This window comes from Humulus lupulus, chromosome 2 (assembly GCF_963169125.1).
Source record: "Humulus lupulus chromosome 2, drHumLupu1.1, whole genome shotgun sequence".
In the NCBI taxonomy this organism is placed as follows: domain Eukaryota; kingdom Viridiplantae; phylum Streptophyta; class Magnoliopsida; order Rosales; family Cannabaceae; genus Humulus; species Humulus lupulus.
In genome coordinates, this window is record NC_084794.1 from 123,609,250 (window position 1) to 123,681,338 (window position 72,089).

The window sequence follows — 72,089 nt, forward strand, 5'->3', positions numbered from 1 at the left end:
AGATGAAGACCCGTAGATCAACCAGTATAGGCCTTCAAATGACGGCATTGTACGCTGAAGGACAATCGACTACTACAAAAGTAGCGAGTAATGTCCTGGTAGCAGGCGCTGTACCTGTCGTCACCGGTAGTCTGATCAATTCGGCGGGGGCGAGTCCTTCTCCAGAGAAGTCGTATATCGTTTGGTTGCAGGGCTCCAGGTCCTTAACGGACAGCTTCATGCGTTCCAGCGAAGACTTATACAAGATATTCACCGAGCTTCCTGTATCGACCAACACTCTTTTTACCATCATGTTAGCCATCTGGATATCCACGACCAGCGGATCGGAATGTGGGAACCGGACGTGTTGGGCATCGCTATCGGAGAAGGTTATTTCGCCTTCCTCTGATCGAGCCTTTTTTGGCGCGCGGTCCTCCACAGTCATCATCTCGATGTCTTGGTCGTGGCGCATGGTCCAAGCATATCATTCCCTGGCCTTTCCGCTATTTCCCGCGAGGTGTGGGCCTCCACAGATGGTTAAGAGTGTGCCAGTCACGGGGGCAGGCTGCAAGGGTGGCGAGCATTGGCGCATGGGCGCCTGCTCGTTGCTACCTGGAGCTTCTCATTGGGAATTTCCCAAGGCCCGTACGTATCTTCTCAAGTGTCCTTGTCTAATAAGGAACTCGATTTCGTCATTCAGCTGGTTGCATTCGTTGGTGTCATGTCTGTAGTCGTTATGGTAACGACAGAACTTGGTAGTATCTCTCTTCGAAATATCCTTTCGAATGGGGCCAAGTTTTTTATAAGGCACACTAGAATTTGTGGCCTGATAAGCCTCTCCCCGAGACTCAACAAGGGCAGTGTAGTTAGTGAACTGAGGTTCATAACGGTTACCCTTGGCTCGTTTATTGTCAGAGGTGGAAGGCTCATTGTGCGGCCGTTTTCCACCATTCTTTCCATTGCCGTTGCCGTTCCCGTTGCCTTTGCCGTTGTCGTTAGGTTTAGACCCATTGGCGCCTTTGGCGGGCTAGGCAGCCTTCTTACCCTTGTTCGGATGTTTTCCATAGTCGGCAATGGCATCTTTGAACTTGATGTAACGATCAGCTCGGTCCAAGAATTCCTGGGTAGTTCTAACTCCTTCTTTACGGAGGCTCTTCCACAGGGGGGAGCAACGCCTAACCCATGCGGTTATGGCCATCATTTTTCCTTCGTCCCCCACCGTTTTTGCTCCAGCGGCTGCTCGCATAAAGCGCTGGATGTAGTCCTTCAGTGATTCTCCATCCTGCTGGCGAATTTCAACCAGCTGGTTTGCCTCGGTCGGATGCACACGAGCTGCGTAGAATTGTCCGTAAAACTCCCTTACGAACATTTCCCAGGAAACTATGCTTGCGGGAGGGAACTTAAAAAACCACTCCTGTGCGGCCTCAGAAAGTGTTGCAGGGAAGATCCTGCACCGAGCATCTTCGGACACTTTCTAAATATCCATCTGTATCTCAAACTTATTAACGTGAGATATCGGGTCACCATACCCATCAAAGTTAGGTAGCGTAGGCATTTTGAACTTGCTAGGAGTCTCTGCCATAGCTATCCTCTGGACGAAAGGAGTGCCTTTCCTCCGATCGTGGTTGATGTAAGATGTCCTTCCCCCGACCAGCTGTTGCACCACCTGGTTGAGGGCATCTATCTGGGCCTGTACAGCGACATGAATCGCTGTGGCCTCTGTTGCTGGGGGGACGTTCTCGCCATGTCGCTCGCGGCAATCATTGAGTACGTCTCTCAAATCCTCGTCTCTTCTCCGCTGCTCGCTACCCCCGAGCCGGTTGAAGACATTATTTTGCCTGGGCTGCCCCCCAGCATCCCGTCTATTGGGTTGGTCATCTTGAGGTATCTGGCTCCCGCCTCTACCTCTTTCTTCATTTCTCCGACCAGCATTTCCCTTGCCTGAGTCGGCCTCATTATACCCATGGCCATCTCTGAACCTCAATTGGCTATGGTGGGATCGACTGTTCCCTCGATTTCCATCCCTGGCCGAAACGTCCCGAGCGTTAGAGGGTGGCCTGCGCTGGTCGTTGTGTCCCTGTGCATTATCATGCCGTGGGGGACCTCAGACCGCAGAGCCTAACTCTGAGTTCCTCCTATTACCAGGAGGATTCTGACCTCTATTCGGTAGGTTTGGCTCATCACCCCTATGGCGTCTAGGACTACGAGGCTAATGCTCAGTCCTATTCTGCCTCTGTTGAGGGGGATTACCAGCTTGGGATGGTGGCTGTGCCTCGGGGTCCAGCGGGACATCGTCATGGGGCACCTGAGGCTGCTCGGGCCTTTGTGGACTTGATGGCTGGATTGGTGGACTAGGATTAGGACCCCTTTGAGGTGGCCCATTTGCAGGCTGGTCAGGCTGCGAGACAGGTGCGGCCTGATTCCTAGCCAGTTGCAAGGCTGCCTCTAGGGCTGCCATGGCCTCGCTCTGGCGACGGTCCATCTCTGCCTGCCTTTCACTTAATTCCGCGCACTGTCGTTCAATCTCCTGCTGCTGGCGCATCATAACTTCGGCAGCAGTCTCTTGGTTGGCCCTCAGATTAGCCAGTTCTTCCTGCAACGCCCCCAGGGTACTCTTCAGCGCTGTGTGATCCATTTCTTCCTCCTCAAAGTCCAAATGTGGCTCATCCTCAGCCACGCTTGCAGGAGGAGGAGGAGGTGGGTTTGATGGTGCAGCGGCGGCCGCCTGTCCAGCTTTCCTTGCAGTTTTCGCCATTGGTTTTCTCAACAATGATAAATCAAGCTCTCAATGAAAGCACCTGAATGTTGACCCAGATTTTGGTCAACTGACACGGAGTCAGAATATTCTTGATGTGAATGAATGCGTTGAAAAGAATCGAATGACAAAAATAATAAGAACACGATATTTTATAGTGGTTCGGCCCCAGGATCTGGTAATGACCTACATCCACTTAGATTGTTATTGATGTGAGAAACAAAGGAGTGATCACAGAACTAGGGTTCAATGAGTTTCACTAACCTCTGAAGAACAATACAATATTTCAAGTAAAATTACTCTAGTATCAAATAATTCGAAAGCCAAAAGTCCCTTCCTTGAGCTATCCTTCTCTATTTATAGGCTCAAGGGGGTTTACACGAGATTGTTACAGATATTCTCTCCTGAATAATCGGATATTCAGGAGATTGTGCGAGTTAATTTCGGGATTTACAAAGATCTTTATTGGAACATGATGCTGTATGCAGAACCATCGACCAGACTGGTCGCAGGAAAGACTGGGCCGCCTACTGCCTCTAGTGTATCTTCTGGTCGATACACTAGCAGAGTTCCTCCAGATGTCAGCCACGTGTCCAGGGATCACTTGCCACGTCATCAATGCCAGTTTTTTGGATCACAAGTTTAATTAAAAGAAAGATCTAGAAGCTCTAGAACCTTCCAACAGTTGTTAGGATCGTATTATGATTCAGTCAAAGTTGTTTACTCAATTCAAAATATGCTGAAAAAGTGCAAATACGTGTTTGATATATCAACGTATGCCGATATATCGCAGCTATAGGGGCCGATATATCGCCTACGGGAGATACGGAAAACATGTCGACTTTGCACGAACGTTCGAACGGGACTCAGGAAAATGGTCCAGTTGATATATCTCCCAGGATAGGCGATATATCGCCCCTAGTGTTTCATTTTTGAATCTTGAGGATTTTAAAATTTAAAAACAGCCTTAACCACTTGGACCTGCCTTTGAACGATTTTGACCGAGTTCTTGGCGTCTGTTGAACGAAAATTCAAATCTTTTTCATTTTAAATTCATTTATTTATTCAAAGTAAAAGGAGTTAGTTTCACTCCTTGAACTCTATAAATAGGACCTAGTACTCAACCATTTTCTTCATTCTTCAAGCAGTTTTCAGAGCCTCCAAGTTGCTAGTGTCACTATAGAGAGAAACACTTGAGTTTTTGGGTTAAGAGCTTTATCATTCTAAGTTTTTCTAAACACTTGGGAAGTGAGATATAGTAAGGTTTTGGTATCGAGATGTGGATCAATTCATAAGTTCATTCAAGGTATTCTTATCCTTAAGTTCATTTCTTCATAGTTCTTTAGTTTTTTATTTTTATTTTCTTTTCAGACCCTAACTCTGTTTATGATTCTTGGTTAGGTGTTTAAGTTTCTTGAAAACTTAAGGTTCTTCTCGGTAAGTTTCTTCTTTGATGTTTTAGTTTTCTTTTCATCTCTTTTAGGAGTGTTCCAATCCCGTTCTTGTCTTCATATCCCGGTTTTTTGTAAGGAAAATATGATAGATTATATGTGTTTATATGCTTATGTTATTATATGTTTTATGCTATGATATGTATATGTATAAATATGTTGTAGTCTTTGGACATTGGACTTGCTTAGATAGCAAGCCCCAAGAATATATTTTGTAGTAGCTTAGGCATATGACTTGCTTAGATAGCAAGCCCCAAGAATTTTTATCATTTTCATGGTTTAGAGTTATGATTTATCCTACCTCGATTAGTAGACAGAGGACCTAGATGGGTTATCATATACTACCATGTGATCTAACTTACCTCGATTAGTAGACAAATGACCTAGATGGTTTTATCACATGCCATGTTAATGAGTTAGTGGCCATTAATATTGCAGTCCTATATATGTTATATGTTTTTATAGTCATATGTTTTATAGTATATGTTTATGTTATAATCTTATGTTTTATGATATATGTTGTTAGTAGATTTTCCTTGCTAGGCATTAGGCTCATTCGTTTATTTTTAGCTTGATGTAGGAAAATGATTATGGATGGCAGAAAGATTCATGGCAGCTTGGCTTGTGTGTTGAGGATGAATGGACTGCATGTCGATCAAGGATGACGTTATATTTAGTCTTTTAAATTATGTTTTGATGTAATTTCGCAATTAGTATTTCAAACAATTAAAGTTTATTTTTTATAACAATGGGTACCCATACCGTATTTTATATTTCATATGTTACTTTGTATTTTGCATAATATTTATTTTGGGGTTTTAAATAAAGTTATGTCATTTCTTATATATGTTTCCCAAAATAGTAGCTATGTCTAGTAGTTTTAATGCTCCAAGGTCTTAGAAATAGTTGGGTCATTACAGTTGATATCAGAGCAACGGTTCATATGCATGAAGTTCTCCTTGATACACACGCACAAGCTCCGAATCTAACCGCTAATGTAAGTGTTTATGTTATAGTTATTTTATTTATGTTATAGCTAACGTTTTAGCACTTATGTTTTCAGTTAAGAATGGATGGAGCCTTGACCTATGAGGATATCCAAGCCATTAAGGCATTAAAAAGGATTAGAGAGCCAATGAATATCGTAAGATTGTTAGGAAGAATCACTCAGAGATTGATTTTATTCCACAAGGAGATAGTTCACCTCCAAACTACTAAGCAAATTATGATGAGAGCTATGGAGCAATATGTCTTAGTAATTAGACTTTTTAAAGATTTTCCTTCTGTAATTTCAACATTAGAAGAAATATGGGAGACTATAGATGATGAAGATGATTTACCAGTAACCATGAGATATTATTTTCTCATACTTAGGTTCACCTCTAAGTTGGAATTTCAATTTACTAATGAGCAAAAGCATAAAATCTTTATGAATCTTCCCCGAGGAAATTTTGAGGCTCAAGATAATGATGATTATGAGGAGATAGATGATGATATGTTAGATGAAGGGTCAGATATAGAAGATCCTGATTTTTAGATTCGCCCTAGTTATGTTAGTTTATTTATTTATTATTTTTGCATTTATGATTGTACTTAGTGAAAACATTTTTCCAAATGAATATTATTGTTATTTTTGAATGACATGTATGAGTTTGATTTTTTTTACAATCATGATAAACAATAAATTTAATGAATAATGACCAAGTTCGGTGAGGGTGGATACAAATCAATGGATCGGGTTCTATATTGAGAGTTAGGGGGCCATAGTAGTGGGAATGATTTTACGGATCCTAGTCCTCCCTCAATATGGTTAACTTTGGAACAACGATGAGTTTGGAGCCTGAGAATTAAGTCATATAGGATGATTAGAAACAGGCTTAGAAAATAACAAAGATGACTTATTTTTCTAAGTATAGAAACACACCCTAATTATAAAGAAGGCTTATATAATTTTTCATAAGAAATCATAACTAATAGGTTCGAGTAATGTTTGCTTAGATTAAGTTTTTGCCTTAGAGCCTATTAGGATAAGTTCTAACATGTTTTTCTCGAATGTTAGAACTCTGTTGAAGATGTCGCTTAGAAAGTTTGCATGCACAAACGCCAATGCCTCCAGCGCCATCCATGAGACTAGTGAAGCCCCTCCAGTTCGAAGAAGGGGAGCGCGTGCTACCAATGCTGCAGCTAACAGAAGTGCACTGCCGCCTCCTGTTGACAACATCACAAAAATTGTCCGACTACAACAACAAGTGGAAGAACTGCTGTAGCAACAACGCCAACAGGCTCAGTCTCAGCCTCAACCTTAGCCACAACCGCAACCTCAGCAAATGGCTTAAGCACCCCAACAATTAGGTCCTATGGGGGTTGTCCAATGGTGAACTATGCGCCCTACCCAACTCAGTACATGGAGCCAATCTACGAGCGGTTTCATAAGCAACACGCTCCAAATTTTGAAGAGACAACCGACCTCTTCAAAGCGGAAGAATGGCTCCGGAGTGTAGAGCCAATCCTAGCACACGTGAATCTTGGCAACGCAGACCGCATATCCTGTGTTTCGTCTCTTCTAAAAAAGGATGCTAGAATCCGATGGGATATAGTACAGCAGACTCACGACGTCGCCACCATGATATGGACTAGATTTGTGGAGCTCTTTCACAAGAAGTATTATAACTCAGCAGTCATCGCCACAAGTGTAACGCCCTAGATAACCAAGACCATTACACATTGTGTTTGAAATAGTGTGAAACTTGCTAATCAAGCCGTTTAGACAAAAAACGTGAATCTAATTACACAAATTGGTTAGGTTTAAAAGATTTTTTGTTGTGAACGAATAATTTTCATTAAAATAAGTGTTTGGTACGTGGGATCCCAAATCAGGGTTTAAATAACGTAATTATAGAATTTCCAAACTTTATAAACAATCAAGCCACTCTAATGGCAAAATACACGTTTTAGGTTCTCGTTCCTGTACAATCCCTCGACCATGGTGGCCGAGCAGCTGACAATGTACACCTCGCCCCCAGAGCTCTCCAACCCATGGTCAGCTCGTCTTACCCTTGCCTTTACCTGCACCACGTAGCACCCGTGAGCTAAGGCCCAGCAAGAAAACATAACATTTAAAACACAATCAATATTAATAACCAGGTATCTCACAAGGCATAACCAGGTACTCAACAGTACACGTCATTCACCTATTCAATTATAACGAACAACAAACTAACAATCTGTCATTCAAATAACTGGCATATCATATTCATCAGAATAATAATCACATGATAATTAGGGCCGATAACTTAGGTCACACCCTCTATTTATCCCACAGACTTCGGCTCGCTTAAACCGAGCTCAGTGCATAATAAGCTATCCTCAGCTACTAGTGGCCGAGCCGCACCCTGTGCGCAAGTGTAAACTTCGGCACTCTTAGGCCGTTCGTTTACTATTTATATGGCGTGATACCATCCATTTACAATTCACATGGCATAATACCATCCTCTTAAAGAGCATACAAAATAGGGAACCCTTAGTCCCAATACAAATCCACAACCGGGTGTAGTTTTCTTACCTTTAATTTCCAAACGCTCTGATCACAAAAGATGCCCCTAGAACACAATCCGTTTCCCGAGCCCTAGCTTTTACCTTCACTGCAGAACCAATTCTCCAAGCTATTTCTAGGCTAACTCCCAAGTTCCTAGCTTCAATTCAGTCTTCAATTTCAAAACCCAAAAATCTATTAGAATTCAACCAAAGTCACAGAATTCTAACCACCACACATAAAACTTACAGCTTACCTTAGATTCTAGTTAGTTTCCCTAGCTTCCACTAAGTTAATCCTCCAAATCCTCAGCTCAAATCACTGAATTCCAGCCAAATCCCCTTTGTTTTCAGAAGTTTTCCTTAAGAGAGAAGGAGAGAGAGAGAGAGAGAAGGGTCGGTTTAGCTTTTGTTCCACTGCTTTCTAAAATTTACTTAGTCTATCCTTAGGTACTTAGGTCAATCCCAAGGCTCGGGGTACCGAAAATGTCCCCGAGGGAAAAATGGTAAAATTCCCCAGTATTTCCACCTAGACTTCCTAACCTCAAATATATCTCCAATAATTTATTTCCAAACCCAATAACTCAAATAACCATCCAATACTTGAAATACCCCTTGACTTGCCTTAAGTCAAGTACCTGGTCCCGTTGTGACTTTCCCGCCACTTGCTCCCTAGGATCGTCTCGTAAGAAAACTGCAAGCACATATATCCACATAATAATGTGGTCCTAACAGTTTATCACAAATAATCATGTTTATGCCTTAACGGGCCAAAATTACAATTATGCCCTTGCAACCAAACAGGGTCACATGCTTATCCAATACTCATAAACATGCATTTCACACCATTAATTCACATAACTTCCAATTATGCCCTCCCGACACACTAATCAAGGCCTTTAAGCCTTGTTAGTAATTTTGGGTCATTACAACAAGGGTGGAAGAGTTCACCAGTTTGAAGTAGGGCAACTAATCGGTAGGAGAGTATGCTTGTCAGTTCGACCGACTAGCCAAGTTTGCACTAAAGTTGGTTCCAACAGACTTTTTGAGGGTCACCAAGTTCATTAGAAGACTCAGACCAAATATTGAGCTAGGAGTCAAGCTAGCAACTCCTGGAACCACTTCTTATGCTGATGCTCTAGAAACGACTATAGAAGTAGAATGGCTTCAGGCAAATGTCAGTAAAGAGGAGGCCAACAAGCCTGAACCTAAACAGTAGAATCAACCTCAGAATGGTTGGAACTACAATAACATCCATCAGCATAGCAACAATAATGGCCAGAAGAGAAGGCATCCTGATAACAAGCAATCCGACAATGACAAAAGAGCATGGACTAGCAATGGAAGTAGTAGGTCGGGTTATGTAGAATACTTGCAGTGCTCTAAGTGCCAAAAGAAACATCCTGGGGGTGTCGTACAAACACCAAGGGATGTTAAAATTGGGGTCAGGAAGGTCATCGGAGAGGGAATGTCCCCATCTCAAGCAAGAAGAGAAAATGGACAACAAGATGCTTCCTGCCAGAGTCTTTGCCTTGACTCGGGGAGAAGCTGAAGCTAGTAATAAAGTGGTCGCAGGTCAAATTCCTATCCTCGATAATATATGTTCAATATTATTTGATTCGGGAGAAACACACTCGTATATCTCGTTAGGAATGATAGAGAAATTAGACAAACCTTGTGAAAGATTTAGAACTAGGTTTGTGGCAGAATTGCCTTCGGGCGAAGTGGTCCTATCATCACAGATAGTACGAGGCATACTGATCGAAATTGAGGACGTATAACTAGAAGGAGACCTGATAGAGTTAGAGATCAAAGACTTCGACGTGATACTGTGCATGGATTGGCTAGCAAGGTATGACGCAACAATGGACTGCAGACATAAGCAAGTGATGTTCGAAACTCCTGACGGTCAGAGGCTATGTTTTATGGGAGAAGTTTTGGGACTACGAACATCGCTTATTTCATCTCTCAAAGCTCAGAAGATGATAGAAAAAGGATGTCATGCATTCTTAGCCAGCGTCACGGATGTGGTAAAGGAAGCACCACTAAAGGTTGGAGACGTCCGCATCATAAAAGAATTTCCAGAAGTATTTCTTGATGACTTACAAGGGTTGCTGCCAACTCAGGAAATTGACTTCACAATCGAACTAGTACCGGGCACCGAGCCTATCTCAAAGGCACCATACTAGATGGCACCTACCAAACTCAAGGAGTTAAAGATGCAGCTACAAGAACTCTTAGACTTGGGTTTCATCAGACCAAGTCATTCGCCATGGGGAGCTCCGGTTCTATTTGTGAAGAAGAAGGATGGAAGTATGCAGATGTGTATAGATTATCGAGAGTTGAAAAAAGTGACAATTAAGAATAAGTACCCGTTACCCTGGATTGATGACTTGTTTGATCAACTCCGAGGAGCGACCGTGTTTTCTAATATTGATCTATGGTCCGGTTATCACCAACTCAAGGTACAGGAAGAGGATATTCCTAAGACAGCTTTTAGAACTCGATATGGACATTATGAGTTTCTGGTTATGTCTTTTGGTCTTACCAATGCTCCAGCCGCATTTATGGATTTAATGAATAGGGTCTTCAAGGATTACTTGGAAAAATTCGTCGTAGTATTCATCGACGATATTTTGGTGTACTCTCAGGATGAAGTCGAGCACGAGGAACATTTAAGAATGACCATGTTGCGACTGAAGGAGCATCAACTTTACGCCAAGTTCAAGAAGTTCGAATTTTGGCTTTCGCAAGTAGCGTTCCTCGGCCACATAGTATCCAAGGACGGAGTTGTTATAGACCCAACAAAGGTAGAGGCTGTGAAGGATTAGCCAAGACCTAGGAATGCGTCAGAGGTTAGAAGGTTTCTGGGGCTAGCAGGATATTATCAGAGGTTTATAGAAGGCTTTTCTAAGATAGCCACCCCGCTTACCAACTTGACCCAGAAACAACAAAAGTTCAACTGGACAAATAGATGTGAAGAGAGCTTCTAATTGCTTAAGGATAAGCTATGCTCAGCACCAATACTTTGTGTACCGACACCCAACAACACGTTTGTAGTCTATTGTGATGCGTTGAAGCAAGGTTTGGGTTGTGTGCTGATGCAGAATGACAAAGTGATAGCCTATGCCTCAAGGCAGCTGAAGGAATACGAGAAACGCTATCCAACGCACGACATGGATGTAACGTCCCTAAGGTAGGGTACGTTCGCCACATACTAATTCTAGAGTTTACGAGTATGTTAGGCACTTGACTAAAAGGATTAAATAAAATGATATGAAGAAATACAGAAAAATTTAAAACTTTTATATAAACTTATTAGTAGAAATTATTACACGTATGAATACTTTAAATTTAAGGCAGCCATATGAAAACTCTAAACCATTATTGCATTGCTACTGAGTCCGTGCTCCACAAGTTGCTCAACAGCTAAAGCCACACCTGGAAAAATGTTGGAAAATAACATAATGAGCTAACGCTCAGTAAGCAAATCTCATGCATACACATACACATGAATGTCGTGAGTTTGTAGTGCACATATACTAATATGCTGACTTATATACTTATGCATTTCATTTACTGCTCAAGCACTTTCAAACTTTACTTTTATGCTCTTTCTTTTAGTTTCACATTTTTATGGGCCCAATATCACTTGTGCACACTGTTTGATTCAGCCAATACCTGCAGGGCTTGTTACACATATCATATAGAATCCCATGGGTTCTCCTCCGGCTAGCCATCATCTCAGCTAGGCTCATCATAACACTCATTTCATCATTGCCATAGCTGCCATACTTATTACACATATGGAGGAGAAAGACGGAAACATGGCAAACATATCTGAATGGTCAACTCTGACCTAGCCCACACTAGTGGGCAGCCACTATAAGTCTTATAGACTTCCGTCTTCTTTACTGAACTTACTTGATTGCTTCATCAAAACAGTGGCACCCTTTTTAAACATCTTATTATCACTTTGCTTAAGTCTTGTGTCATTAAAATGTTTAACTTTACATAAGACTTTTCAAGGCATTTCATAACTTTTCTCATATTCATATGCATGGTCTTATATCACATAATAATGTATCACATAACTGTACATGCCATGCATACATGCTGATGCTGAAATGCCAATGTTCATGTTCATGATTCGTGTTGATGGTATTCAATCAAGGCATTGTATCACATCTCATATAACTCAAAACATCTTTAGTCATAATACATGAAGCTTTGGGTTGGTGGCGTTGTTATACCTTAACGTAGAGCTATGGCTCAGGTCTAAGGTTTCCAGCCTAAAAACTTAAACGCTTCATATATCATAACATATAACAAATCATGAACATAGAGTAATCCACATATCCATCAACATAAGAACACATACTTGCACATAATTCATATCATTCTTAACCAAGTAAGACATCTTTCACATATCACATAATTCATCAATTACATATCACACAACACCCTTATGGTGTTCATATAACCATTTTTCACATACTTATCATATGCATCATCATCATACCATACTTAACTCATCAGATGTACACAATTAATGTAGTCATGCATCTTACACTTAAGCACAAAAGGTGAGATTTACTTACCTTAGGTCCTTAGCTTATTTTAAAATTCCTCACCAAGAGTCAATCAATCAAATCCATACAAATCCTATTCAAGGCACATCATTTATTAAATTCTATCAAAATCATAAATATACACTATTGATAGTGTATATTAATAATACCAGAAACTATATAAATGATAATAATAATTATTATCAACGTAATGCAAATAACTCTTCATACAAAACCATGCTTTAAACATTGCTCATAAGATAATGTACTCTTATGATAATAATAATAATAATCCCAACAAAAATAATAATTATCGTCTATAATTAAACTTATTCGATATTAATAACAAAATACTTCAATAGCAATACGTATATGGATGTATATATTCAAATAGTCATTTTATAAAAGAAATCATATTTTTAACATAAAGTTGTAATAATCAATATAATGATAATAATATAAATATAAATATTTATATTATTATTAATTAGTCATAATATCAATTCCAGTGATATAATAAATATACTTTCTCCAAAATTCACTGGTCTTACAAATATCAATAACTGTAAGAAACTAATATTTGATATTATTTTAATATTCAAATATTAATAAAATATTAATATACAATAATAATTGTTAGATAATAGGTTTACTATAAATCATACTTTTCATATATATATATATGAATCTGTATTCTTGATTTACTTAACAAAATAATAACAATAATAATTAAAATTACTTAATCATAATAATTTCCATATTAATATAAAATCAATTAAATATGTATTTTTATACTTTATTTAATATCTAATATTTTCTAGAAAATTGGACAGCACAACGACTATAAAGTGGACAATTCCAAAATCAAAACCTGTATCAAAAATATATATAATCCCAGACAGCCAGTAAATTACAGAAAATATTCCATATATCAATAATATATAATTATATACTATAAATACACATAATAACAATTACTCTAATCAATCACAATTAAATCACAATATATAGGTTAAAGAAATTATACCAAAATGATTGGGTTCCACAACAAGTCAAACGATGATTTTCTGAGACTCAAAACGTACTTCGGAACCTCGAACACTAAGTTTCGACTGTCGGTCTACGGTGGATCGCGGTGGCTCGTGGTGGGCCCACCACCCAACTATGATAGATGTAGGAACAAGTTATTGGGTTTTGAAGCCCACAACACGAGGAGCACGATGGTGGTGACGGATCGGCAAACGGATGCCCGAGGTGGCCGAATCGCAACTTTGAAGTCGCGGGGTGGCCGAACTTAAATCGAGTGGTTGAGGCGTTTAATCGGCGAGTGAGCTCTAGATTCCAGTGTGGGTCGATAGTTCGGAGGCCTCTGAATCCAACGGTCCGGCGCGTGGCTAAAAATGGTGGCCGGAAAGTACTCCTGCGTCGTCGGCAACAGTAACACGCAGAGAGAGAGAAAGAGAGAGAGAGAGAGAGGGGCTCGGGTAAAAAGAAAGGCTGAAGCCTTTTATTTTATTTTATTTATTTATTTATTTTTTTAAATTACACTTGGACCCAAAATACTAAAATTCTTTTCAAATAAGTCCTTTAGCAAAACTTTCTTAATTTTATAAAAATCCCCAATTAAAATTATATGACATTCGGATCCAATACTTGACTACTCAAGTTTCTCTTTCTTTAATCTCATTAAAAACATAAAATGATATTTTAAACACTATTTTTCCATTACTATTTCTTAAATTTGTAAACTTGTACATTTTATGTATTAAAATTCTGATTTATAATAAAAAAAAATGTATAATGAAAATGTTGGATATTACAATGGAGTTGGCAGTGGTGGTCTTTACATTGAAAATCTTGCGCCATTATCTTTATGGAGAACGATGTGAGATTTATACGAAGCACAAGAGCTTAAAGTATTTCTTCACGCAGAAGGAGCTCAATATGAGGCAGCGCAGGTGGTTAGAACTAGTAAAGGATTATGACTGCGAAATCCTATACCACCCGGGAAAAGCAAACGTAGTTGCTGATGTGCTAAGCAGAAAGAGTTACGGGAATCTAGCAGCAATATCCTGAATAGAAAAGCTGCTTCAGCGAGAGCTGATCAATGCCGGAATAGAAGTAGTTATTGGTAAACTAGCCAACTTGTCCATCCAGTCAAGTCTGTTAGAAGATATACGGATTGGACAAGGGCATGATGACACAATAGTATCTTACATAGCTACAGTTAAAGAAGGTAGGGCCATAGATTTCTCTATATTAGGACAGGGGTTCTTGAGATATAAGGACCTGGTATGCATGCCAAATGATCACGGAATTAAGATGAAGATTTTAGAAGAAGTGCACAATACCCCATACTCAGTCCACCCAGGGTCGACCAAGATGACTCACGACCTTAAGGCATTGTATTGGTGGCCAGGAATGAAGAAGTATGTAGCAGAATATGTTTCTAAATGCTTAGTATGCCAGCAAGTGAAAGCAGAACATCAACGACCTGTAGGCTTATTGCAACCGCTTAGTATTCCAGAATGGAAGTGGGTGGACAGAGCCATGGACTTCGTGACAGGTCTACCACGAACAATAAGCAGCATGACTCGGCTTGGGTAGTAGTAGATAGACTAACCAAGTCAGCTCACTTCCTGCCTGTCAAGACTACGTACACAGTGGATCAGTACGCAGACATTTATGTCTGAGAAATAGTACGACTGCATGGAATCCCTAAGACCATAGTATCCGATAGAGAATCGGTGTTTACATTGAGATTTTGGGGAAGCTTGCAGCAAGCCATGGGTACTAAGTTAAGTCTTAGTACGAAATTTCATCCTCAGATCGATGGTCAGTCCAAGCGTACCATATAGATTTTAGAGGATATGTTGCGCGCTTATGTACTCAATTTCAGAGGATCATGGAGTAAGTATTTGCCACTGATAGAATTCTCCTATAACAATAGCTACCAGTCAACGATCGGGATGGCACCCTGTGAGTTACTTTATGAAAGGAGGTGTCGATCGCCGTTACATTGGGATGAGGTAGGAGAAAGGCAACTTCTTGGACCCGAAGCTGTTAGAGAAGCTCAGGAAGCAGTAGCATTAATTAGAAAGTGTATGCTCGCTGCTCAAAGCTGATAGAAAAGTTATGCGGATGCCAAGCGGCGTGATGTATAATTCAAAGTCAGAGATCAAGTCTTCTTAAAGATATCTCCTATGAAAGGTGTGAAGCAGTTTGGGAAGAAAGGCAAACTTAGTCCCCGGTTTATAGGTCCTTTTGAGATATTGGACAAAGTGGGAACAATTACATATAGATTAGCCCTACCGCCAACTCTAGCAGAGAGCCATAATGTGTTCTACATCTCAATGCTACGTAGATATGTGTCAGACCCATCTCACGTCCTCAAGTACGATACGATAACACTCCAGAAAGACTTGAGTTACAAGGAACGACCGGTTAGCATCCTAGATAGAGGGATGAAGGAATTACGGTCTAAGAGTATTCTGATAGTCAAGGTCCTATGGAGTAATATTTCTGAACAGGAGGCAACATGGGAGTTGGAGGAATACATGTTAGCACGGTATCCAGAATTTTTTGGTAAGTAAATTTCGGGGATGAAATTTTTTTAAGTAGGGGAGAATTGTAGTGTCCCAGAATATTTACTTAGCTAGCTAGATAGTAGTAGTAGTAGTTATTATTAGCTTGTAGTATGTTAGATTCCGTGGATATTGGTTCAAGCCGGGAATTAGTTGGACACTCATAGCAACAGTTATGGATTTTATAAGTTTAATCTATAGTTTAAGAATATTAATTATAACATAAGGTTTGATTAATATAGCTGATTATAGAGATGTCATTTATTATAACCTAAAGTTTAGATAGAACTAATAAGATGGTGACACTTCTCATATGCATGTTTATTAAGGATTTAAGTATATTAATAAATAGTTTAATTAAAAGAAATATCTAGAAGCTCTAGAACCTTCCAGCAGCTGTTAGGATCGTATTATGACTCAGCCAAAGCTGTTTACTCAATTCAAAATATGCTGAAAAAGTGCAAATACGTGTTTGATATATCAACGTATGCCGATATATCGCAGCTATAGGGGCCGATATATCGCCTACGGGAGATACGGAAAACATGTCGACTTTGCACGAACGTTCGAACGGGACTCAGGAAAATGGTCCAGTTGATATATCTCCCAGGATAGGCGATATATCGCCCCTAGTGTTGCATTTTTGAATCTTGAGGATTTTAAAATTTAAAAACAGCCTTAACCACTTGGACCTGCCTTTGAACGATTTTGACCGAGTTCTTGGCGTCTGTTGAACGAAAATTCAAATCTTTTTCATTTTAAATTCATTTATTTATTCAAAGTAAAAGGAGTTAGTTTCACTCCTTGAACTCTATAAATAGGACCTAGTACTCAACCATTTTCTTCATTCTTCAAGCAGTTTTCAGAGCCTCCAAGTTGCTAGTGTCACTATAGAGAGAAACACTTGAGTTTTTGGGTTAAGAGCTTTATCATTCTAAGTTTTTCTAAACACTTGGGAAGTGAGATATAGTAAGGTTTTGGTATCGAGATGTGGATCAATTCATAAGTTCATTCAAGGTATTCTTATCCTTAAGTTCATTTCTTCATAGTTCTTTAGTTTTTTATTTTTATTTTCTTTTCAGACCCTAACTCTGTTTATGATTCTTGGTTAGGTGTTTAAGTTTCTTGAAAACTTAAGGTTCTTCTCGGTAAGTTTCTTCTTTGATGTTTTAGTTTTCTTTTCATCTCTTTTAGGAGTGTTCCAATCCCGTTCTTGTCTTCATATCCCGGTTTTTTGTAAGGAAAATATGATAGATTATATGTGTTTATATGCTTATGTTATTATATGTTTTATGCTATGATATGTATATGTATAAATATGTTGTAGTCTTTGGACATTGGACTTGCTTAGATAGCAAGCCCCAAGAATATATTTTGTAGTAGCTTAGGCATATGACTTGCTTAGATAGCAAGCCCCAAGAATTTTTATCATTTTCATGGTTTAGAGTTATGATTTATCCTACCTCGATTAGTTGACAGAGGACCTAGATGGGTTATCATATACTACCATGTGATCTAACCTACCTCGATTAGTAGACAGATGACCTAGATGGTTTTATCACATGCCATGTTAATGAGTTAATGGCCATTAATATTGTAGTCCTATATATGTTATATGTTTTATAGTATATGTTTATGTTATAATCTTATGTTTTATGATATATGTTGTTAGTAGATTTTCCTTGCTGGGCATTAGGCTCATTCCTTTATTTTTAGCTTGATGCAGGAAAATGATTATGGACGGCAGAATGATTCATGGAAACTTGGCTTGTGTGTTGAGGATGAATGGATTGAATGGACTGCGTGTCAATTGAGGATGACATTATATTTAGTCTTTTAAATAATGTTTTGATGTAATTCCGCAATTAATATTTCAAACAATTAAAGTTTATGTTTTATAACAATGGGTACCCATACCGTATTTTATATTTCATATGTTACTTTGTATTTTGCACAATATTTGTAACGACCCAAATTTGCTAATAAGGCTTAGGGCCTTGATTAGCGTGCCTGGAGGACAATTGGTGAATTATGGATATAATATGTAAATTTATGTGAATATGTGATAGAGATGCATGTTTAGTTGAATTAAATATGCATGTGGACCCCGTTTGGATATTAGGGGTAGGTCTGTGATTTTAGCCTGTTGAGGGTATATATGTGATAAATGTGATATGTTTGTGATATATATATCTGTGTAGCACAATCCGAGGCAGTCCTAGGGAGCAGATAGCCAGAAAGTGACAACGGGGTTGAGAATCCGACTCAAGGCGTGTCGAGGGGTATTTTGGGTAATAGATATATTATGGGGTTATCGGGTTATGGAAATAAATATTTGGAGATATATTTGAGGTTAGAATGTCTAGGAGGGGATATTGGGGAAATTTACCATTTGGCCCTCGGGGATGTTTTTGGCACCCTGAGCCTTAAGGTAACCTTAAAGCTTAAGTTAAATAATACAAAGCCTAGGAAGTTTTTAGAAACTTAGAAACCGACTCTTTCTCCCTCTCTTGAAGCTGTCCTCTCTTCATCTTTCTCTAAGGCATATCAAGGGAAAACTTGGTGAAGCTAACTTGAAGCTAAGGAATTCTGCTGGGATTTAGGGGAGCTTGAAGCTTGGAGCTTAGGAAGCTGGTTTAGAGATTCAATCCAGCAAGGGTAAGCTTTAAATTATAAAGATTAAGTTTGGAATTTCTGCTGGTTTTCATAGAGTATGCATGGTTTGGATTCTAGGACAGGTTTTGATTGTTTGATGGGTGCGGGAATTGGTTCTTGAGGTTGTTGGTATGTTTAGGTTGCATAAATATGAATTCTGGGTTTAATTCTGAGGTTGGAGGTGATTTTGGAGGTATTGGCTCGAAGGATATGCAGGGAAAAATGGTTTTTTTTCTAGGTTTGGAGGCGAGGGCCGCGGCCCTAGGAGGGGCATGCCGCGGCCTATGTGCATGCGAGGCCTTGGGAGGCCATGGTGCTTGAGGCACACCGCGGCGCTTGGTCAAGTGCGCTGCGGCCCGTGCGTGTTTCAGGGAGGTGTTAGCCTCTGTTTTGAGGCTAGCCGCAGCTCTTGTGGGGTTGGGTCGCGACCCTAGTTCAAGGTGCAGGGTGACTTGAGGGTTTTGACTTGGGAACCTATTTGCTAAGGCTCGGGAAGGATTTTATCACCCAGATTAATAGGATTCAAGGTCCCAGAGATTAGAATTGTAATACAAAGCTATTTATTGGATTAGAACTTGATGGATGAATATTGTTAATGTGTTGTGACTAGGGTTTCGGCGAGGCTCAATTTAGGGGACTGTGCTCGGGATATTGGTGCTTGGAAAGCTCGGGACTCAGGTAAGAAAACCACTGTTCCCATAGAGCTTGTATGCAGGGCAGAGCCCTATATGATTGTATTGCAGGGCATAGCCCTTTGATTGAATTTGTTCATGTTCAGTATATGCCTTATTATGCTATGAATGCAAATGTGTGAATGTTCAACAAGAACCAGGAACGGCGCAGGCCGAGGTCGGGAAGGTCGGGATCGGCAAGGGGCCGGGAACGACGTTAGGTGCGTGGAGTGCAAGGCCGAGTGCGGCAAGGGGCCAGGAGCAACGTTGAACACATGGAGTGCGAGTTGTCAGGGCAAGACCCTAAAGGATACCTGGGATATCCTCACGGTGTGGACCGCAAACCCAGGGCCTAGTAAAGCGCCTGGGACAGCACGGCCGCATGTGTTTAGCCTATTGATGGCTTGTTTTTATGCTTAGTGTTTGTTATGCATATGTTTTCTGCTTGTAAGGGTTTTCTTGCTAGGCTTCGGCTCACGGGTGCTCTGTGGTGCAGGTAAGGGCAAGGGGAAAGTCGACCAACCATGAGTACGGAGAGCGTGAAGTGGCGCGTACATGTTTGGCCTGCCTAGTTACCACAGCCAGTGGTTTTGGGTTTTGAGAGATGATTGTATTAAAACCTAGATTTTGTCGTCTAGTCGACTTGGTTTGTACTTATATGTTGTAAATATTTCTAGACAGTATTTTGGGATCCCAAGTGTCAAACACATTATGTTTTTCAGTAATTGAAATTATTTTTGAAGTTTATTACTCTGTTTATGATTTAATTACACTTTTGACCTAAACCTCGATTAGCGAGTTGAAAGCACATTTTAAACTCACATAGTAACGGCTCTAAGGAAGTAGGGCGTTACAACTTGGTATCAGAGCGAACCAAGGTTTATGGTTCTAGAGATTGTCTGAACATGTACGCTCACTATCAGTGACAAGCTTGACTCAGGGTTGGTTGGTATGATTGACTAATATGCTTGAATATGTGCTTGAATGCCTTATTTTCCTGCTTATTTTATATAGAGCATGATGAATGAGTTAACATATGCATGATGCCAGGGCATGGCTTGTTGTGTGTTATATGTTGTCTACACGTTATGTGAATTATTGTCTGTGGTTGGTTGATGTGTTTGGGAGGTGGTTTTAGATGTTGTAATCATGCCTGATGAGCAACGTCGTTGGTTGCAGACATATTTGTTGAGATGCCTCGACAATCATCTAGACTCCGTGGCAGTAGGGCCGAGGATGACAACCAGGGTCAGGACCCTCCACCTGCCCCACAGAATTGGCAAGAGATGTTTGCCGAGATGGAAGCAAGACTGCAACGAGTAGAGGAAGAGCTTTGACAGTTGAGGCAGCAGGCCTCACCTCAGGTCGTTGGGCTGCCAGTTCAGCAGGTTGTGGCACCAGTACCGGTTCAATCTGTTATGGAGAACAAGTGGGAACCTTTGTATGAGAGGTTCAGGAAGGAGCATCCTCCCACCTTTGAAGGTGGATCAGACCCACTGCGGGCAGAGCAGTGGATAAATATGATTTCCTCAATTTTGGATTTTATGAGGGTTCAGGGAAATAAGAGGGTAGCTTGTGCTAACTACATGTTCAGAGAGGATGCCCGCATCTGGTGGGACGTGGTAGTTTAGAGAAGGAACGTAACAGTTATGACTTGGGAAGAGTTCAGAAACTTATTCAATGAGAAGTATTACAATGTGGCAGTTCGAGCTGCAAAGGTTGACGAGTTCATCAACCTAACTCAGAATCGGTTGACTGTGACTAAGTATGCTTTGAGATTTGACAGATTGGCAAAGTTTGCGCCAGATTTAGTGCCAACTGTTGCAGCAAGAAGGGACAGGTTCATACGAGGTTTGAATGTTATGATTGCTTGTGATGTGAAGATTACCTTGGATCCAGAGACTACTACTTATGCTCAGGTTGTGGACAAGGCCCTTACAACTGAGGGGCCCGAGGATCATATCTAGAAGTAAAGCGCTGTTAGGCGTGATGCTAGGAGGACAGTGCCTCCTTTTATTGGATCCAGTCGAGGTGGTGGCTCTAGTGAGCAGAAGAGGAAGGCCCCAGATTCCTTTGTTCCTCCCAGTTCAGATAGGAGGGCATGGGGTGCTTCTACTGGCCGTCAGGGTGGAAGTGACAACTGGAGGAGTTTTTTAGTGTGTCCGCGGTGTAGGCGACGACACTAGGGTGAGTGCAGGATTAGGGCCTGCTTTGTCTGTGGGAGTGCCAGTCATTTGAAGAGGGATTGCCCTCAAGTCAAGAAAGAGGAGCTGAAGTAGAGTGATGGTCTTGCTCCTGTCAGGGTATTTACTTTGACTCAAACTGAGGCGGAGGCTAGCCCCTCGGTAGTGACAGGTCAGATTTCTAGTGCTGGATCTTCTTATACTGCATTATTTGATTCAGGAGCTACTCACTCGTTTGTGTCTGCTAGAGTGATAGATCAACTGTGTAGACCTAGTGTGTTGTATACTAGGGGTTTTCAGACTTTATTGCCAACTGGAGAACTGGTAGTCTCTAGGAGATGGATTAAAGCTTTACCAGTAGAGGTAGGTGGTGGGGAGTTGTTTGCTGATCTGATTGAGCTTGCGATGGATGACTTCAACATGATCCTAGGGATGGATTGGCTATCAAAGTATGGGGCAACAATTGACTGCAAGCGCAGGATGGGGACTTTTGAACCAGAAGGGGAGGTACCCTTTGTATTTGTGGGGACAGCTAATGGACCGCGGTTACCTATGATTTCAGCATTGAAGGCTAGAGACTTGATGCAGGAAGGTTGCATAGGATTCCTAGTAAGCGTTGTGGATACCTCTAAGGTGGTGTTGGTTGGACCGGGAGAGACTAGATTGGTGTGTGAGTTCCTAGATTTGTTTCCGGCAGATTTGCCAGGGTTGTCGCTGCAGCGGGAGATTGATTTTGTTATAGAGTTGGTGCCAGGGGCGGAGCCAGTATCTAGGACACCTTATAGAATGGCTCCAGCAGAGCTAAAGGAGTTGAAGATTCAGTTGCAAGAGTTACTTGATTTGGGGTTCTCCAGACCGAGTTTCTCGCCATGGGGTGCTCCAGTGTTGTATGTCAAGAAGAAAGATGGATCTCTTAGGATGTGTATTGATTATAGGGAGCTGAATAAGTTAACCATTAATAAGAACAAGTATCCACTGCCTAGAATCGATGATTTATTTGATCAGTTACAGGGAAGAACAGTGTTTTCCAAGATAGACCTCCGATTAGGTTACCATCAGTTAAGGATTAAAGAGGAGGACATACCAAAGACTGCTTTCCGAACGAGGTATCGACATTATGAATTTCTGGTTATGTCCTTTGGATTAACCAATGCCCCAACAGCTTTTATGGATATGATGAATAGGGTTTTCAAGGATTATTTGGATAAGTTTGTGATTGTGTTCATCGACGACATCTTGGTGTACTCTCAGTCAGACACAGAGCACGAGCAGCATTTGCGGTTGGTTTTACAACAGTTAAGGGAGCATAAGTTATATGCTAAGTTTAGTAAGTGTGAGTTCTGGTTACCACAAGTTACATTTCTGGGCCATATCTTCAGTAAGGAGTGGATTCTGGTTGATCCAAGTAAGATTGAGGCAGTTAGAGATTGGCCGAGACCGAGCAATGTTCCTGAAGTGAGGAGTTTTTTGGGTTTAGCGGGATATTATCGGCGGTTCATTGAGGGGTTCTCCAGAATAGCTACATCTTTGACAAACTGACAAAGAAGAAGACAAGGTATGTCTGGACGGATAGATGTGAGACCAGCTTCAAGGAGTTGAAGTGGCGACTGATCACCGCGCCAGTATTAAGTTTGCTGACAGATAATGAAAAGTTTGTGGTTTATTGTGATGCATCCAAACAGGGTTTGGGGTGTGTGTTGATGCAAGCTGGTAAGGTGATAGCCTATGCATCGAGACAGTTAAAGGAGTATGAGCAGAGATATCCCACGCATGATTTGGAGTTGGCAGCGGTGGTGCTCGCACTTAAGATTTGGAGACATTATCTTTATGGTGAGAAGTGCGAGATATACACCGACCATAAGAGCTTGAAGTATTTCTTTACTCAGAAGGACCTGAATATGTGCCAGAGGCAGTGGCTGGAGTTGGTTAAGGATTATGATTGTGATATCCTATACCATCCTGGGAAGGCTAATGTAGTGGCTGATGCATTGAGTCAGAAAGGCCCAGGACAGTTGTTTAGTTCGAGACAGATATCTAATAAGCTAGCCAAGGAGATGACTAGAGCAGGTATAAATTTGGTGGTTGGTCGGTTGGCCAACATCACTCTTCAGTCTACACTCCTTGAGAGGATCAAGGAGGCGCAGGGGAAAGATTCCCAGTTGAGAGGTCACAGAGAGAATGTCTTAGTCGGAGCGACTAAGGACTTTTCTATTTTAGAGATGGGGTTACTGAAGTACAAGGGTCGGTTCTGCGTTCCAATGGATTCTGATATCCGGTGGGAGATCTTAGATGAATCGCATACCACTCCCTATTCCTTGCACCCGGGTACGACGAAGATGTACCAGGATTTTAGAGTTTTTTATTGGTGGTCGGGCATGAAGAGGGATGTGGTGGACTATGTGGCCAAGTGCTTAACTTGTCAGCAAGTCAAGACTGAGCATCAGAGGCCAGCGGGGTTGTTGCAGCCTCTGGGGATCCCAGAATTGAAGTGGGAGGATATTACCATGGACTTCGTGGTTGGTTTGTCGAGGACCGTGGGACAGCATGACTCGGTGTGGGTGATTGTGGATAGATATACTATGTCCGCCAACTTTTTTTCTGTTAGGACGACTTATACAGTGGAGCAGTATGCTGAGTTATATGTGAAGGAGATTGTTCGACTTCATGGGGCTCCGAGGTCGATAGTATCCGACAGGGACCCCACCTTCACTTCCAAGTTTTGGGAGAGTCTGCAGAAGGCTATGGGCACGCAGTTACGGTTTAGTACCGCTTATCATCCTCAGACAGATGGACAGTCTAAGAGGACGATTCAAATATTGGAGGACATGTTGCGAGCCTGTGTGCTAGATTTTGGGGGATCTTAGAGTAAGTATCTCCCTTTGATTGAGTTTTTCGTACAACAACAGTTATCAGGCGATCATCGGAGTGGCTCCGTATAAGATGCTTTATGGAAGGAAGTCCAGATCACCCATCCATTGGGATGAAACAGGTGAGAGGAGTTATTTGGGTCCAGAGATGGTTCAGAGAACCAATGAGGCGATTGAAAAGATTAGAGCGCGAATGCTCGCCTCCCAGAGTCGTTAGAAGAGTTATTCAGACCTGAAACGCAGGAGCGTGGAATTTCAGGTTGGTGATCATGTGTTTCTTAGGGTGTCGCCTTTGAGGGGAGTGAAACGGTTTGGTGTTCGGGGCAAGCTGAGCCCTAGGTTTGTTGGCCCCTTCGAGATTCTGGAACGGGTTGGAGAGGTAGCTTACAGACTAGCGATGCCTCTAGCTTTATCAGGGGTTCATGATGTTTTTCATGTGTCCATGCTCCAGAAGTACGTGTCAGATTCGACGCACGTTCTGAGTTATGAGAATTTGGAGCTAGATCAGGATTTTTCCTATGAGGAGAAGCCAGTACAGGTTCTTGACAGGAAGGATAAAGTCTTGCGGAGCAAGACCATTGCCTTAGTGAAAGTGCTGTGGAGGAACAGCAAGGTTGAGGAGGCGATGTGGGAACTTGAATCAGAGATGAGGGAGCGGTATCCCGAGTTGTTCAGGTAATTTCGAGGATGAAATTTCTATAAGGAGGGGATAGTTGTAACGACCCAAATTTGCTAATAAGGTTTAGGGCCTTGATTAGCGTGCCTGGAGGGCAATAGGTGAATTATGGATATAATATGTGAATTTATGTGAATATGTGATAGAGATGCATGTTTAGTTGAATTAAATATGCATGTGGGCCCCGTTTGGATATTAGGGGTATGTCTGTGATTTTAGCCCGTTGAGGGTATAAATGTGATAAATGTGATATGTTTGTGATATATATCTGTGTAGCACGATCCAAGGCAGTCCTAGGGAGCAGATAGCCAGAAAGTCACAACGGGGTTGAGAATCCGACTTAGGGCGAGTCGAGGGGTATTTTGGGTATTAGATCTATTATGGGGTTATCGGGTTATGGAAATAAATATTTGGAGATATATTTGATGTTAGAATGTCTAGGAGGGGATATTGGGGAAATTTACCATTTTGCCCTCGGGGACGTTTTTGGCACCCCGAGCCTTGAGGTAACCATAAAGATTAAGTTAAATAAAACAAAGCCTAGGAAGTTTTTAGAAACTTAGAAACCGACTCTTTCTCCCTCTCTTGAAGTTGTCCTCTCTTTATCTTTCTCTAAGGCATATCAAGGGAAAACTTGGTGAAGCTAACTTGAAGCTAAGGAATTCAGCTGGGATTTAGGGGAGCTTGAAGCTTGGAGCTTAGGAAGCTGGTTCAGAGAATCAATCCAGCAAGGGTAAGCTTTAAATTATAAGGATTAAGTTTGGAATTTCTGCTGGTTTTCATAGAGTATGCATGATTTGGATTCTAGGACAGGTTTTGATTGTTTGATGGGTGTGGGAATTGGTTCTTGAGGTTGTTGGTATGTTTAGGTTGCATAAATATGAATTCTGGGTTTAATTCTGAGGTTGGAGGTGATTTTGGAGGTGTTGGCTCGAAGGATATGCAGGGAAAAATGGTGTTTTTTCTGGATTTGTAGGCGAGGGCTACGGCCCTAGGAGGGGCATGTCGCGGCCCGTGTGCATGCGAGGCCTTGGGAGGCCATGGTGCTCGAGGCATGCCGCGGCGCTTGGCCAAGTGCGCTGCGACGTGTTTTAGGGAGGTGTTAGCCTCTGTTTTGAGGCTAGCCGCAACGCTTGTGGGGTCGGGCCGCAACCCTAGTTCAAGGTGCAGGGTGACTTGAGGGTTTTGACTTGGGAACCTATTTGCTAAGGCTCGGGATGGATTTTATCACCCGGATTGAAAGGATTCAAGGTCCTGATGATTAGAATTGTAACACAAAGCTATTTATTGGATTAGAACTTGATGGATGAATATTGTTAATGTGTTGTGACTAGGGTTTCGGCGAGGCTCAGTTTAGGGGACTGTGCTCGGGATATCAGTGCTTGGAAAGCTCGGGACTCAGGTAAGAAAATCATTGTTCCCATAGAGCTTGTATGCAGGGCAGAGCCCTATATGATTGTATTGCAGGGTGTAGCCCTTTGATTGAATTTGTTCATGTTCAGTTTATGCCTTATTATGCTATCAATGCAAAGTGTGAATGTTCGGCAAGAGCCGGGAACGGCGGAGGTCGAGGTCGGCAAGGCCAGGAATGACGTTAGGCGTGGAGCAATGTTGAGCACATGGAGTGCGATTTTCCAAGGCGAGACCCTAAAGGATACCTGGGATATCCTCACGGTGTGGACCACGAACCCAGGGCCTGGTAAAGCGCCTGGGACGGCACGGCCGTATGTGTTTAGCCTATTGATGGCCTGTTTTTATGCTGAGTGTTTGTTATGCATATGTTTTCTGCTTGTAAGGGTTTTCTTGCTAGGCTTCGGCTCACGGGTGCTCTGTGGTGCAGGTAAGGGCAAGGGGAAAGTCGACCAACCATGAGTACGGAGAGCGTGAAGCGGCGTGTACATGTTTGGCCTGCCTAGTTACCACAGCCAGTGGTTTTGGGTTTTGAGAGATGATTGTATTAAAACCTAGATTTTGTCGTCTAGTCGACTTGGTTTGTACTTATATGTTGTAAATATTTCTAGACAGTATTTTGGGATCCCAAGTGTCAAACACATTATGTTTTTCAGTAATTGAAATTATTTTCGAAGTTTATTACTCTGTTTATGATTTAATTACACTTTTGACCTAAACCTCGATTAGCGAGTTGAAAGCATATTTTAAACTCACATAGTAACGGCTCTAAGGAAGTAGGGCGTTACAATATTTATTTTGGGGTTTTAAATAAAGTTATGTTATTTCTTATATATGTTTCCCAAAATAGTAGCTATGTCTAGTAGTTTTAATGATCCAAGGTCTTAGAAATAGTTGGGTCATTACATTCTTTGGCATGCTTAGGCCGACCACCCCTAGGGGCTAGGGCCAGGGCGACCACCCCTACGGGGTCTTGGCCTGGCCGACTTCCCTATAAGTTCTGGACCTATCTTTTTTGCTCGTCGGTCTTTTTTCAATACTTCGTCATTTTTCCCTGATTTGTGATGCCATGTGTCGCTTTCTCATTCGCCACATCATCCCCGTATTTTTGAGTGGTACTTGAGCATGTCAGGTCGACCACCTCTAGGAGTAGGGGTCAGGCCGACCACCCCTAGGGTCTCTTGGGCATACTTGGGCCGACCACCCTTAAGGGTTGGGGTTAGGCCGATCACCCCCATGGGGTTCTTGGGCATGCTTAGGCTGACCACCCCTAGGGGTAGGGGTCAAACCGACTACCCCTACGAGGTCTTGGTTTGGCTAACTTCCCTATTGGTCCTAGACCTATCTTTTTTTCTCGTTGGTCTTTTTTCAATACTTTGTCGTTTTTCCCTGATTTGTGATGCCACGTGCTGCTTTCTCATTCGTCACGTCATCCTCGTATTTTTAAGGGATAACAACTAGTAAAAAAGTTATGATCGTTACTGTCTTTGTGTGTTCCATCATAATGACATGCATAAATTCAATTAGATGAAATTATTAATACCTGGTATCAATGAGATGATAATAACAATCTATAAAACAAAACACAAATTTTTAATGTAATCAGAGTTCCTAGAAAATGTGATATGTAAAATTGATATAAATGAGAACATACAGAGAACTAGTTTTAAACAGACGACTATCTTGATTTAAAAATTTATAGTGATAAAAAATAGAGGAAATTTTAAATAGTTTAATTCATGGAAAGGAAAGAAAAAATTCTCATAGTATAATGTGCCTATATATGATTTCAAGAGGCTTCCAAAATTTTCAGGATATAATTACATTGCCAATTACAGAGAAATGTACTTGCTGATAGATGATACTCATAATACCATAATGCAGTTTTAAAGTATTTTTACTCCAATTCATGGTTCTTGATCACCTGAATAGGAAGAACAAAGGAAAGAGAAAGTTAGATAGTGTTGACCCAGATTTTGGCCAACTGACACGGAGTCAAAATACGTTTGACGTGGAAGATTACGTTGAAAAGAATGCGATGACGAAAATAATAAGGACATAAGATTTTATAGTGACTCGGCCCCAGGATCTGGTAATAACCTACGTCCACTTAGATTGTTATTGATATAAGATCCAAAGAAGTGATCAAAGAACTAGGGTTCAATGAGTTTCACCAACCTCTGAAGAACAAGACAATATCTCCAATAGAATTACTCTAGTCTCAAATAATTCGAAAGCCAAAAGTCCCCTCCTTGAGCTATCTTTCTCTATTTATAGGCTCAAGGGGGATTACATGAATTTGTTACAAATATTCTTTCCTAAATAATCGGATGCTCAGGAAATTGTGGGAGTTAATTTCGAGATTTACAAAGATCTTTATAAAAATATCATGAAGCATGCGGTACCTGCAACCATACTGGTCGTAGGTAAGTTTCGGCTGCCTACTGCTTGTAATTTGTCTTCTGGTCGATAGCCTAGCAGAGTTCCGCTAAGTGTCAGCCACGTGTTCGAGAATCATTTGCCACATCATTCGTACCAGTTTTTTGGATAACAGATAGGCATAAATGATAAACAAAACTCTAACAAGTTATTACCCAATGAAAACTAAAATAAGTATATATATATATAAATGTATATGTAAATTGATAAGTAGCAAGCAAAAAAGCTTATATCACATATATACTAAACAAAGATATAGAGCAATGACTGAAGTACTTACGTACAATAAGAAAATTAATCCTGGTTAGGAGAACTAGTCCCCAATGCAAGTTAACAAACATCATGATTATAATAGATAGCGTTTCACAGACATAATTAATAATCAGCATCAAAGTCATTTGTACCAGAATATTGTAATTATTCTCCCACCTTCAAGCACCTTGTCATTAAAGTATAATATCTTATGTAAGCATCAATGATATATCATATTGAGAAGAAAGTGTTACTTATATTCATATCATAGAAAATACTACAACTCAGTAGCTGAATATCTGAATCATTAAGCAAAACAAACAGGTACATTATTATCATATTTGGAGCTTCATCAACCAAATATAATTTGTTGTTCATAAAGAAACATATCCAAATATATATGAGATAGAGTGCAGAACTACTACTTGTTAAAGCCTTAAATTAAAAAATACAATGAGAACAAGATTAGAGCGCATTCCAAATGACTACATTACATAGGGGCATTTTATCGAATACCTGGCAGAAATTTCTTCCATGTAATAAATCCAATATGTAAACTTGTACTCATCACCAATCTATATCCTACTCTATTTCATGATCCTACAAGAATTGACTACTGTTGATCATACCTGAAACAAATCTTGTCATTTTCCAAAGAACGAATTTGACAAAAAGCTCCATGTCGATGACCAGAGAATGAACTCTCCAAAATGTCTCACTGATCGTCAGAGAACAAAATTGTTGAAAAGCCCCATTAATCACCGAAGAACAAAATCGTTGAGAAGCATTGTCATCTGCCAAGGGCTGCCATTAATTTTAGGAAATCAATTGGAAGTTTGAGAAATCAATTGGAAGATGAGAGAAATTAAGAGAATAAAAAAGATATAGAAGTTTGAGAAATCAATTAGGAGATCAATCAGATCGTGAGAGAGATGAGAAAACGTAGTGAGAGTTTTTCTTTTCCTAGTTTTGTGAGAGGGACTCTTAGGGTCTGATTGGTTCGCGATTAGAAAACTGTATTTTTGAAAAGTGGGATTCTGAAATGAAAATCTGAATTTAGTGACTGAAAACATGTTTCTGAAAATGTGATTGGTTCAATGTCAGTAAACTGTTTTTGAGTTTTAAAAAACTGAATCTGTGATTGGGATTAAATTTGAAAATATAACAGATACTGAATACGTGATTGGATTAGCTGAAAGTAAAATTTAATTATATTGATAAATTAAAATTTAATAATAGTGCATTAATTAAATTCATAACAATATTGCATTGTAATTAACTTTGATTTTTTTTATAAATTAAAGTTATATTTTTTTAGGGCATGATTGATTAGTGATTTAAAAATTGTATTTTGAAAAAGTATGATTCTGAAAAAAGAATCTAGACTTAGTGTTTGAAAATATGTTTATGAAAATGTGATTGAATGTATTGTCCGTTAACTATTTTTTAGTTTTATAAAAATGAATAATTTTTTGGTAGAAAATCTAAAAATTGAATATGTAATATATATTTTTTATTTTTGGTATAATAATAATTGAAGTGAAAATATTTTTTTTATTTATTTGTTGTAATTTTTATTTGATCAATGAATTTTTTTAGAAAATATATTGTAAATTAGAATTAAATTATATTCTGTTATATGATTTTATAATTAATTATTTTACTAAATTTATATGGATAAAAATTTTAAAAAGTAGATTGACTTGTAAAATTGACAAAAGAAAAAAAAATCAAGACTGTAAGAAAAATAAAAGAAAATTAGCAAGAAATTTTTTTTTTTTTTAAACTCAATTTACAATTTGTGGACTTAGAAAAATATTTTACTTTGTTAGCTATTTTTATTTTATAATATTTAACTTTTAGTATAGAATTGAAATGATAAATTTATATTTATTTATTAATAGTATTTTTTTTTTTTGTAATCTTTATTATATAAAATATTTTATCATTAGCTGAATTTTATTTTAAAAAATATATTATAAATTAGAATCAATTGCATCCCTTTGTATAATTTTACAATGAAATATTTTAACAAATATATATAGTTATGGAGGTGAATAAGAATTTTAAATTGAAGAAAATACCCTTTTTATTAAAAAAAATAGAGTAAATATTTTTACACTAGAATTGTAGAAAGAAGAAAAAAAATTGTCAGTAAAGAAAAATTATTGTACAACATAGCACCTTAAAAAAAATGTAAAAAGTCTATTAATATATAAATTAATATTATTTATTAGAAAATAATATAAAGAGAGAGATAGAGAAGCAAGATCCGTGAGATGAGCCTTAGATGAGATGTTATGAGAGAAAGAGGAACATTATGAGTCCTTGAAACAAGTGGTCAGGAAAAAAAAAAAAAAAACAGAAAACAAAAACAAAAACGTGAAAACATCATTTCCTAAATCCTTTTATAAATTAGAATTTGTTTTTAAAAATAGTTTTCAAAAATGATAAACCAAACAAGAATTTTGTGTAGGTCCCACAATTTTTAAATTTTAAAAACATAAAATTGGATTGGAATTCTATACCAATCACACCATTATTTATCTCTTTTATGCTAAATATTACTAAATATAGTATTTTGAATTTTTTAACACTGTTACGTTTTTTAAACATGTAATTAATCAATGTAATTAAATTTCAAAATTATTGTAGTGCTTGGTAGTTTTGTTCCTTGACAACCTGTGATCTACTGTGATAATGTTGGTGCCACAAACTTGCACTCCAATCTTGTTTTCCATCCTCGCACGAAACATGTCACTTTGGATTATCATTTTATTCCTGAACAAGTTCAAGATGATATGCTTTGAGTGACCCATATTTCATATGCTGATCAATTGGATGATGCTCTCACCAAACTGCTTCCGTGTCAACAATTTCAATATCTCAAACTCAAGATTGGACTTTCCTCGCGACCATCCAACTTGCGGGGTTTCTCATTTTTTTTTTATCCAGTATATGAATCAATATTCAATGAAAATGCTAAGTCATAATTATTCAAATTCTCTCCATCTCATAAATCTATTAGTCATCATAATCATTCCATTTTCTTCTTATAAATCTATTATTAGCTTATGCGACAACTTTCTCTTCTTGGGAGCATGATGGTGACATTTCAGATCTGCTTGAAAAAATTCTGGTAATCCATTTAATTCTTATATTTGTGTGGATTTGTTCAAAGTTTGTGAAAAAATTTGTTATATGCATTTTACGTTTCTGTTATGTGGTGCATTATTGGGGCATCTATTTGGGTTCAAATTGTGTTGCTTTAATTGAATACATTTGGTTTGAGTTTGCTAATTATTATATATCTCTTCAAAATAAAAAATTATGGGTGTTGAAAGCAAGTGATGATTTCTTGGTGGTGTCTATAGAAAGTGAGGAAGAAGAACCGAGAAAGAAATTCGATCGAAGAGAGGAAGGAAAAAAGAAAAGAAAATCAATTTTGCTTTTGTTTTTGTTTCTAATTTATTATTTTTTTATTAATTAAAATAATTTTTAATTATTTTTTAGAGAAATCCGACTAATAATTTTTTTTTTCTAATTTTACTTTTTTAGGAAAAAAATTATACTTTTACGTTTTTTTTTCTTCTTTTGTATTGTTTTTTAGTTGTTTAGATTTATGTATAACTGTTTTTGTGTTATTTAAGTTTATGTATAGTTATTCTATTGTTGTGTAAATATCTAATTTGTGTTTAGTTGTTTATATATATATTTTGAATTTCTTTTTTTAAACATGTTAGTAATTAGTGGGTTAATGTCTAGTTATTATATAATAGTTATTTTTTTTTAATTTTTATATTTAAAAATCTTTGGAAACTGTATTTTTAAAAATCTTAGATAATATTTTTGAAGAAAAAAACATTAGAGACCGTATGCAAGTAAAAATATGTATTTATGAAAATGTTCCAACACTATATAAAATACTTATTATATTAATCTATGGGTGAAATCTAATATTAAATGGGAAATTTTATGTTATATGTATGATAACTTAGTGAAATTTTTTAATATATCAACATAAGTTATTATCCTAAATATAGGACAATTTCAATTTTTTAGACAAAAATACTCGTAACATTCAAATATTAATTTTCTTTTTCAATCCAAACACTCTCTCTCTAACATCTCTCATTCTCTTAATCTCTCTCTCATTTTAATTTTGTAAATCTCGAAAAAATATCAAAATTAAAAAAAAAAATCATCTAAAACAAACATTTGAGTGAAAAAATATGAACTTCCAAAGTTTTCATCAAATTTCAGTACAGAGCATCGATTTTGCATCAAAAAAGCATCGCTTTGATCAATGAAAACTTGTTGTTTTTTTGGCCAAAACAATGACTTTTCGATGGTGTTATCGATAGTCTTTCGATGCAAAATCGATGGTGCATTGATGATGTTTCGATGCAATCATGAAAACTTGATTTTTATCTAAAACAATGCTTTGTCGATGCAATTTTGTTGCAATTTCAATGCTCTGCATTGAAATTTGATGAAAACTTTGGAGGCTCATATTTTTTCACTCAAATATCTGTTTCAGATGATTTTTTTTAATTTTGGTATTTTTTCAAGATCTACAATATTAGAATGTTAGAGAGAGTGAGAGAATGAGACATGTTAGAGAGAGAAAGTTTAGATTAAGAGAAAAAAATGAGTGTTTGAATATTAAGTGTATTTTTGTCTAAAAAAATTGAAATTGTCATATATTTAGAATAATAACTTATGTTGCTATATTAAAAAATTTTACTAAGTTATTGTGCATGTAACATTAAATTTCCCATTTAAATTGTAGTAATAGTTATATGCTACCTAATTTACCTAATTTTGTAAATAGTAGCACCTTAAGCTAAAGCTGCCCAACTTCACATGCCAAACACCATATTAACCGTATTAAGTGTCACTGATTGATTAGCTTATTAAATAAATTTAAATGTGTAAGAAGTCATAGTAGATTGCATCATTAGCCGTATCTCTTCGGCTGTTGGGCAGCAGTGTGTCCCTTTAGCATTTCTCTTTTGTAAACATGTAGTTCAACTTGGCTCTTTTTCCGTCTCTCCTAACGCCCAAGACCTCTCAAATCTCAAATCTCACTCTAAGTCACTACACCACCACGCCTTTGGTCCGTGCGTCCCACGGCTGCACCATTAAGGCTAAAAGGTCGGTTACTGAAGGATGAGCATGCCTATCCTTGATTCAGATCTGTTAAAGTCTTGAATTCTGGGTTATGGAGCAAACATACTAATTGGGGTTTTACCAGTCTCCTTCAGACCAATGGCATTCGTGAGCTTTACTACTCTCATAATTATCTCAGCAATATTCAGGATTATTCTGATCTTATATGGAGAATGGCAAGATACCCACATGGAGGTTAGGTACACAGATGTTGATTACTTCGTCTTCTCAGATGCTGCTTCTCTAATGGCTTCTGGGAACTCTCCCTTTCAGAGATCCACTTATAGATACTCCCCTTTGCTTGCTTTTTTCCTCACACCCAATTCTTTTATCCATCGCTCATGGGGAAAATTCATCTTCTCAGCTTCAGGTACCGCATACTAACTGAGAAATATGTAGTTTTTTTTCCACAGAATATCTTCACTAAGAAATATGCATTTTTTCGCTCATGATTTGAACTTTTTTTGGTAGATTTGCTTGTGGGTTTCTTCATACGTACAATTTTGAAGATGCGTGGGGTGCCTGAGAATCTATGTCTTGTTTCTGTGGTCTCTTGGCTCTTCAACCCTTTCACCTTTACTATTGGAACCCGTGGAAACTGTGAGCCAATTGTCTGTGCCATGATTCTTTGGATCATTATATGTCTCATGAACGGTGTAAGTTTCACTCTCGTTACTCTGTCTTTGTTTATTGAAATGTATATGCCATAAAGTTTAGTAGGATAGGTTGAATGGGAAAAGATTATCGTGTGAGTAAGAAAAAAGACTAAAAAGAATATTGAAATATGGGAAAAGAGATATATGAAGAGTTGGAGTTGGTCCTTTACAATTTTATGTTATATATAGTCGGAGAATTGTGATTGTTGAGGACAAAATTTTATGAGTTTATCCTAGCCACAAAATTGTTATGTATCGTATTGAATTGATTTAAGAAAAATAAGAGACGAAACAAAAATAAATGAGTAAGTTGATAAAAAATTACTAATTTTTGTAGTAGAAAAATTACTAATATATGGGATTATTGCTAAGTGGATTAATTAGGTGGTTGGATTAAGTTTCTAATATATTTTCTGATCACATAACCAAAATAATAGATAAAAATTATCCAATCCAATCTATTCCCCTGTTTCTTTTCAAACATGGCCTAAACTTACAGTTATTATATAATATATTAATTAGAATCAATACTCGTTCCAACTTCTAGTTGGTAGTCGTTTCTTGTATTTGAGAAGAAAGAGTTGTATGTAGTTTGTTATGCTTTATGACCATGCATTATTTTTCCCTGCGATACAAATTATAATGCATGAATGACTATTCCATAATAGTCTTAGCATTTGGTTAGTACATTATTTACTGATTGATTAAGAAATGCGCTTGTCCTTAGCATCCTGTCAGCATTAGCATAGCAAGTTCTGTAAATAGCACTGTTTCTAGTGGTGAATGATGCATTTTTTGCCAACATTTATCTTACTCCATATGATTTGTCTCTCTTTTCTCAACAGGATGCATTTTTCAAGCTGCGGTTTGGTATGGCCTCATTGTTCACTTCAGAATCTACCCCATTATATACGCACTGCCCATTCTTCTGATTCTTCATCCACAAGTCTTTCAATCTGGTCATCGGCCTGCTCTTCAAAGCTGGAGTCATATTGAACAAAAGTCATCTCAACAATCATGTATTACGAGAATGGCTCATTTGATGCATCCTTGGTTCCTTATGAGAAGCGTACTAACGAAAGAGAGAATACTTTTTGGCTTAATTTCGGGGTCTGTGTTCTTTTTCTGTACTGCTTTTTTCTTTTGTTTATATGGGTGGGATTTTCTGCATGAGGCCCTGCTATATCATCTTACCCGTACAGATCCAAGGCACAACTTTTCTGTTTATTTTTATCACATCTACCTTCAGTATGATCGTGAGCTCATGATAGCAGAGAAGCTCATCTCATTTTTGCCTCAGTTTTTAGTTCAGCTTGTTCTTATTTCAAGTTTTGCTGAAGACCTCCCATTTTGCTTCTTTGTACAGACAGTGGCATTTGTGGCGTTTAACAAGGTTAGTCTAATCATCATCAACCACCTTTTTTGTTTTGTTTTTAACAAAACTTAAATTCTACTGAAGTTCAGCTGTTTTTCTGTGCATTTTATTCTAAATTCCAAGTAAAAATCCCATTTTAAAACTATAGCAGAACTTATGGTTGTTCAAGTGAACAAGGTTATCATCAACCACAAGGTCTAATACTCCATCTGACTGTTGACAGGTGATTACAGCACAGTACTTTGTATGGTTCTTTTGTCTGTTGCCACTGTTGCTGCCTTGGAGCAGCATAAAACTCAAATGGAAAGGCCTTTCATGTGTAATCATGTGGGTTGGAGCGCAGCTTCATTGGCTGATGTGGGGGTATTTGCTTGAGTTTAAGGGGAAGAGTGTTTTTCCTCAACTATGGATGGCCAGTATCTTCTTTCTAGCTGCAAATACTTACCTTCTTGTTTCAGTTATCCATAATCACAGGTACTCTCCCGTTTTTACTCAGCTGGGATGATACAAGGAAAAAAATCAAATGATGGAATAAAGCTAAATCATCGAAGAGTTACAGCAACTTTCATATTCTCATTCTGTACTAATGAAAGATTCACACAAAAATGTTTTTGCTTTTGCATCTGTTGGTTTTGGTAGTTCAGAACAAGTTTTTGGTTTGCACCGTCTTGTGTTTGGTATTAACAAAAATATTATTACTTAATAGAGGTTAGAGATGAACTCTTTTTTTCATTTATTCTCCCTCCAATAATAGGCATGTTTTGCTAAACCATGTTCACAGTTTTCTTATATTAGTGTCTACTTTAAGTTGTACCGTTCTTTAGTATTTATATATGTACTCCAAAACCATTGGAAGATAGGGTATGCCGGCTGGACTCATTTTGAGTAGCAGCTCAAAGTTTTGGTACCTTTGTGCTCATCCCATGCCCCAATGACACAAAGTCACTATTGTATTCTAGGCCTATTAAAATAGTAGTGGTCGACAGGATTAATTATTCCAATTTCATTTGTGTCCAAAAGGAGATTAAAATGCCACCAGTTAATAGAAGAAAGTTTATATAGCTGAGTTGCAAAACTTCTGGTGTTGACCCAAAAACAAAGCATATGCTTTGAAAAGTTGCATAACTGAAGTTTTTCGTACATATTACATAGGACGCACTAGAAGCTCCAGAATGAAGGAGAAAAGGCACATTTATTCTACATTGTAATTAAGAACCTCTCGCATTGCTTTAGGGATACATTGTATCATACTATATGAGTTATCCTATTAAAATCAATACAAGTTTCACGTTTGAGTTTCTGATAAACTCATAGATTGGTGTGAAGAAGAAGAACTAAGTCTTTTTGAGGAGAAGGGGATCCAAGATGGTGTGCATGGCATGCATAAGAAGCAGAAAGTATATTATTACTCCAATAAAACCAGCAACTAGAGCTCCTTTTACGTGGTCACAATAGTTTTGAACTTGACCACATATCGGCAGCCAACCTGCGTAAGTGTTTCCTTTCTTTCCCACATAAGCTATCGCCAAAGCTGCTGAAATGCTTGAGCTGAGCAACATGGCAAAAACCTGACCAAGTAAATAAAATTCAATTAGTAAGCTGTAAAACTTCTTTATTTTGATCACAAACTTGAAAGTTCATCAAGGGGTTAACAATCTAAACATGAATAAAAATCAGTAATTGGAGTTCTCTCTAGCTATCAAACCATCTTATAATGCAGCAGGGTGACATTTTAACCTGCTTACAGATCCAAGTTGAGGAATGAATCATTTGATTATGCATAAAGTTTGTGAGAACATATATAAGTTCTTCAATTTAGGATATTGATTAATCACAAATATTAATCACAAATAGGTTATAGCATGTTTAAGCAGTATAACATAATTTGAACTGGAAAGACAGGTGATTGCAACTTTACCAAATCCATGGCAATTACTAGACGCCAAAGCAAACTCTTTGCAGGAAGGAAAATGACCAGAAACCCGTAAACACTGACAATGGCATTTGCAATCATGAAGTACCTATAAACCAGCAACTTTAGCAATTACCAAAAAAAAAAAAATACCCAAATAATACTGCAACTAGCTAGCCATTAATAAAGTTTTAAGGCATGCTTAGAGTTCTTACTTAAAGGCGGGTGTTTGTGAGTACTTGGCCTCAAAAGAGATGGTTAAGAAGCTGGCCTTCTCATGGCTGGTAGCCATGACAATGGTTGCGGAAAGGGTAGCAGCAAACGCAGCAAGCCTCACTAGAATCAGGCCAAGCCTCTTGATCTTGGTCATGGCTAATCCACAATGGAAATCCGAAATGGTGGGATAAGATATGAGGTTGAAGTAATAAAGGAGAAGAATGAAGACAATGGTAGCGATTGGTAAGCACTAAAAACACTTTAGTGAGCAGGTATTGTTAGGAGGGAAATCTTGGAGGGTGGGATGGTGCACTTGTATTTTTGTACTACTTTGATCTTTTGTTTCTTTTTGTTAGTTGAAATTCCCCAACTGCCACCACCACCGGTTCTGTCCAGAAGTGTTTAATTTCCACTTTTTCAAGCTGTTAGATGTTGAGTAATTGAGCTATCTTATGTGTAATATTTCCTGATTTAGGTAGGGTAACCTTAAAAGTGATGTTTCCGATAATTGAACTAAACCTTCTTCAAAAGTGACACGTTATTAAGATAATTGAAATGTTAGCTCTATTGCCCACCAGAACAATTTACGTGTTAGCTAATTATGTAAATTAAGCAATCTCGTACAAGGTTATTGGTAAATTTCCATTTGTGGGAAACGACGCCGTCTACGGAGGAACAGTACAAGACTACAGGTAATTTGAAAGTCGATCAGAATCGAACGCAAACGGGTCAACGTGTGAAAAACAACAAAAAAACATTGGTGAGGGAAGGACGACACAACAATGGCGCTTCCCATTCGTCTTTCCGTACTCTCTAAAACCCCCAAAATCCCTCTTCCCAAAAACCCAGTCCTGAGTAGTCTAAACACCATTTCACCCAAAACCCACCTCAAATTCAATCCTTTCTCTGGGTATTCAACGCTCACTCTCTTCGTCTCCAGCTCCACCAGTCTTCGAAACCATTCGAGATCTCATCGTTCAAACCGTAACAGCGCAATCAGATGCCTTTTTACGGGAATCGTCGAAGAAATGGGCCAAGTCAAGCAACTTGGTATCGCCGAACACGGCGGATTCGACATGAGAATTGGCGCCCAGACGGTACTCGAGGGAGTCAACCTTGGTGACAGCATTGCCGTGAACGGGACTTGCCTCACGGTCACCCAATTCGACACCCAATTGTCTGAATTCACCGTCGGTTTAGCGCCCGAGACGCTTCGGAAGACGTCGCTGGCCGAGCTCTCGACCGGTTCGCTGGTCAATCTGGAGAGAGCGGTTCAGCCCACGAGCCGAATGGGAGGGCATTTCGTTCAGGGGCACGTGGACGGCACAGGGGAGATCATGGCTATGGACCCTGAGGGGGATTCCTTGTGGATCAAGGTAAAGGCGTCCAAGGAGATTTTGAAGTATGTGGTGCCAAAAGGGTTTATAACTGTGGATGGGACTAGTTTGACTGTGGTGGACGTGTTTGATGATGAGAGTTGTTTCAATTTCATGATGGTTTCATACACTCAACAAAAGGTGGTGATTTCTCTCAAGAAAGTAGGGCAGAAGGTGAATCTGGAGGTGGACATACTTGGCAAGTACGTGGAGAGGCTTCTCAGTAGTGGATTTCTAGACTCCATTAAATCTTCATAAGGCAAGTGGTATTCTAGAATTATGATTTTTTTTTTGTATGAGTCCATTTTTGGATGTGTTGTTGTAGTTTCCTACTTGTCTAAAATTTCAAATAAGAAGCAAAAAAAGAATGAATATTCATTTGGTTATTATTTTTGTTAATTTTTTCTAACATGGAAGAACAGAGTTGATAGAGCAGCACTTCTTGTTGAAATGATTTAGCTGATTGTTGAGAATTGTTTTAAATAGTTTTCCAAAAATTGAACAGTTTACAACAGTGATGATTTAGCAACAGGGTTTTTAAGTTGTTCTTAATTTGCTTCACACTTCAATGTGAGGGAAGTAAATTGGGACTATAAATGAAAGAAATTGTTATGTGTTAAGCTGGTTGACCCTGTCACATCCATTTTTTTTTTAGAGAAATTTCTAGGGCTGAAAATCAATGACTCTGTATCAAAGAAGTGGCTTATTTTGTGGTTATCTTGAATGAGTGCCCAGTACATTTTTTTTACGTAGGTGTAGTTCTCACTTTTTGATGTCAGCATGATGACCACTTGATGCTGAGGTCTTGGGTCAGTTTGGTAGAAGCTTCAGCTGTGTCGTGAGAATTTTTTTCTAAAGTATGAAACTGTTGTTGAATGGTAATTATAATTTTAAATATAATATTATAACATGTGTAAATTATATAATCAAATTTTATAAAATATGATAAGTTACAAAAATATATAATTTTTTAAAACAAAATAAAAAGATTCAAAATTAAATTATGAATCATGTTTTATAGGGGAATTTTTCCATTCCTCGGTTTGTTTTGAAGGACTTAGTCCAGTGTTGATTTTGAGCATTTAGATTTATTGTTTTAGAAAATGGATGGTCAAATTTAGTTGCTGAGTTTATTGAGTGTCAAAGTACCGTTATGCCCTTAGTCACCCCTTAGTAACCGGTCACCTTTTTATTTTATTCGTGTTTTCGCCCGTTTAGGCCATTCTTCTCATTTCAAAAGGAAAAGTCTCTCCAAATCCAAACAATAACTGTTTGGAAGGAAAATTCCCACCAATCTAGTCCATTCTTCTCCCTGATGAATTCGGGGTTGATTTTTTTGTTTAGAGTAGTAGGGATTTCGATTGAGCTTGGTAATTTTTTCCGGCGTGGTTTGGAGGTGTTTGATTCTACATGCGATGTTGTTTGCCGTGAGTTTGAAGGGCCGAGTGCCCACTTTTCTGATGTAAAGCATAAATCCTTGCATCTTTATGTCGAGTTCTTCGGGTAAGTTCTTATAGCACATTTACTCAATATGTTTTGGGTATTAGCTATTTAGGCAACAAATTTTGTTTGGCTTCATTTTTTTTGTAATGATGCACTCGAGTATTCAATGTCCGATCATATATAATGGTGACCACCTCATGTTTGAGAGAAATTATAATAGTAATTCCGTCAAAATACATGAAAAAAAACGTCAAAATGGAAGTCAATTCCGTCTCCATTCTTATTTTTCTCAGGTATCGTGCTCCCAAAGGTCCTCCCACGTAATACCACTCACAACTCACGTGACCATGACGTGCTGAAACACAAATTCTAATTCTTCCCACGTAATACGTGACTGCTTACTTATGTTTCTAATAATAGCATACTTTATGTAATCCTATTTTTGATAAGTGACAGTGCATTAACAACTCCACCATTTACAGGAAGATCTCACCTTACACTTACTTGATCCACTCCTCCATGCTTGTGTTTTCTATATGTATATATATGAGTGTGGGGATCGCGATGACCTCAATTCAATCTCCACCACCCTATATGTATACTTGTCTATCATCTTTTTCTCTCTAAAATGAACTCCACACCTTTCCCAATGAATAACATCGTTAACTTCCTGTCGTTTGATGACAATCATCTTGAGCAAATGCAATACATTAACCGAATTGTGCATGACAACGTCAGGCTGGCCACCGAGCGGAACGAATGGGAGAGGAGATACAATGCGTCCAACATCCAGAACACTTTCCTTAAGTCTGACCTACAGTCCATCAAGATGTTTCATTTATTCCCCAACAATCAAGCAAGCAAGCAAGTGCTGACTCTCCTAATTAATCAACCATCTAAATAATATTTTTCCATACCTAATTGAGTTAGTGATTCATTCATTCCAATATAGGAAAAAAGTTTAAAAAATCTTATAAAACAACTACAAAATATATATCAATTTTACTTACGTGGTTATTGTTGCGTCTCACTCAACATAACATATAAATCACTTGGCGGAAGCACAATGCTTACGTTACCAAAATCGTAAATATCTCCTAAATTCATATTAAGTTTACGATCAAGTCCTCAACTGTACATATTTTTAGACAGAGAATTACTTTTTTGCCCTTACTTTTTATACCCACATCACCAGCAATTTTCCAACCGGTTCACACAACCGGTCATTGCAAGTCAAAAACCAATGTGAAAAAAAGACTTACTCCTATAAAATTTGGACAATTGATAAAAAACTGGACCCCACACTGAAGGACTGAGTCATGTGAGGGACTGAAGAATTCGCCTTATATTTATATATATTTTTTATACTTCAAATATTTTTATTTTAAATAATATATGTAATAATCAAGTAAATATTTAAAATAGTTGTAGATTCTCTCGTAACTAAAATCTAAAGTTGGGTTGAGCAACATTTAACTGGGAAAAGAAAACTGAGGATGAGAAAACAAATCATAGTTGATGAAGCTTGAGGAATATTTTGCTTCAGGTTGTCTTTTTTTCCAAAAATTTTGCCAAATTGGCCCTTAAAACACCATGCGCTACAAACAATAGTAGCTTTTGAATATTTTCTTGCTATTGTCCTTCTTATGATGTCAAATTAATTTAATATTGCTGAGCAGTTACATCTCCCCTCAGTTTCACAATTTAATTGCTGTAATACATGATGGTCTGGGTTTGCCAAATAATGTTGCTGTAAGATAATAGAGACCTGGCTACACCTCCCATACGTTTCTTCTATACTAGGAAGAAGAACAAGAAACAAGGTTCTGATGGTGGTCTCACAGGTTAGTTGACATGGAAGCCCTTGATGGGGTTTGTTAGAATATTCTGGGAATAAGGTGAGAGAGGACAAGTGGCAAGTGTATAGGGTAATTGATTAGCATAAGGGGAATAGAAAATCAGTGACTGAATGAAGTAGAGTGCTTTCTTTGGGAGGTTACGCTCCTGAAGTGCCTGGGTCTATATGTTGTATTTTTCCTTCTATTTAAATGCAATAGGACCATTTTTTGTCTTTCTTCTATGTGTATCACTGTTCCTATTATAAGAACTGAATATTTTCTTGGGGACCAGATTTAGCAAAAGCTTCATTACCCCTTTGTTGGAGTACCCCTTTGTTGGAGCACCAGGTCTGAAGAGTTACAGTGTGGTCATTGTGTCTGTGTGAAGCCACCCGACGCTGTGTAAGCTTCATATGCTCTTTGAAAGTGATGATGGAGGCCGTAGAAAATATTGTATATTAAGCATTTACTCATTATCTTTCCAATAAGGAAATCAAGCTGAATTATTAGAAAGTTACCATAATTAAATTATATAGTTTTAGGCTAATTGATTTACCCTAGAATATCTGTAATTACTCTAGAATAATTGATATTAAATACTGTTGACGGTGAAATCTCGTCAACGAAATTAAGTCGGAAAACTCAAAGGTAAATGCAACGATGTTTAAATAAAAACTTAGAATGAACTCATGGAAGGATGAACACAGATGAACAATTGAGTGAAAAATGTATATTGCTTAATAGCCTCTGCATACCATCAATTTTCCAACCCCCCCCCTCTGGAGGGGAGATCATCTATTTATATTGGAGACATAATGGCTCCTTTGTACATAGTGGTCCCTCAGGACAAAATAGTACATGAGTACACTGTCAGGGTATCAGTACAGGTGGTAGTGGTGTTGGGAGAGTGGTGGTCTGCTCTAGTACGTGTCAGGGCCTGCAAAAGTGCTCTTGTCTTGGTACCATATTATGCCTCCACGACTTGTCAGGTACTGACCTCATAAGCGTGCTGAGGAAGTCCTGACCATGTACCATCCTTGTACTGTCGCTACCAGTCTGGCGTGGACACCGTACCAACCGTATTCAAACTCTCCTTGCTCCATGGTCACCACGTGGACACCCTTAAGGACGAGGCTGATATGTGAGAGGAGGCCATCACGAGGACCATGGCATTACTGTTGTGTGAGGCTTTTTTTGGGGACCGCTAGATGCTTGCCTCCTGGTGGTGTCTTGAGGTGCGCGCGGGCGCGCGGGGCGCGGGGCGCGCGGGCGTGGGGCGCGAGGGGCGCGGGCGCGAGGCGCGAGGGGCGCGCGGGCGCGAGAGGCGCGCGGGGCGCGAGGCGGCGTGCGCGGGACGCTTGGGTCATTTTGGTCAATTTGAGCAGGGTCATTTTGAGCAATAATTTGAGGGTTCAAATGGACTTAAAACATGGTTGCCTTGGACCTTCCGGAGACCTTAGGCATTAGATGTGGGTTCTTTACCGGTGTTGAATTTTGAGCATCCACACTTGCCCCCCAGTCTAGGAGAGGACCTTTAGGTGTTCTGGTAGACTATTCTCTTTAATTCTTATATCTCCATGCGAGGCCTATACTGTGGCTCAGCAATTTGCCGACTCAGCTCATAACCTTTCCATGTCTAATGCCGAGAGGGACCGTCTTGCGGTTCGGGTCTAGGAGCTTGTTGAAACCAGGTCTATGTTAGAAAGGGCCTTGGTGAAAATTTCTTCCTCATCGAAAAAGCAGAAGAGGGCAATTGCCAAGGCCACGATGTTGCGGGAATAGGTCACCAGCCTAGCAGCCGAACTCCAGGGTGCCGAACTTAGGGTCCTTAGAATGTCTCGCAAAGCTAGGCGACCCTTTGGGATCTATGTTCGGATGCGTGAGTCTATGCATGCTGGACACGAGAAGTTTAGCGAGGCCGCACCCCATGCGATCACTTGGAGGCAGGACGCGATGTCTCGCATAGAGACGATGCGCGTAGGAGGCCAGTCGTGAGCCTCGCGTTGCGAGGGTTGCTCTCTTGGATGGAATTCACAAAAGAAGAATTCCTACATTCACAGCTCTGGTGCCCTCGACATCTCTTAGCGTCAAGACAGCGAGGCCTCGCCATGGGAGGGCCTCGTGCACCTGTCCTCTCGTGACGCGTAGCTTGGCCTCTTAGCCTAGCTAGGCCATACTTCACGGCTCGTAAGGTGATGCTTTCCTTGGGACAATCTTCCGGTTTCACAAGACTTACATGTCAGAGCCTGATAATGTGACTAAGTGACCTTTAGTCTTGTATTTTAACCATGCACTAGAGATTTTTTTTTTATATTTGTCATGCTCGAGGTCCTTTGGAGGCCATGCGAAATGTGGTTCGATAGGTCTCTCTTTGGTGGACCTTGATCGTATCTATAAGGATATATTGACCCCTTGGGTTCTAGTTATCCTTTTATATGTTTTTGCGCGCGCTTATTATACCTTGCGAGAAGCGTCCTTCTCGTCATTAGGCATAGTACTATTTTTGCAAGCGTCTTCTTTGAGACCCTTTTTGCAAGCATCTTCTTTGAGACCCTTTTTGCAGGCGTCTACTTTGGAGGCCATTTTTGCAGGCGTATACTTTGGAGACCCTTTTTGCAGGCGTCTACTTTGGAGACCCTTTTTGCAGGCGTCTACTTTGGAGACCCTTTTTGCAGGCGTCTACTTTGGAGACCCTTTTTGCAGGCGTCTACCTTGGAGACCCTTTTTCAATTTTTGAGGTGATCTCCCCTCGGGTCGGGACTTTTCATGGTTAGATGGTCTTCGTTCAATCTCAAGCTTGGTTAGCGACCCCTCTAGCACGACGCCCCCTTCTATATGGAATCTTCAGACGTATTGGTAGTAGGGCAACTGAAGGTAGGTTCGCTTTCTTCCACATATAAGTTCTTATGGCCCTCTTCCACACGTATGTACTTCTGTGCTCTCTCTCGAAGTCTTCCAAATTCGAAACTTCTCTTTTGAGCATGCCACCCCACAACTTGCTCCCTGGACGAACTCCGGCTGTAATAGCCATCTTGTGCTCCGCTTTGGTTAAACCTCTCACCTTTGTAGCTTCTATACTGAACCTATGGATGTAGTCCTTCAGACTTTCATTCTCGCCTTGTTTTATGTTAGCGAGGCTGGTAGTTGGCATGACGTAATCACAGGCTGCATGGTGTTGTTGGAGAAATTCATCAGAGAATTGTTGCCATGATTTTATTGTTCCTGGCCTTAGCCTCTTGAACCACTTATACGCCACTCCTTTAAGCGTAACGACGAAGCAATGACACTTTGCCCTGTTATTGACCCCCCTTAACCTCATCAGACTATTGAAGGAGTCTAAATGATATTTAGGGTCAGTAGTACCCTCGTACGGAGTCATGCGAGGCTCTCTGAAGCCAGTGGGCATTCGCTCAACCTGAATCTCCCTTGTGAAGGGTGACTCACGGTCAAATTCTTCATCATCCATGTTCCCCCCAAGTGCAGTGGTGATCTTGCCCCGAGGGCTTCGCATTTTGGTGTCTAGTCCCCTCCTCTTTTTGCATAAGGAGTTTTGCGTGTTCTCGGGCTGATCCCTTGCCTTGGTTGTGTCCCTCGGGGGAACCGCGGGGGGTACGTCTCTTACTTCTGACCTCTCTCCATGGGGCTCTTTTCTTAGGCCAGGGGGTGCTTCTTTTGAGGGGACTTCGGCCTCGTTCCTACGACCATCATCTTTCCTCCGCCTTGGCTCCTGGGGACATTTCATTGGCCTAGGTCCCTCCTGGTACTTTGTCTGGGGGGTTTTACTGGTGGAAAGTTTGGTCCCCCCATCGTCTACGGGGACAGTGCTTTCCCCTTTTTCATACTCCTTCCCTTTACGCTTAGGGAGGGGTATGCTTGACTTCCCTTGCAGTAGGTCATTTAAAACCTCCTGCATGTTCTCTATCATGGTTTCCAGCCTTCGAGTCTTTTTACGCAACTCGTGAATCTCGTCCTTGTAGAAGCGCGTCCTTGAGCAGGAACTTACCGGGCGTACCCCGGGACCCTTGCCTGGCCAGTGCGTCGAGGGACCGGGGTCCTGGTGGCCTGAGCGTGGGGTCAACCGGGGCCGATTAAGTGGATACACTAGTGGCTCTGAATGACCTCCGTTGGGCTGGATAGCTGAGGACGATGCTTCCCTCTCCTCCCCTGGGGGAAGAGGTTCTTCCAGTCCACCTCCATGCTCGGGCATAGGGGGGTCTTTCTTGGAAGCCCTCCGCTCTACTCCGTCTCGGCGAACCTCAACCTCTTGTACTTGCCGTAGGCGTTTTGAACGTCTTAGCATCTTTCTTCGTTGGAAGTGATGGAAGAACACTGGCTTGATGCTTGTTCTTCCCACAGACGGCGCCAAACTGTTGACGGTGAAATCTCGTCAACGAAATTAAGTCGGAAAACTCAAAGGTAAATGCAACGATGTTTAAATAAAAACTTAGAATGAACTCATGGAAGGATGAACACAGATGAACAATGGAGTGAAAAATGTATATTGCTTAATAGCCTCTGCATACCATCAATTTTCCAACCCCCCCTCTGGAGGGGAGATCATCTATTTATATTGGAGACATAATGGCTCCTTTGTACATAGTGGTCCCTCAGGACAAAATAGTACATGAGTACACTGTCAGGGTATCAATACAGGTGGTAGTGGTGTTGGGAGAGTGGTGGTCTGCTCTAGTACGTGTCAGGGTCTGCAAAAGTGCTCTTGTCTTGGTACCATATTATGCCTCCACGACTTGTCAGGTACTGACCTCATAAGCGTGCTGAGGAAGTCCTGACCATGTACCATCCTTGTACTGTCGCTACCAGTCTAGCGTGGACACCGTACCAACCGTATTCAAACTCTCCTTGCTCCATGGTCACCATGTGGACACCCTTAAGGACGAGGCTGATATGTGAGAGGAGGCCATCACGAGGACCATGGCATTACTGTTGTGTGAGGCTTTTTTTGGGGACCGCTAGATGCTTGCCTCCTGATGATGTCTCGAGGTGCGCGCGGGTGCGGGGGGCGCGAGGAGCGCGGGGCGCGGGGCGCGAGGCGCGCGGGGCGTGGGGCGTGAGGCGCGCCGGGCGCGAGGCGCGCGGGGTGCGCGGGCGCGAGGCGTGGGGGGCGCGCGGGGCGCGAGGCGGCGTGCGCGCGGGGTGCGCGCGCGGGCGGCGTGCGGGTGGCGTGCGCGGGACTCTTGGGTCATTTTGGTCAATTTGAGCAGGGTCATTTTGAGCAATAATTTGAGGGTTCAAATGGACTTAAAACATGGTTGCCTTGGACCTTCCGGAGACCTTAGGCATTAGATGTGGGTTCTTTACCGGTGTTGAATTTTGAGCATCCACAAATACCACATTTGTTTATACCTATACAGTGCCTATTTAAAGGTCTTATTCTCTCAATAAAGAGTATCAAAGGCTAAATTTTCACATGGTATCAGAGATTTCCCTCTAACCTAGAAATTTCGTATCTTTATTTTTTGTTCTCTCAGCCTTCGTCTTTTTCCTTGTGGCCACTTTCAACAAAAGCTCTTCTGATGGAAGCCTCGCTTTGATGATAACACATCTAGCTGATTGGAACCCTCGCTCCTTTGCTCGTGCCTTTTCAGAAGGCCAGCCTTTCATTGCATCTCCATCTGAGCCTTTCCCATTCACTCCAGCTCAGATCACCCAACTCCATCAGTTTCTTAATACCTCCAAAATTGCTACTGCATCTGCTCCATCATCCTCTTCGCATCCAGTTACCTCCGATGCCTTCAATATGTTAAAAAATTTGTCTGGATTGTGGATTCAGGGACCTCGGATCACATGACTGGTCAGTCCCATCAGTTTACCGCATACACTTCTTGTCTAGGTACTCAAAAAATTAAGATTGCTGATGGTTCCTCTGTGGCTGGTAAAGGGTCTGTATATTTATCCCCTTTATGATGTCCTCCGTGTCCCAAAATTATCGTGTAATCTTCTCTCTGTCAGTAAAGTCACTCGAGATCAACAATGTTTTGTCCCTTTCTCACTACTGTGTTGTACTTTTCAGGATATGTCATCAGGGAAGACGATTGGGAGTGCGAAGGCATGTAGTGGGTTGTATTACATTGATTTGTTTCCTCAAGTATTGCTTATCGTAATAATGATATTATGTAGTGGCATTATAGGCTAGATCACCCTAGTTTTTCCTATTTAAAATTTCTCTTTCCTAAGTTGTTTCAAAATAAAAATTTGAGCTCCTTTAAGTGTGACATTTGTTAGTTTGCTAAACATGCACGTGTTATTTTTTGTTCTGTACCTTACAAATCAACTCAACAATTTACTCTTATTCATAGTGATATATAGGGACCATCTAGAATAACCAATACCACAAATACTAGATGGTTTATCACTTTCATTGATGACCACACATGTGTTAGCTGGGTTTTTCTTCTTAAACAAAAATCTGATGCTGCCATGACATTTAGAAACTTCGATTCTATGATAAAAAATCAATTCAATGCTAATCTTCAAGTATTGCACACAAATAATAACACTAAATATTTTAATTCCATCTTGGGTGATTATCTTCTATCCATGGCATTATCCATAAAAGTTCATGTGTAGGGACACCTCAGCAAAATGGGATTGCCGAACGCAAAAATAGATACCTGTTGGAGGTTGCTAGGTCCTTAATGTTTACCACATCTGTCCCTAAGCATCTTTAGGGTGAGGCTATCCTTACCACTGTCTACCTCTTCAATCGTTTGCCCTCTCGAGTGTTGAATTTTCACACTCCACTCTCAATCCTTCTTAAAACATATCCATATAACCATCTTGTTTATAATATCCCTTTAAAAACGTTTGATTGTACTTCTTATGTCCATGTTCTAGGTCCAAACCGATCCAAATTTGATCCACATGCTCTTAGGTGTGTTTTTTTGGGCTACTCATCTAATAAAAAGGGGTATAAATGTTATCATCCTTCCGCTCGATGTATGCATGTCTCCTTAGACGTCACATTCAATGAAGAATAATCTTTTTATCCCAACATTTCACTTCAGGGAGGGATAGTGAGTGAAGTTTCTAGTTGGGATACTTGCCTACCTAAAGCTGTCCTAGAAATTGATCGAACTATTCACATCAATCCCTCATCTCCTTCTCTATCTGACATAGGAGCATTTGAGCAACAATCTCACCCCAAAACAAAAGAACTTTTAGTTTACTCCCGGCGACCAAAGGACCATCTGGTAATACAACTAACTACTGTTCCAACATCTCATGAGTCTGACCCACAGACTGTTCCTAATGTAAGTGATCATTCTCTTAATCCCATCTTGCCTAATGATATTCCTAATGTTGAGCCTTCTAGTATGGTGGAACTAGAGTCTGAGTTACCTTTTGCCAAGAGGAAAGGATTTTGAAGTTGTATGCTACATCCAATATCCAGATGTCTGCTAGGGTAGACTAATTCCGAAATATAAAGCTTTCCTAGCATAAGTCGAGCAAGTGGTAGTTCCTAAGGACATAACTGAGACCCCCTCACAGAAGAATGGAAGAAAGCAGCCTACGAGGAAATTGGGGCACTAGAAACTAACACGACGTGGACAATAGTCAATTAACCTAGAGATAAACATGTGGTTGGATGTAAGTGGGTATTTATGGTTAAACACAAGGCTGATGGAAAGATAGCCCGATAAAAAGCGAGACTAGTTGCAAAATGATTCACCCAAACATATGGAGTGGACTACAACAAGACGTTTGCACCCGTTACCATGTTAAACATAGTCAGGGTTCTGCTATCAGTTGTTGCAAATCTCGATTGACCCCTACAACAACTAGACATCAAAAATGCCTTCCTAAGTGGACATTTGGAAGAGGAAGTTTTCATGAGAATCCCTCCAGGGTTCAAGAAAAGATATGGAAAAGAGAATGTTTGTCACGTGAAAAAATCTCTCTACGGCTTAAAACAATATCCATGGGCATGGTTTAAAAGAGTATGGGTATAAACTCACTCAATCAGAACACACCTTGTTCTTCAAACACTCACAAGAGGGTAAGGTAACTATTCTCATTGTACTCACCGGTGATGATTATGGAGAGCAAGAAAGACTTGAAGGCTTGCTAGCCCAAGAATTCGAGGTAAAAGATCTTGGACTAATGAAGTATTCTCTAGGAATGGAGTTTGCAAGAAAAAAACAAGGAATTGTTGTGTCTCAAAGGAAATATGTCCTAGATTTACTCAAGGAAACAGGAATGAGTGGTTGTAAACCTGTGTCAGCACTAGTTGAACTAAAAGGCAAGTATAAACCAACACAAGAGAAGCCAATTGACTAGGGAATGTACCAGCGGTTAGTGAGAAAATTGATCTACCTATCCCACACAAGGCCTGATATTGCATTTGATATGAGCTTGGTTAGCCAATACATGCACAATGCATTCGAAGAATACTTGGAAGTTGTGTACAAAATTTTATGCTATCTGGAGAAAACACCAGGAAATGGATTACTATTTAAAAGGAATGAGGAAAGAGGTGTTGAGGCCTTCACAGATGCAGATTGGACAGAGTCAGTTGAAGATAGAAAATCAACAACTGGATAATGTACTAAAGTATGGGGGAACTTCGTTACTTGGAGGTGTAGGAAATCAAGCTGAATATTTTGGGGGAACTTTCTAATAATTCAGCTTGATTTCCTAGAATATTTTGTATTAAATACCAGATTTGTTTATTACCTATTTAAATACCTTATTCTCTATCAATAAAGAGTATCAAAGGCTAATTTTCCATAAGCTGTTCAACATAAAGTGAAAGGTTTTTTCCCAAGCTGAGCAGTATTGCTATGACCAAGGATTGTTTGGAAACCATTGGCTCACATGGCAAGGCGGCCTCTACCCGACATCATGGTCAAGCGAGCACTAGCCCACATGATCATTCAGCCATTACCCCACTTGGCGAGGCAACCACTATCGCACCGATTTCACTTCCTTTTCTTGGGTGTATACGATCAGCAGCTTGTCTTCGACTCAATCCATATGTTCTTTGACTGCAATCACCAAACTGCTGTGAGATATTAAGTCTAGCACAACACCCAAACCCAAGCCTAAGCCTGCCTCAATACTAACAGTGACCACTACTTCTGCTCAGTCGATTCCTTCACACTCTCTGCAGGATAACAATAATTAGGTGATCATGATGAGATCCTAGTTAAGTGGAAACTCCACTTGCAATTTTCAAAGGGGTGATAAAAATATAGTTTGAAGCATCCTCCTACTGCCAGATATCCTTAGCTCACCATCTTAACGAGAAGCTTGGATTTTTTAGGTTTAGATTCATAAACAAACTAGCCCATAGGATAATCAACTCGACATTTTGCATTATTTGGATATAAAGAATCAGTCTAGATATGATATATTGGTCATGCCATTGTGGCAAGTGAAATCTATTTTGGTTTGAATAAATAAATACAACTAAATTGATTAGGAGATGTGATTCTCATTAAGCAGCAAGACCTATTAGTCTATGAGGCCTCTTGGGAAAATTTTGTCAAAGATGGATAATTTCCTTAGTTCTGCCTTAAGGACATGGTGAAAGTTTGGGAAGCGGCTATTGATTGAGCTGCATCTTTCATATGTTTCACCTATTCTAAGAACAGGAAACTATATGTTATTGAGGAGAGGTGGCAAGTGTATGGGGTAGTTTGTTAGCATAGGGAATGGGGACAACTGGGTATATAGTCAGTGTGTGGGCTAAGGATGAGCGGGGGGCATAGAAAGTGATTGAATGGAAATGTAGGTAGCGTAATGCTCTTTGGGGAGATTTTAGGCCCTCGATTTGCCTGGGTTTATTCGTCCTTATATTTTCCTTCCAATTTTAATGCAATAGGACCATTTTTTGGTTTTTCTTCTTCTCTCTATTTGTTTCTGTGTTTCTTTGTTCCTATCATAAGAAATGGATATTTTCTTTTCGGACAAGATGTAGCAAAAGTGTTAGCCCAGCCCAAATATCAGGCCCAATAGCCTTGGACTCGGGAGTGATCCATGAGAAGATTAAGGGCTGGATAGATGTTGCTGCCCAAAAAGAAGTTCCAACTGTCTCACCTGAGAACGAAGATGGTAACGAGGAAGACAAGAAGCACCAAAACGAAGATGTCGAGAGCGTGCGTGCACGTACGGCCGAAATGGCTCCAAGAGTTTGTTAGAATGGAGCGTGGCTGATTGTTGGTGTAAATTGCTACTTTCTGTTATTTTTAATTTTCCTAAATTGCTGATATAAATTGAACAATTGTAATCGGTTGGTTTTGTTGTTGAATGAAATAGCAAGAAATTGCTTTGGGAGATTGGCCTTGTCTCGAAGAAGGCATTTTCTAACACTGGTGCTTTCATTGTATCTTCATCTCCAACATGAAGAACGAAGAACTCGCCGCCATGATTCAAGCTTTGGAAACCAGTTTCCAGAAACATTCAGATGTGCAATTCGCTCGATTCAATGCCAAATTGGAAGAGCAGGTGGCTCATTTGGATGGTCGTATGGACCAGCTGCAATCTCCTTCGCCGAAGCCATAAGTGGTTAACGAGAGTTTGAGTAGTGGTTTGGATTCACTGACTGTGCATCGACCGGAAGAGGCTATTGACTCTCGAGATGTGAATTCAATTCTCAAAATTATGAGAGTGAAGGTCCATCGGTTTGATGGAACGAATGTAGAAGATTGGATTTACAAGATCAACAAGTTCTTTGACTTGCATGGGGTCTCACACAATATCAGATTATCTATGGTACCATTTCATCTTGATAGAGCTCCCTCAACTTGGTTTCAATGGATGGAAAAAGGAGGAGGGTTCTCAAATTGTGAGTCCTTTCTTCGAGCATTACGGTTACGTTTCGGAGTCTCGATTTATGATGGCCCATTGGGAAGAATTGCTAAGCTTACTTAGACGAGGCGGGTGTCGACTTTTAGAGCAGAATTTGAAGATCTAATGACTCAGATTTCAGGTGTGTCGGAACATTTCTTCCTCAATTATTTTGTGTGGGGCTTGAAAAATGAGATTCGCTAGGAATTGTTAATGTCTAAACCAGTTGATTTGGCTGATGCCATGGCTAAGGCTCAATTATTTGAAGATCACAATGACGATTTCTTGGTTCGTGCGCATAACGAGGGCGTGCGTTCTGCCTGGTCGCCGAGATATTCGAATTCAACAGCTACAACAACTCATCATGGGGCAGGTTCAGCTTCCATCGGATCCAACTCCAATGTAACAGTAGCCTCAAAGTTTCAAAAAAACAGCAGCTCTTCTTTACCAGTTAAGCGAATGTCCCCTGTGGAGATCAAAGAAAAACATGAGAAGGGGTTGTGTTTCACTTATGATGAGAAGTATACTCTTGGGCATAAATGCAAGAATCGAGTTCTTGTCCTCTATACTCAAGAGGATGAGGAAGGAGACGATGGTGACCCTGAGGAGGAAGCACCGATTCAGGATTTAGATGATGGGTTAGCAGACGAGGTAAGCTTGAATTCCTTGTCCAATTCTACTAATCCAAGAATTTTTTGAATTGTAGCTAAACACGGATTCGAATCCTTGGAGGTTTTAATTGACACTGGCAGTAACAATAATTTCATTCAAGAGGCCTTAGCAACTCGATTGGGCTTAGTTTGTGAAGAAACCAAACGGTTCAAAGTCTACATGGGTAATGGGAATTCTCTTTGGTGTTCACAGGTGTGTAAAGGAGTGGAGTTAGTTTTACAGGGACATAAATTTGTGGTAGATTTATATGTCTTACCTATTTGGGGTCTTGATGTGGTTCTGGGTATGCAATGGCTTAAAACCTTGGGCCCTTGCATCCATGATCATAAAGCACTAACAATGGAGTTTCAGTGGCAGGGTAATGTTGTTAAATTGGCAGGTTCTTCAAAGGCACCAACTCACCAGTTATCTTTTACTCAACTTCACTCTATGCTTAGAGCGGGAGATATTAGAGATGTATTTATGCTGGCAACAGTTTCAAAAGAAGAGGCCAAAGTGCGTTCGGAAGTATTTGAACTAGAGGCAGCCTTTCCTGTGGAAGGGCAAGGGATTCTTACAGAGTTTCAGGATGTGTTTGAGGAACCAAAATAACTACCACCCCATCGGGAGACAGACCACAAGATATTCTTGCAACCGGGATCTCAACCAGTTAATGTGAGACCATATTGCTACCCTTAGTTTCAGAAGGATATCATTGAGCACTAGTCCAAGAGATGGAGCATTGTGGTTTTGTTCAAACAAGTACCAACCCCTATTCATCACCGGTGTTGTTGGTTAAAAAGAAGGATGGCTCGTGGCATTTTTGTGTGGACTATCGTGCTTTAAACAACATCACCATCAAAGTTTGCTTTCCCATTCCCACTATCGATGAGCTACTAGACGAGTTGGGTGGAGCAACAATATTTTTGAAGTTAGACCTTCAGGTAGGCTATCATCAAGTCCGAATGCATCCCCGAGACATTCATAAAACAACCTTCCGCACTCATGAAGGCCATTACGAATTTCTGGTCATGCCATTTGGTCTTACCAATGCACCGTCTACATTCCAAGCTACTATGAATCGGGTATTCAAACCACTTCATTGCATCTATGTCATTGTTTTCTTCGATGATATTCTCATATACAGCAGGTCATTAGGGGAGCATGCTCACCACTTGCGATTAGTATTACAGCTGCTACGGGATCACTATTTTTATGCCAAGGGAAGCAAATGTAAATTCTTTCAGCCAACTATTGAGTACTTGGGGCACCTAGTTTCTGCTCAAGGGGTTCGGGCAGACCCTTCCAAGATTGTTGCAATGGTTGAATGGCCTCAACCTCGTAACTTAAAGCAATTAAGAGGATTCTTGGGATTAACAGGTTATTATCGCCGTTTTGTGGCTCACTATGCCTCTATTGCAGCCCCCCTCACGGAGTTATTGAAGAAGGATAATTTTAATTGGACGGAACAAGCTCTTGCAGCCTTTGATCACCTCAAAAGAGCAATGACGGAGGCCCCAGTTTTGAGTCTTCCAGAATTCTCTAAGCTTTTCATCATCGAGTCTGATGCTTCCAATGTCGGAATAGGTGCGGTTTTGATGCAAAAAAGCCATCCTATAGCATTTTTCAGCAAGAAATTGGGGCCAAAATTCGTGGGCACTTCAGCTTATCTCAGAGAATTAAGGGCCATAGTCAAAGCTGTCACCAAATGGCACCAATATCTGTTGGGACGCCACTTTTTTATTCGCACTAATCACAAGAGTTTGAAAGAATTACTTACCCAAGTCATTCAAACTCCCGAACAGCAACAATTTCTCCGAAAGCTCATCGGGTTCCACTTCTCCATCGAATATAAGGCAGGAAAAACTAATTCAGCAGTCGATGCTCTGTCTAGACAACATGACGGCTCGTTCTCCTTACTGACTGCTGCAATTACATTAGCTTGTTTTGATTTTTTGGAGGAATTGCGAAGGGAAAATACTACCTGCCTAGAGTTACGTGACTTACATGATCAGTTAGCTAATGGCACCATGTCAAATTCCGATTACTCAGTCCGGGATGGGCTATTATATTACAAACAACGACTCCGCGTGAGTACCCACTCTAATCTAAAGCAAAAAATTATGAAGGAATTCCATGCCTCTCCAGTTGGTAGACATGCTGGTCCGGAACGTACATTCTTAAGGTTGAGCGCCATTTTTTTTGGCCAGGTATGAAGACGGAAGTGCGAAAAATTGTACAATCATGTGTGATATGTCAGACAGTTAAATACTCACCCGCTGCCCCCTATGGATGGTTACAACCACTTGAATTGCCAGAACATGTTTGGGAGGATCTTGCCATGGATTTTATCGTGGGTTTGCCTAACTCATTGGGGATCACAAATATCTTGGTGGTAGTGGATCGCTTCACCAAATATGCCCATTTCAGAGCTCTTCCAAGTTATTATTCAGCTACCAAGGTCACTGAACTTTTTTCTCATATGGTCATAAGACTACATGGCATGCCCCGCTCTATTGTGTCAGATCGTGATCCGGTTTTCACTAGTGCTTTTTGGATAAAATTATTTGAGTTGATGGGGACTTCCTTGTAAATGAGCTCTTCTTACCACCCTCAGACAGATGGTTAGACGAAGGTGACTAATCGTTATCTAGAACAATACCTTCGGGCTTTCACCGCAGACAACCCCAAACAATGGAGTAAGTTTCTTTCTTGGGCTGAATACCACTATAATACTAGCCATCACTCTGCTATAGGTATGACCCCTTTTCAAGCTGTGTATGGACGAACTCCTCCATCTATACCTGCTTACACGCAGGGTACTACAACCATTCAAGCTGTTGAAGAAGACCTGCTGTCACGAGATGCTATCCTTCAGCAACTGAAGAAAAACCCGCTCCAAGCTCAACATAGAATGACTCAACAAGCTAACAAGAAGCGTCGAGATATTGAGTTTAAACCAGGAGATTTGGTACTGGTTAAATTGCAACCTTATCAGCAAGCAACAGTGGCTCACCGTCTCAATTCTAAGCTCTGCAGAAGGTACTTTGGCCCATTTCCAGTTAAGGCTCGAGTAGGTTCTGTTGCTTGCACCCTTGAATTACCAGCAAGTAGTCGCATTCATCCCACCTTCCATGTCTCCGTACTTAAACCAATCTATGGTAACACACCACCTGCTTGTTATCCACTTCCCGATCTCTCCATCAACAACAAGCCTATCATGGCACCGCAAGCTATCTTAGCCACTCGCCTCAGTCAAAACAAACCACAAGTGCTGGTGTAGTGGTCTCTGAGTGCTCCGGAAGACGCAACTTGGGAAGATTTTGCTGAATTCTGTCAACTATACGACCTTACCAACCTTGAGGACAAGGTCGTTTCGGAGGAGGGGTGTAGTGTTAGCCTAGCCCAAATATCAGGCCCAATAGCCTTGGACTCGGGAGTGATCCATGAGAAGATTAAGGGCTGGATAGATGTTGCTGCCCAAAAAGAAGTTCCAACTGTCTCACTTGAGAATGAAGACGGTAACGAGGAAGACAAGAAGCACCAAAATGAAGATGGCGAGAGCGTACGTGTGCGTGGATCTCGTATGCGCGTACGGCCGAAATGGCTCCAAGAGTTTGTTAGAATGGAGCGTGGCCAATTGTTGGTGTAAATTGCTACCTTCTGTTATTTTTAATTTTTCTAAATTGCTGATATAAATTGAACAATTGTAATCAGTTAGTTTTGTTGTTGAATGAAATAGCAAGAAATTGCTTTGGGAGATTAGCCTTGTCTCGAAGAAGGCATTTTCTAACAAAAAGTTTCATATCACCTTTGTTGAATTCCAATCTTTCATATGTGTCAATCTATACTAACTGGAGGAATATTGTCTGTATCACATAGACTTCTCCACCACTTGACAAATGAGTAAAAATTGGTGGGACTAAATGTTCTTTTGGAAACTAAGTTGACTCGGATGCTCTCTGTCATGTCTGAGAGACTTAAGTGTGAATATCCTTTGGATGAAATATAAGGTGGAATGATAAGGAAAACTTGGGTTTGCTTCCGCTGTAGGATGTTTGAATGGCTTTTTAAGCTATGTGATTTTCTTTCTTGTTCATGTGATTTCTTCTCTCTAGTTATCTTATATGTTTTCTATTGTGTATCGCATCATATTGACTTGCTTTTGTACGTTTAAAACATATAGTAATAGTAATAGTAATAGTAATCAAATGAAAACCTCGTTCCTCTATTCCTCGCATAGACTAATTATTGTCTTTCAAAACTAGTCAAATTAAAATAAATGGAGTCATTATCATGATTTCCTTTTTTTTAACTTTTTTTTTTCCATTTAAACTTCCGAAAGTTACTTTTTAAGGCAACATATTCTTTAATAATTAATTAAAGACATATTTCCTGCTCTTAATGTATATTTCAGTATGACTTTGAACTCTTGTTTAATCTGGATCTGACTATTCTTGTTTAATGTCAGTTGAATTCTAAACCCTTATTTAAAGGATTTAAGATAGAGTTTGGTTTAATAGAATGGAATTAGTGACACGTTTATTAAACTACAATCAGAATCAAAGAAATTATTGGAGAAATGAATAAGAATAAAATATAAAACAATTAGAATTACTTTTTGCATTATATTTTTAATTAATTAAATTGATTGGAAATGGATTTAGAAATGTACTTAGAATGCTTTTAATTGACCATTTTTTTAATATATCATCAAAATGTACGTAACTTTTATACTATACTTCACTACACTAGACATTAATTTTTTTTTATATCATTTAAATATTTTATTTTATATGCTATGAATATTTTTAGGATTTATAGCATTTTGTATTTTGTATTTTGTCTTATTACCTATTTGAACCCTATGTCTTGACAAATTATTTTTTTAGACTCAGTGTTTTGTAAAGAGATTCAAATTGATCTCTAAATTTGATTTTGATTAAAGTTTTTAAACTAAAATGATAAATAATTCACCAAATCAGGATAAAAGCACAATCACTCTGTCTAACAATTATGTTGTTATATTTAATTTTAAATATCACGATTAAAGAGATACTATTAAAAAAAATTACAGAATGAATATTGTTAAACCATGATTTACTATGTATTTTCTCTAATTTCTTTGTATTACAAGTGTCATGTATTACTCTTCTACGTGTCCTGCATCGCTGAGTATCAACTATGTATTTGTATTATTCCTCTTTTTAACTTAAGGAATACAACAAATATTTTCATTTCCTTCAATACTATACACATGGTATCACTACTAGAGCTTTAACAGTCCACAAAAATGGTGACACCACCACCGTGTACGATGCGATCGACCCACCTCAGACCACAATACCCCTCCTACCCCTATTATTATGCCTGCTACTATATCGACTCGCCCCAATAACTCAACCCCTCCCTTTTCTTCCTCTATTATTCCTGTCCCTTTCTCTTCCACTTCTTTTGCTCCTAGCTTTACCTCTGTCAACCAGCCTCTTGTAGTGAAACTTGATAATCAAATTTTTTTGGTCTGGAAGAATTAGATCTTGAACATTGTTATTGCCAATGGCTTGGAAGATTTCCTTGATGGTACCCATCTGTGTCCAGATCGGTGGTTTGCCAATTTATCTTCAGAACCTACTTAACCCTGACTATCATTATAACGTCTCAAATTTGCTAATAAGGCTTAGTGCCTTGATTATTGTGTCAGGAGGGCATAATTTGATGTTTATGTGTTAGTATGACTTAATTGTGATTATATATGTGAATTTTATGAGTTATATTATGATATGATTGGTCATGCATGTTTAAGTGTACTAAATGTGCTTATAGGCCCATTTTTGTTAAAAATGACATTTTTTTAAATTTTGACCCACAGAGGGTATATCTGTAATTATATGTGCTTTTTGAGTGGGACCATATTATTAGGTGGATGTATTTGAGATGGGTGACATGAGGCGATCCTAGTGAGTAATTTGGCGGAAAAGTCACGTCGATGATTAATACCCAACTCGAGGTGACCCTAGGGGGATTTTAGTAATTTGGTGAATTACAGAGGGTTTTGGAGTATGAGTTATAATTGAAGGAAAATATTGGTGTTTGGAAATATTAGTGAGATTAATTGGAAATCTTAAGTGGAATTTGAGGTTTAGCGGGAAAGTGGTGTCAAATGACCATTTTGCCCTTGGGGTATTAAAGAATTAAGGTAAAGGCTAGGGGTGTTTTAGAATTTTCCCTAGCCTTGTAACAATTTAGTTACTTAGAAGCTTTCATAAGGGAATTATATAAACACATTCTCTCTCTCTCTCTCTCTCTCTCTCTCTCTCTCTCTCTCTCTCTCTTTTTCTCTTAAAAAACTTGGGTGAGTCCTTGAAATTTTGAGAGATTGGCTTGGTAATTGAAGGAGGTTGGAGCTAGGAATTTGGGTTAGGTGTAGCTTGGGATCGTGATTACACAGCTGAGGAGTACCGCAAGGCTTGGGAAGGAAAGGATCGTGCTTGTTGTCGCTTCACCCTATTGTTGAGGACTTGAGGTAAGAAAACTGACACTTGCACCGAGTGTAGGGCGTGCGCCCCAATTATAGGGCACAAGAATGGTCATTTCATGAATCCTTTTATAGTGGAATGCCTGCTTTGTTTGAATCTATGTTGTTATACTTGTTTGTATTGATCGCTCATTCGGGAGGCCGTTATCGGCATTACATGCGTAATGTATGCCGTAGTGGCAGGGCCATAACGCGGATGCGATATTCGCCATAGTGGCGGGGGCATTGTGAAGATGTAACATCCATCTACTCAGCATGAGTGGTATATTGTTTGGAAAATCTATGTGACATGTTCTGCTTATAGAGTATGCAATACATGTTAATGTTTATTTGAATATCTGTATGATATGCTTGAGGTTCTCTTGCTGGGTCTTAGCTCACGAGTGCTTCATGGTGCAGGTAAGGGAAAATGAAAGTTGGACCAGCCATGAGTTGGAGAGTTGTAGGGGCGTCATGTACGTAATCATCCTGCTCGGCCGCCACGGTCGAGATATTTTGAGGAACAAGAGTCATTAGTTAAAAATTTGCCGCTTAGGTCGGCTAAGTCTGTAATTTTGATAAATTTGTACTTTGTTAGAAACTTTTGGGATCCCCTGTAATTATTCAAACCTTTTAATGAAAAGTTCAACTTTTTGACCTAAACCTTTTAACACCAAATTTTCATTTAACCTTAATTACACTTTTAAGTCCAAATGCTTGCTTAATGAGTTAAGCACTATATTTTTAACACACTGTGTAATGATCCTGACTATTTATGGCATTACAACTTTGTATCAGAGATGCTAAGGTTTATTAGTTCGTAAAGATTGGTAAGGCATGCACACTCGTTACTAAAGATAAGCTTGACTAAGGATTTGGTAACTAATTGAATGATTATATGCTTAATTGTTTAAATGAAATATATATATATGCCTTATCTGCATGCTTGATTAGGGAGCATGAGCTATACTGATAGGGTTTGGCCCTTGACTGCTAGGTGAATATGAGAATGTATGCTTGTTAATGTTGTTGATGCATGTGGGGTGTCAAGTAGCATGATGTTTGTGAGTGTTGCTTATTGGCTCGGTTGTTAACCGTGGGGGTAGTTGTGAAATATGTTATCATTGCCTGATGAGCCGAGTCATTGATTGCATATATACTTGGAGAGTTATGCCTCTAAGACGATCAAACAGACAAGTCGGCGCTGAAATCTGGGCTAAAGATGATAACCAGGGTGAGAACCCTCCCCCAGCTCCTGAGAATTGGCAGCAGATGTTTGCTGAAATGCAAGCCAGACTGCAGAGACATGAGTAAGAGATCTGGCTTCTGAGACAACAATAAGTTCCATCAGGGAACGTTGCACCGCCACCTGCGGGGGTACAAGTTCTGGGACAGCCAGAAGTATTGAACATATGGGAGCCTCTTTATTAGCGGTTTAAGAAACAACACCCTCCGACCTTTGAGGGAGGGCTAGACCCACTGCGAGCTGAGCAGTGGATGAGTACGACCATCTCCATCCTGGAATTTATGAAGGTAGTAGGTAATGAGAGGGTGTCCTATGCCACGTACATGTTTGGGGAGGATGCCCATATCTGGTGGGAGGATATATTTCAGACCCAAAACGTTGCTGCATTGAGTTGGGATGAGTTTCGGGATTTATTCAACGAGAAATATTACAACGACACAGTTCAAACTGCGAGGGCAGATGAGTTTACTAGATTGGTTCAGGGCAACATAACTATGATTGAGTATGCCCTGAAGTTTGATAGGTTGGCCAAGTTTTTTTCTGACTTGTGCCAACCGATGCTATCAGGAGAGACAAGTTTGTTCGGAGTATAATCCCCATGATAGCACGGGATATTAGGATCACCTCAGTGCCTGGAGTTACTACATATGCTCAGGTAGTTGAGAATGCCCTTACTGCCGAGGGCACAAAGGATAGGATTTGGTGTGAGAGGGTCACGAGACGTGATGCCAGGAGGATGGTGGGAAAAGGCCCTAGTGACTAAAAGAGGAAGACCTTTGACACTTCTACTACTCCTAGTCTTGACAGGAGGGGTCGGGGTACTCAAGGTGGCCGCCAGGGTGGCAATGAGGCCTGGAGGAGTTATCTAGTATGTGCCAGGTGCATGAGATGCCATGTGGGAGAATGCATTGCTAAGGCATACTTCCTTTGCTGAGTAGCGGGACATTTTCAAGGGGATTGCCCGCAACTGAAGAGAGAGGAACAAAAGAAAGGAGATAGTTTAACGCCAGCCTGAGTATTCACGTTGACCCAGTCACAGGCTGAGGCTAGTCCCTCGATAGTGGCAAGGTAGATTTCTAGTGCTGGCTCTACTTACACTATATTGATTGATTATGGTGCTGCACATTCGTTTGTTTCTAGTAGAACGGTTGATAGACTGTGTAGGCCTTGTGATTTTTATGCTGTGGGGTTTGGGACCTTATTGCCTACTGGGGAGCTAGTAGTTTCTAGGAGATGGATTAGATCCTTGCCAGTAGAGGTGGATAGTAGAGAGTTGTCAGTAGACCTGATTGAGCTAGCTATGGACGATTTTGGCATGATTCTGGGCATGGATTGGTTAGCCAAGTATGGGGCAACCATAGATTTTAAAATGAGAATGGTGATCTTTGAGCCCGAGGGGGAGGAACTGTTTGTGTTTGTGGACGCTATGAATAGGCCTCGTGTTCCTATGATCTCAGCACTGAAGGCTAGAGACCTATTGCAAGGAGGTTGTATAGGATTCCTAGCGAGCATAATGGATACCACCAGGGATGTGCCAGTTTGGCCAGCAGAGACCAGATTGGTTTGTGAGATTTTGGATGTATTCCCAAAGGACCTACCAAGGTTACTGCCGCAACAAGAGATTGAGTTTGTTATAGAGTTGGCACTGGGGACAAAACTAGTATTCAGAGCATCGTACAGAATGGCTCCGAAGGTACAATTACAAGAGTTACTGGATTTGGGATTCATTAGACCCAACTTCTCACCATGGGGTGCGACAGTGTTGTTTGTTAAGAAGAAAGATGGGACATTGAGGATGTGTATCGATTACAGGGAGTTGAACAAGTTGACTATGAAGAACAAGTACCCGCTGCCAAGGATTGATGACCTGTTTGACTAGTTGTAGGGTAGGATAATATTCTCAAAGATCGATCTTCGATCTGGTTATAACCAGTTGAGGATCAAAGATGAGGATATTCCGAAGACGACCTTTCGCACAATATATAAACATTATGAGATTTCGGTCATGTTGTTTGGATTGACCAATGCACCGAAAACTTTTATGGATTTTATGAATAGGGTGTTCAAGGACTACCTCGACAAGTTTCTGATTATCTTCATTGATGATATCCTAGTCTACTCTCAGATAGAGGCAGAACATGAGCAACATCTCCGATTGGTACTTCAGAGGTTAAGGGAGCACAGGTTGTATGCCAAGTTCAAGAAGTGTGAATTTTGGTTACCTCAGGTGACCTTCCTCGGTCACATTGTTAGCAAAGATGGAATTAAGGTTGATCCAACTAAGATTGAGGCAATGAGAGATTGGCCTAGGCCCAGAAGTGCCCCAGAGATCAGGAGTTTCCTTGGATTGGCAGGATCCTATCGACGGTTTGTAGAATGGTTCTCAAGGATTGCTACACCACTGAGTTGACACACAAAAATCATAAGTTTGTATGGTCAGAAAGTTGTGCAAAAAAATTCTAGGATTTGAAGCGACGGTTGATTACAACTCCAGTATTGAGTCTTCCATCAGATCAGGAGAAGTTTGTGGTTTACTGTGATGCTTCATGGCAAGGGTTAGGCTATGTTCTTATGCAGGCAGAGAAGGTGATTGCTTATGAATCACGGTAGTTGAAAGAATATTAATAGAGGTACCCTACACATGATCTGGAGTTAGCAATAGTGGTCCTTGCATTGAAGGTATGGCGACACTACCTTAATTGGGAGAGGTGTGAGATATACACTGACCACAAGAGCTTAAAATATTTCTTTACCCAAAAGGATTTAAACATGAGACAGAGGCGTTGGCTGGAGTTGGTGAAAGATTATGATTGTGAGATTCTTTACTACCCAGGGAAAGCCAACGTGTTGGCAGATGCCTTGAGTCGGAGAGGACCGGGACAGTTATTCAGTTTGAAGCAGATATTGAAGGAGTTGGCATAAGATATGACTAGAGCAGGGGTAGAGTTGGTGGTGGGTCAGTTAGCTAACATCACCTTCCAGTCTACTCTCTTGGAGAGGATAAAGGAGGGGTCAGTTGAATGATCCCCAGTTGATGAGGCACAGAGGGGACATCCTAGCTGGAATGGCTAAGGACTATACTGTTTCAGAGATGGGTTTGCTGAGGTACAAGGAGCAGATTTGTTATCTGATGGACAATGCTATCAGACTAGAGATTCTTCACACTATACCATATTCTTTGCATCCAGGCACCAGGAAGATGTACCAGGATCTAAAAACCTTATATTAGTGGCCTGAGATGAAGAAAGATGTGACTGAATATGTGGCTAAGTGTCTGACATGTCAGCAAGTCAAGGCTGAACACTAGAGACCAGCAGAGTTACTATAGCCTTTGGGTATTCCTGAATGGAAATGGAAGGGCGTCACTATGGACTTCGTAGTTGGGTTATTCAGGACAATGGGTTAGCATGATTTAGTGTGGGTGATTGTGGATCGGTATACCAAATCAGCCCATTTCTTGTTAGTAAGGACAAACTTTATAGTGGATTAGTATGCTGATCATTATGTGAAAGATATAGTACGTCTCCATAGGGCTCCAAGGTCTATCATGTTTGATCGGGACCCTATCTTCTCTTCCAAGTTTTGGGAAAGTTTGCAGAATGCTATGGGTACACAGTTGAAATTCAGCACCACTTAGCATCCTTAGACAGATGATCAACTGTTGTGATAATTTTGAACAGTAAGTAAAGTATCTTTCCCACGAGGATTGTTCCTAATTACTAAAACTTAATCTTTGATTCTAATTGATTAACAATTAATAAACTATGAATTTATAAAACTAAAGCACTAAAACAATAAAATAGAACAATGGAAAACTCAAAATTAAATATTAACTCAATGGATTAAGAATTAGGGTTGTTAACTTCATCAACTATCCGCCTATGATTTTCTAACGAGAATTTATGAATTCCTATCTCTAGTGTGATAACAAATTGCAATTATAAATTATATTCTTACTAGGACTTATAATTCTCAACAATAAGCAATCTCCTACATCTCTGTGGTAAGCTAACACATTGCAGGCATTAAACACATAATCCCTAGTCTACATAGATCATACAGGTACTCTCATCCAATATTAATCTACGATTAATTGACTATAGCATATTTATCCTTCACTTCTCAGATTTTAGGTCAAAATCATATAAATCATGCAATTAGTGACCACTTAATCATAAGAATTAAGCACAAAACAAATAATTCACAATATTGATAGGAAAATCATAAAAACATCATTAGATAATCATAAGGTTTCAAGAGAATCCATTAACACCCTAAATAAGAAATTAGTTCATGCTGAACATAGTAAAATCCATAAACCAAATATCAACATCACTACTATAGACAATAAAAGTAAACAATGAAATAGAATGATAGACTAGTTGATCTCCAAGCCTTTGCCTCCTCAGTGTGTTATTGAGTCTCCTCCTTAGGGTTCTTCCTTTAGAAATCTTCATAAGGATGATTAGATACTTTGTGCTTTGGATGTGAAATTCAACTTTTGCCCCTGCGTAAAATTCTCTATTCTGCAAGTTGACCACTCTGACGTCGCGATTCTATAATGAAGTGCCACAGCCCATGTCCAAAAATTGAAGTACGTCTCGTCTCTGACTCTTCAAGCGCCGCGACTCTCAAAGGTAGCGCCGCGGCCCTAGATTTCTCGATGATTCGGCCTCTTTGTCTAATCGCAGCAACGCGACTTTATGTCCAAGCACTGCGGTTCAAATGTCTCTTTTTGAAGCCAAACATGGTCATTTATCAATTGCTTCCCATAAATATGAAATATTATCAAACACAGGCAACAAAATGTCATACTGCACAAAAATAACTAAATAAACTCAAAAATTCCATAAAATAACCCTTTAAAATACTATAAAAACTACTCTATCAAACTCCCCCAAACTTTACTTTTACTCATCCTCGAGCAAGACCTATTGACACTTTCTAAAAAAAAGCTAATTACAGACATGAATCAAGTTTACCTAACAAGCTTCCACCTCATGAAAATCACACAATACAAACTCGGAATTTTCAACTACATTTCATCCATAATTTCAGTAAAATCAATTCAATAATCAACTTTAATCTTTGCTGCCCAAATCAGCCTTAACCAATAAATAACACACAATCACAATACCATATACATGTCAAATCTTCCAAATCATTCCATCAAAACCAAGTATTTCATATGCTTGCATAATTCATCATTCTCCCCTAATATGATAACACATGCTCAAAAATTAATAGGACTTTCATGGCTTATAATTGAACGACTAAGGTAAAGGTTGATGAAAAAGCCATTTAGGCTGAAATATACAATAAGCATACAAACAAAAAAAACCAGTCTTCCTCAACTTGAAACTCACAAACGATCCCTAAATTTCCCAAAATTTCATAGTTTGAGATAATTCATACTGCTGATTTTTTTTCTCTTTAATGATACTACACTCCCCCAAACTTATTTCCTTGTACATTTTCAATTTGGAGTGTAGTTCATTTTCAATTTATATATATATATATATTCTCTCTCAATTTTCCTCCTATTAATGACACAAATTTCAAAATATAAACTTCATTACAAACACAATCACTTTTCATATGCTCATGGTTTACATCAAAGGGAAAGGTAAATAACAACGTTTCAATCAGGCTCAAAATAAGTGGCAACAACAGAAAGATTCACATTAAGCTCAAAATTTGGGTAACTAGATATTTGATATATTAAGGTTGGCCTGAAAGGCTCAATCATTCCAAATAATTGTCTAAATCATCTTCCTAAGCATGTATCATTCCAATTTTAGCTCAATCAACAAACTATGAAAGTTCTAGAATATTTTCAAATTTTGATCAACAAATCCACAAACCCATTTAACATGCACATATTAAAGGATTGTAAGAAATTTATTAATTAAGGCTTTCATGACAATTAAAACTCAAATCAAAGCAAATAGCTAAATTAATTTCCCCAAGCATAGAGATTCACATAGTTTGTCAAAAAAAAGAAAATCACTCACATCACATGGTTATAAGTATCATCGGCTTCAAAACAACTTGATTCATCATTATAAAAATTAAAAGCAAAATTATAAACACTAAAAACAACTAAAGAAAAACAAAAAAAACTAAAACAAAACAAAGTAATCCCTTCCCCAAACTTAAATAACTCATTGCCCCCAATGTGTTAAACAAATAAAAGGAAAAGAAAGCATATGTATATTGGCACATGAGGATTAATTGGTCCACCAATTGCCAACATTAGATCCTCATCCATGGCAACCGCTACATTTTCCTCTACATCCTCTAGTTCCTCTTGTTGAACAACCTCGGCAAGCCGACGATGACACGGTCTTTGTTCCTTAGGATAAGGCACTGCTATAGGTGTATAATACCCATAAATATCACTTCGAGTAATAATAACTTGCGCTCATCCTTTAACATTAGTTGGATGCACCAAAACCCCATAAGTTTCACACAGATCCATGATAAAGGATCCATGCCCCAATCCACCAGTTGTCGTGAGCCGAAAAATAAACCCAATACTATTCCTAAGCTGTTTTCCCACATCAATTTTCACCCCCTTCATGATTGCGTAAACCATAAGCAATCGGTCCATAGCAATATCATAAAAATGTGATGAAGGGATCAACCGAGCACTCACAAAATATAAGAACACACGTGCTATTCGGTTGAGCTGACACCTATACATGTGTTTGGGCTCATCATGAGTATAAGTAACCCTAGCCTTAAGACAACCAATGAACTCCACCACCTCCTCATAATTAATTTCAGTGAGTAAGAACACATTATACTCATCTTGCTCATTTGGGTAAGATTGAAGCTCATAAAAAATGTTAAACGTCCCAACATTAACCAGTACCTGCTTCCCCCTCACAAAACATATATTATTCTCTTGTTCAGGCCGGCTCGCATAAAACTCATACACCAGAGAGATGTTTGGTTTAGGAATGCTCTCAACATTGACTAATGACTGCCAACCTCTATCTTGAAGTATAACCCGAATAGGATCATTGGTTGTCATCAAAAGGCAAATTCTGATAATCCATTCCTCGCTTTGGAAATAAAATTTGCTTTCTTAATCGCTCATGTCTGTCTTGAGCTTCTTTTCTTACAAACCTCGACCTTATTAAAAGAAACTGCCCCCCTTGAATAAGATGCTCCATGACTCAATCTCTTAGGTCCTATTACACTTCTTAACACTTAAATTCTACAAAAAAAAATAAAAAATTGACAGCACCTCCCCTTATTTTTTCCACTTTCCCAAATCAACAACAAACCACAAATCTCACAAATAAACTTCTCAAACCAACACTCAATACCCAACTAGACAATAGAGCTCTTAACCACCCAATTCACAAGAATACACTACAAAAACACAAAATATTAAGAGATTATGAGAGAAATATTTACCCACAATGAAAAATTGATGATAGATATTCTGAATTCCTCAAACTTTCCACAAATTGCATAATCTCCTCCAAAATTCGAATTTTGGGTTTATGAATGGTAAGAATGAAATTTATAGGTGATTTAATCTAAAGTAATGATGGAAAAGTGATTGAATAGAGGTTATAGGAAGATTATTAGAGGTTTTATGGAGATAGTTGAAGGGTTGGCCTGAAACAATGGTGTATTGTAGGTAAGAAGTTCGGAATGAGTAGAGAGAAAATGATGAAGTGAAGAGAAAACACACAAAAAAATAGGGGTTATAGCAATTTCGCAAATAAGCGCCGCTGCGCATAAGGTGTAGCGTCGCGGCCCGTGTCAAATTCTATGTTCAATTCTGGAGATGTGCTCTGCAGCTCAATGTTAGGGCGCCGCAATGTCTAGGCACTCATGAAATTTCTGAGCTCTCTGTCTATGCACGCGCTGCGGTTCAAATATGGGAGGAGCGTCGCGGCTTAAATGTGTTCCTACAGAAAAACTTCATTTTGTTAATATATTTATATGTTTCACAAATTCCACAACTCATATTTACAATCTAAAGTCTAAAGTTCCAAAATTCTGAAGAAAAACTAATTCAAATTAAAAATTTAACACCAAACCAAAAACAACAAAAATACTTGTCCAATTAAAAGAATTAAAATACTGAAAAGAACATGTGTGGCCTCCCAAATAGTGTTGTCGTTAACGTCATTTATTCGGACGCTTGCTTCTTCTTCACAAAGGTTGTAGCTGGATGATGGTCTCGATTGTATCAATAGGACCACCCAAATATGGCTTTACTCTCTGCCCGTTCACCTTAAAAGTCTCTCGATCCTTTCCTTGCAACTCCACTGCCCCATAAGGAAATACTTTAACCACCGTAAATGGCCCTGACCATCTCGGCTTCAATTTTCCTATAAAAAACTTCAATCTAAAATTGAACAACAACACCTGTTGCCTAGGTTGAAACTCCTTGCGAACAAGATTTTTATCATGTCAAGCTTTAGTATGCTCTTTATAGATCTTGGCATTCTCACAGGCCTCATTACGTAACTCGTCCATCTCATTCAGCTCCAAAGACCTATGATATCTTGCTACTGTGGCATCCATATTCAACTCCCTCATTGCCCACTAAGCTTTATGTTTCATCTCCACTAGCAAACGACATGGTTTACCAAAAACTAACTGGTAGGGTGACATGCCAATAGGAGTCTTGTATGTAGTCCTGTATGCCCATAATGCATCATCGAGCTTCTTAGACCAATCTCCTTTTGATCTATTGACTAACTTTTCAAGGATACTTTTGACTTCTATATTTGACAATTCTGCTTGACCATTAGTTTGAGGATGGCATGGCAGAGCGGTTCTAGGATGAACACCATAACGAGCCAGCAAGGCATCCATCATCTTGTTACAAAAATGGCTACCTTTGTCACTTATTAAATCCCTAGGCGTGCCAAAACGAGTGAATATGTGCTTATGCAAGAATTTGAGTACCACCTTGCTATCATTTTTAGGTGTTTATGATGCTTTCACCCATTTAGATACATAATCCACTACTAGCAGGATGCACTAATAATTATAAGATGATGGAAAAAGAGCCATAAAATCTATACCACATACATCAAATAATTCCACCTCAAGAATCCCAAGTAAGGGAATCTCATCTCTCCTTGAAATACTCCCAACTCGTTGACATCGATCACAAGCTTTTACAAATGTATTCGCATCTTTCCACAACATGGGCCAATAAAAACCATTGTAATACCTTTGTAGCTGTCCTTGTTGCTCCAAAATGACCACCACAATGAAAAGTATGACAATGAGTCAAAATTGACACCATCTCATCTTCAGGCACACAATGACGAATAATTTGATATGCACAATGCTTGTATAAGATTGGATCCTCCAAATAATAATGCTTTACTTCCAAATAAAAATTTTTTAGTTGTTGTCTAGACATCTCTTGAGGCACTATATTGGCAGCCAAGAAATTAACATAGTCAGCGAACCACGGTACCTCCTTATTCTACTATACTTTAAATAGCTGCTCATCCGGAAAAAGCATCATTAATCTGCACCTCTTTCTTACTGTAACTCTCTTCCAGTTCTAATCTAGACAAGTGATTAGCAACAAAATTTTTAGTTCCTTTCTTATCCCTAATATCCATGTCAAATTCTTGTAGCAATAAAGGCCAACGAATGAGAGGAGGCTTTGCATCTTTCTTAGTCATAAGGTATTTAATGGCAGAATGATCAGTGTATACTATTACCTTATTCCCAATGAGATATAGCCTAAACTTATCAAAAGCGAACACAATGGCAGCTCATTTTTTGTAGTAGCATAATTAACCTGAGCATCATTCAACGTACGACTTGCATAAGAAATTGTTCTAAATACCTGGCCAACTCGT

General features: G+C 39.5%; 4 protein-coding genes across 4 annotated transcripts; 2 read left to right on the forward strand and 2 right to left on the reverse strand.

Moving 5' to 3' along the window:
* Window positions 1-33,271: 33,271 nt before the first annotated feature.
* LOC133818455 (GPI mannosyltransferase 1) lies at window positions 33,272-36,959 on the forward strand. Its single transcript, XM_062251342.1, has 4 exons — window positions 33,272-34,566; window positions 34,668-34,850; window positions 35,698-36,245; window positions 36,451-36,959. Exons 1-4 carry the CDS (start codon window positions 34,296-34,298, stop codon window positions 36,730-36,732), a joined length of 1,284 nt encoding a protein of 427 aa, XP_062107326.1. The 5' UTR covers window positions 33,272-34,295; the 3' UTR covers window positions 36,733-36,959.
* Window positions 36,960-37,266: 307 nt separating this feature from the next.
* Window positions 37,267-38,841, reverse strand: LOC133818457 (CASP-like protein 1C1). Its single transcript, XM_062251345.1, has 3 exons — window positions 38,355-38,841; window positions 38,146-38,248; window positions 37,267-37,795 (listed from the first exon to the last, which is right to left on the reverse strand). The coding sequence occupies exons 1-3, from the start codon at window positions 38,507-38,509 to the stop codon at window positions 37,562-37,564; spliced, it is 492 nt and encodes a 163-aa protein (XP_062107329.1). The 5' UTR covers window positions 38,510-38,841; the 3' UTR covers window positions 37,267-37,561.
* Window positions 38,842-38,965: 124 nt separating this feature from the next.
* On the forward strand, window positions 38,966-40,166 carry LOC133818456 (riboflavin synthase). The gene has a single exon (XM_062251344.1). The coding sequence runs from the start codon at window positions 39,138-39,140 to the stop codon at window positions 39,987-39,989; it is 852 nt and encodes a 283-aa protein (XP_062107328.1). The 5' UTR covers window positions 38,966-39,137; the 3' UTR covers window positions 39,990-40,166.
* Window positions 40,167-70,410: 30,244 nt separating this feature from the next.
* On the reverse strand, window positions 70,411-71,079 carry LOC133814694 (uncharacterized). Its single transcript, XM_062247624.1, has 2 exons — window positions 70,851-71,079; window positions 70,411-70,589 (listed from the first exon to the last, which is right to left on the reverse strand). Exons 1-2 carry the CDS (start codon window positions 71,077-71,079, stop codon window positions 70,411-70,413), a joined length of 408 nt encoding a protein of 135 aa, XP_062103608.1.
* Window positions 71,080-72,089: the final 1,010 nt, after the last annotated feature.

What these genes read in the sequence shown, in the direction of transcription:
- LOC133818456 (XM_062251344.1), top strand. Translation starts at nt 39,138, where the DNA reads ATGGCGCTTCCCATTCGTCTTTCCGTACTCTCTAAAACCCCCAAAATC.
- LOC133814694 (XM_062247624.1), bottom strand. Translation starts at nt 71,079, where the DNA reads ATGGATGCCTTGCTGGCTCGTTATGGTGTTCATCCTAGAACCGCTCTG. An exon ending in ACCCTACCAGTTAGTTTTTG is followed by an intron (nt 70,590 to 70,850) that starts GTAAACCATGTC and finishes AGTTTTTTATAG; the next exon opens with GAAAATTGAAGCCGAGATGG.
- LOC133818455 (XM_062251342.1), top strand. Translation starts at nt 34,296, where the DNA reads ATGGCATTCGTGAGCTTTACTACTCTCATAATTATCTCAGCAATATTC. An exon ending in ATTCATCTTCTCAGCTTCAG is followed by an intron (nt 34,567 to 34,667) that starts GTACCGCATACT and finishes TTTTTTTGGTAG; the next exon opens with ATTTGCTTGTGGGTTTCTTC. An exon ending in CATTATATGTCTCATGAACG is followed by an intron (nt 34,851 to 35,697) that starts GTGTAAGTTTCA and finishes TTTTCTCAACAG; the next exon opens with GATGCATTTTTCAAGCTGCG.
- LOC133818457 (XM_062251345.1), bottom strand. Translation starts at nt 38,509, where the DNA reads ATGACCAAGATCAAGAGGCTTGGCCTGATTCTAGTGAGGCTTGCTGCG. An exon ending in TCACAAACACCCGCCTTTAA is followed by an intron (nt 38,249 to 38,354) that starts GTAAGAACTCTA and finishes GCTGGTTTATAG; the next exon opens with GTACTTCATGATTGCAAATG. An exon ending in TAGTAATTGCCATGGATTTG is followed by an intron (nt 37,796 to 38,145) that starts GTAAAGTTGCAA and finishes TTACTTGGTCAG; the next exon opens with GTTTTTGCCATGTTGCTCAG.